This window comes from Vulpes lagopus, chromosome 18 (genome assembly GCF_018345385.1).
Source record: "Vulpes lagopus strain Blue_001 chromosome 18, ASM1834538v1, whole genome shotgun sequence".
Taxonomy (NCBI): domain Eukaryota; kingdom Metazoa; phylum Chordata; class Mammalia; order Carnivora; family Canidae; genus Vulpes; species Vulpes lagopus.
In genome coordinates this window covers 32,440,053-32,512,141 of record NC_054841.1, presented here as the reverse complement: position 1 = coordinate 32,512,141, position 72,089 = coordinate 32,440,053, and the positions used below count along the sequence as shown (strand labels likewise).

At 39.9% G+C, this 72,089-nt stretch overlaps 2 long non-coding RNA genes across 2 annotated transcripts; one reads left to right on the top strand and one right to left on the bottom strand.

Moving 5' to 3' along the window:
• Positions 1 to 14,657: 14,657 nt before the first annotated feature.
• On the bottom strand, positions 14,658 to 20,842 carry LOC121478446. The gene is made up of 3 exons (XR_005984471.1): positions 20,727 to 20,842; positions 17,518 to 17,657; positions 14,658 to 15,056 (listed from the first exon to the last, which is right to left on the bottom strand). It is a non-coding gene; the product is annotated as an uncharacterized LOC121478446 (long non-coding RNA).
• Positions 20,843 to 21,971: 1,129 nt separating this feature from the next.
• Positions 21,972 to 26,791, top strand: LOC121477803. Its single transcript, XR_005984380.1, has 3 exons — positions 21,972 to 22,136; positions 25,782 to 25,835; positions 26,723 to 26,791. It is a non-coding gene; the product is annotated as an uncharacterized LOC121477803 (long non-coding RNA).
• The last annotated feature ends 45,298 nt before the right edge of the window (positions 26,792 to 72,089 follow it).

Genomic DNA, 72,089 nt, shown 5'->3' with positions numbered 1-72,089 from the left:
CAAGAACTCTTATTTTATTCATTTTTGTATCCTAAATGACTAAAGCAGTTCCTGGAATAATGTGGCTGATAAATATGGTTATATGAGTGAATTAATGAATAGGAATTTCTCATAAAGTAAGTATATTAATTAGTATACAATGTTACCTTAGTTCTAAATGGCTTCATTTCATAGATCTTTTTTGGACACATATGCATTTTATGGCAGGAACTTTTAAAACTCACACTAAGAATAATAAAAATAATAATAAGAAGAAGACAATTTTTGACACAACACCAACTGTGTGTTTTGTTTTAGGAACTATGTTAAATGATTCATATTCATTATGTCATTAAATCCTTATGACTGCACTCTGAAGGTAGTACTATTAGCATAATTCTAGAGGTGAGGAGCAGAGAATCAGAGAGGTTAAGTAACATACCCAATGTCACATAACCAGGAGGTTGCAGAGCTAGTTTATGAAACTTGGCCGGGCTGGCACAAAGACTCATGCCCTAAACACATATTACCTCCCTTCTAGCCCCTGGCTTCCCTTTCTTTGTCCCTGGTCTCTCTTCTTCTCTTGTCGCATGCATTGCTTTTCCTTGGCCTGATTTGCCTCTGCTATTTGAGCACCCTCCACCCTCCACCCAACTCCTAGCACCAAGACTGTGATGTCTGGGACATTCTGTTCTATAGCCATCCATCTGATCCACATATGTAATAATTGCTTCAAAGAAGCCCAAGGGTTGAGAAAATTCATTTCTTTTTTTTTTTTTTTAATTTTGTTTATTTATTCATGAGAGACACACAGAGAGAGGCAGAGAGAGAGAGGCAGGCTCCACGCAAGGAGCCCAATGTGGGACTCGATCCCGGGACTCCAGGATCACACCCTGGGTCAAAGGCAGGAGCTTAACTTCTAAGCCACCCAGGTATCCCCATTTCTTAATAATCATTGAGCAATAAATGCTATTTAACACTATTTACCTCAGATTATTAGGAGTGAGGCATTCTGTGCGTTGTTTTCACTATAATGCAGTTTGGGATAGTTGGAACATTGAACTTAAACTGATCATCGCTTTTCTTCTTTTGTCATTAGCAACATTCTAGTGCAGAATAAATTCTGCATATCCACTTTTTTTTAAAGATTTTATTTATTTATTCATGAGAGAGAGAAAGAGAGAGAGAGACGCAGAGCCAGAAGCAGGCTCCATGCAGGGAGCCTGACGTGGGACTAGATTCTGGGTCTCCAGGATCACACCCTGGGCTGAAAGCAGGCACTAAACTGCTGAGCCACCCAGGCTGCCCCTGCATATCCTTTTAACAGAGAATGAATGAAAACCCAGGGCTAGGGCTGATTAGAATCCCATGGGGTCAGAAGCCCCACATATATAACCCTGTTGGAAAGTCCTCCATGCATGTATAAAGCAAGGGGAATGAAAGTCTTCTTTACTGGTGACAAGCGGATGGCTTACTTTATCCATATATCGACAGATATTGTCTTATATATAGCCTGCCTCTAGATTCTGAAACTAGGAGGATTTAACCTCAATTGGGTTGAAAGAACTTAATCAAGGGATTACCTCATCATTCTTCTCCCTGTTAAATTGAGTGGCATTTGCTTAATGCACAGAATTACAATTCTTACTAGAGTTCAATATGACTTGATGCCAAATATTTAACATTTCCTTTTTTAGGACCACCACTCTCTCCAAACTCTGTCCTTTCTTGGACTGCAAAGTTGAGGCATTATTGTGCCTGTTGCAATGTTAACAACATAATGCTTCAGATGATAATACTTAAATCTGAACTTTACTTCCCACTCAACCCACATATGAAGCCCATACTCCTCATAAGTATATTATACATTAAAATTGGAAAAAAATCTGTGTACTTAATAAATAAGTAAAAGCATGCATGTCCAAGTGTGATTTAATAGTGACAAAACATTAGCAGATGAAGTATAGATTATTTTGGAAATGTCTGAATATCTACTGGAGATCTAGGTTAAATTACTCTTGAATGTATCTTCTGTATGTACTATCATAAATATTTACATTTCATTATTTATAGAATTTTTTCTTCAATCTCTGAGATTGAATCATTTCACGGAATTGTATGTGAACTCTGACAGGGCTATTTTTAAAAATATTTTATTTATTTGAGAAAGAGTGAGCACAAGAGAGCGCAAAGAGCACAAGTGTGGGGAGTGGGCAGGGAGAGGGGCAGGGGGAGAGGGTAAAGCAGACTCTCCACTGAGCAGGGAGTCTGACATCAGGGCGTGGATCCCAGGACCCCGAGATCATGACCTAAGCCAAAGGCAGGCACTTAACCGACTGAGCCACCTAGGCACCCCGCCAAAGGGCTATTTTATCATTTAGAAACATCCTCTGGTTTGTTAAATGCCAAGTACTTCTAGGATGCAGTTGAGATAATCTCAATTTATAATTCACTTTTAAACCTTTTGACTTTAACCTTCTCATTTCCTGAGATAAAGGTGTATAAAGCAACAACTCCTTTATTAGCTCATTTCAGATAGTTATCACCTGCTCAAGAATACATATAAAAATGCTCCTCAGACTATGCCAAGCAAAGACTCCATAAACTTCTGCAGGCAAAGGATAGGTTCAGCTAGCTGCTCTTTGGAAGTTACCTCTAGATCTGGGGCTCTAGGATTCAATGGAGGTGATGGTTGCAAGGAATGGGGACACAAGGGAAAAGCAACTGCTTAGATCACAGGATCCCTGGATGTTTGTCTCTGGGATAACACTCTGATAACACTCGGTGTTTGAATTAAATCTAGAATACCTCTTTACCCCTATTGCTAAATCCTATTCTCAATGTAAACAGGGTCTATCTGCCAGTGTGCTTTTTCTATCTGAAGTAAAAATATTCCAATTGTGACGTCCCCATTGATTGTTGAGGAAAAGATTAGTTTATCACAAATAAAGTCTTATTGCCCTGGAATGAAATGATGGAGCAAATGGAAGCATAAGGAACAAAATGCTTGTTCCCTTCATAAATTCTTAGCCTTTCATGTGAAGTGCAATAAGGATGATCAATGGAAAAGGAGGCTTCAGTTCAAGTTCTCTGGGAGAGGTTAGAAAAGTAGCAAATTAACCTGTCTGATACCTTATCAGCCAGTTTTGAGTAATCAACTAAGTTAACATTCTTACCTTCTACAAATCATTAAATCATATACCACGGACCCGGAAATCTAGTTCCTCCAGCATAAGGTATGGCTGGAATGTGAGGAAATGTCAGATTAGGAGGATTTTTCCCAACAAAAGAGAGTTAGCGATTCCTTCAGAACTTTAACCCTTTTTAATCTAAGTAAAGTCTGTCCCAGTTAGATCAGGCAAGCAAATTGTTCTGCAGCTATGGCATTGTTTGCTGGGCTAAATTGGGACCTAACAGAATTGCACTAGGACTCTAAAGGAACAATGGTGCATGCAATTCCAACACCTTTATAACTCATGAGCACAAACACACATGACAGGACTTGAAAGTGCATTAAGCTTGAGTTTATTCTTCATGGTTTCAGGTGAAGAGCAGCAGGAGGGATTAGCTTGTAGATAATCTATTCCCCCCCACCACCTTCCTTTCTTCATCTCTCTTACAAAACTCCTGTATTTGAGGGATTGAGCTGACGATACAAATTTTAACCCTTGCCTCAACTTCTCCATACTTCTGAGGAATTCAAGACAAAACACAAAGATACCAAAACCTTTGAGATAATAGCACAAACACCAGCAACAGCAAATGAAGAACTACCATGCTGTGCCTAGGTAAATATGTCAAGAAGATTTCTCTATTTGGCTCAGCTTGTAGCTCATATAAAATAGACTCAAGACTTTCTTGCTGAATGTTAAATTATTTCCATATCCATTGAGTCCCTGAGAATAAATCTGCTTGTAAAAAAAAATCTATAGATATCAGAATTACATATAAAACCATGCAGTTTTGTGCCCTCTTATGCTGAGAAGCAGAGTTGTAGAGTCTATACTCAGGCTTGGGTTCCTTCCCAGAAACCAGCAGAGATTGCTCTACTAGGAGATTTCTATCTCCCCAGCATGCTTTGATTAGGGGAGATCCAATTAAAATTAATACCAAGGGCAGATTTGAAAGAAAGACAAATAATAAAGTACAACCCAAGATGGAGGTATTTTTGCAAAGAGAAACTACGTTTTATTTAACTTGTCTCTTTTAAGGTGAGAACCAAATGTTGACACAAAACATCGCTTAGTGTCTGGTTGGCAGGGATGGTCTCCTCTTCTGCTTTCCACTAGGCAGTGGGCACATGAGCTGGTGGTAAGAGCAGGATCAGCTGGTTGAGGTAACCCCAGAACAGACTGAGTATACAGAGCCACCCACACCAGTTCCAACCAAGACAGTAGCTTATTAGAAGTCTCAGGAGCAGCAGAGTGGAAGCGGAATGAATAAATTGGCCTCCTTGAGCACTATGCAGTCTGCATTGAGGGCTTCTGCCTTTATGCTCTTAACTTCACCACTCTTTTCCCCAGAGAGTTATGCTGTGGAAACTCTGGAGTTTCATTCTAAACTAGAAATATCACAACACTGGCAATTTTCTGCCTAAATCTCCTACTTCCAAACTTCACTTATCACATCTGTGAGGAGCCAATCTTGAATCCTGCCTGAGTTTCCCAGAACCATTTAGACACTATTGCAATTATCTATAGTTGTGTGTTACATATCACCTTGGGACATAGTGACTTAAAAGAACCATCTTTTTACTGCTCATCATTCTTTGGGTCAGGAATTTGGGCAGGGCTGAGTGGTACAGCTTGTCTCTGTTTCACCTGGGGTTGGTGGGATTCATACATGTGGCTTCATTCAACTGTCAGATAGTTTAGGCTGAGCTGGAGGATTCAAGGTGGCCTCTGTGCTGGCTGTCTGCTGGAACACACTGGTTCTCCTCTTCATGGCCTTTCTTCAAGAGACCACCAAATGGCCTCTCATCCTCCAGGGCCTTTCTCTCCAGCAAGATGGCCTAGGCTTGTTCATGTGGTGTTGCAGAGTTATAAGGATTAAAGCAGAAGTTATAAGGTCTTGGGACTTCTGGGTGGCTCAGCAGTTGAGTGTCTGCCTTCGGCTCAGGGCGTGATCCCAGAGTCCAGGGTCAAGTCCCACTCAGGCTCCCTGCAAGGAGCCTGCTTTCTCCTCTGCCTCTGTCTCTGCTTCTCTCTGTGTGTGTCTCTCATGAATAAATAAATAAAATCTTTAAAAAAAATAGTAAGTTATAGGTCTTAAGTCCTGAGTTTGCAAATTCCAGAACATTCCCTTCCTGAATATTCAAGTGGTCAAAGCAAATGCCTAGGTCAGCCCATATTCAGGAGGTAAAGAAACAGATTCTCCCTCTTGATGGGAGGAGCAGCGTACATGTACAGACTTTGGAGGTTATGGGATGTCATCTCTGTAAGCAATCTATCATAAACCATGTGGTTTAGACTGTTGGTAGGTAACAACCAACAGTCTCTCTGCTCTCTGTAGCCAGGCTGATATGTCAAGTAGCTCCTAAATTCTGAACAAATTCAATTTCACTCTTCACCAGACCAGGTACCTAATATGCCCTAGCTAGCCCTGGCCCACTCAAGACAGGAGCTGGGGCATGCCCCGTGTGTATATGGCACATTTACTGTTCATGTGGTAGAAGGGGAGCTTAAAGCTTCTGCCATTCAAAGACGTTTAAAAAAAAAAATGTGTTATACAATGATCCTCCTTCTCTCTCCCTACCTTCCAGCCCTGATCTTCTGTTTAGGTAACCCTGTAGACATTTGAATTACATGGGCCATGGGGTATTCTCTAAGTTTCATCTTTCAATTCAGAGTCTAATATCCCTTTTTCCTCCTCTGTCCCTGTCCTGTTCCAAGATCTACAGTTAGCCCGTACCTGTCCTTTCCCTGAAGTCTGTCTCTTGGTTAAAATACCTATGTGTTGCATTGCATGGGGCAGAGAAAGGGAAATAGAAACTGATTAGAATGTATGGGTTCAGCCCCACCTTGACACTGACCCTTTGTCCCACTCCTCCCTCTTCAACCTTAGGTCAAATTCCAAGAGATGATCTTTACTCTCTATTGAGAAAGGCTGTGATTGACACACCCCTAGGATGCTTTTTTGTACATTCGAGTGGATAAAAGGTTACATACTTTGTATGCAACTTCAGACTTTGGTTGAGCAGCTATGATTGGATAAGGATTGCAAGACAATACAAAATCAGGATGTGGCATCAAGGAAAATACAATTAAATATTGTCTAAGTATAATGTGCCTAATCTGCATGCAGAGACAAATCTATCCTGCTTGTAAATTTCACCCACGTTTTTGCTCAAATACATGATTCCTCTGTACTAGTTCACATGGCATAGCAATTCCTAAGGATCACAGACCACGTTAAAAATAATGTAAAATGTGGATAAATTATCCTCCTAGAAAAAAAAATGCACAAGTGGAAAACATTTGCATTTATTTCAATACATTTGCCAATCCTCTAGTTTTATTATCCATGAACTTCTGGTAAATAAAATGTAATGGGATGTGGCCTCTTGGAAAAATCTCAAGGGAAATGAATATCAACTTAGAATAATTTTATTGGGAATTATGTGGTCAGGACACAGGTATCCTCCTTCAGCATTCCATTTTAATTAATGTCTCACGTGGATCTTATTACGTAGGTGACCTCCTGCCCTTTGGTCATCTCCACCTTTCTTTCGAAAGATCTGATGGAAGTATCCTGTAATAACCATGCAAGCTTTCAGGCCAGTGCCCCTTCCTTGAGGAGAAAAAAAAAAAAGCCCTCTTAATCTGTGCCTCACATGCATCATAGTTCTGAGTTTTGTAAGAGGAGGATCCTATCCTGAAGGGTTTGGTGACTATCCAGTTTTCACATGAGCATAATAAACTGAAATTACCAGTTACTATACATCCTGTCTATTGTCCAAAGAGATACACAATCTTCTAGAGGAACAGAAACAAATCTGCAAAAGGTCATGTGTGGTTTGGGCATTTCTGAAGCCAGGTACTAAGTCTGTTTTGATGAGGGTAATATGTACTGATGCTTTGCTCTTAATAATTTATCATTTCTGAGGAAGTCTAAGTAGAGTCATTAAATGTCACCTGACAGTCGAATCTGAAAGCAATTGAGATTTCCCAAGCATAGCTTAGCACCTCTTCTTATGTATATAGTTCAAGTGCAATGTCCAGTCTAATACAAATCCAGTTGTTAAGGTGGTGTTCACTCCACACATTTTACAAATTTGTCCCATTTCTAAATTGTCACTGGCTTGATCCTGTCTATAAAGAAGAATATAAAATAATGTAATGACACCCTGGGCAGGTAGAGTGTCTTTTATCAGTGATCTCAAAACACTCATAAGCATTAATTACTTCTCCAAACAGGCTGGGAGGGAGATGTGGTTATAACCATTGTGCTGATGAGGAAGCAGATGCTGGGTCAGGGATCGGTGACTTATGATAAACCACCCGTTCTTGACCAGGTCTAGATTAGGAAGATGGAAAAATGGCCATCTCTAAGATAGAGCATAAGCTATTTGCCCAACTTTGCCCATCACTTGCCAGTCAAGCCTGCCCTGGCTCCATCCCTCATCACTACTCTCTGTTTCTTCCTCGTCTGGTCATCTCTAGTCCTTATCACTAGGTATTATGAGCACTCCACTGAAGCAGGAATTGTCCAAACTGAGCTATAGAAGCTGGGATGTCTGCAAACCAAATAAAAAGGAATCAAGGAGAAACTGAGTATAACCCATTTCTCAGGCCTTCCAGAGGATTCAATATAAGGACAGTCTGAACTGTAAGCACCGGACAGGAATCAAACACATGGGAGCCCTGGAAGACTCTTTTGAATGAGTTGTTCTTCCTGTGGGCATTAATGATAAGATGTTATCTGACTCCACGATGTTCCAATACATTGGATAAAGTGAAGCTAATTTAAGGCTTTATTGTTGCACATTCCACACCACTACTGAATAAGGCACTGCGTCAAGAAAGTAACATCCATTCAGAGAGTGTGCTTCCTACACTTTGCCATTTGTTTTCTCCTTTATCCTCATTAATTCTCCATTTCCCCAAACTTTCTCAGTAAAACGCAGTCAAGCTTCAGTCCAGAATTAACATCAGAGCCAGAACAAAGCCATGACCAATGCTCACATGGACCGTCTTACCTAGGAAAATTCCAGACACTCCCTAACCTGTCAAAGCCCCTAAGTGGACAACATCCCCATTTCTGGTATTAATATAACAAACCCCAGATGAAACAAAAAATTCACGTCATCCTGGATATTTCTATTTCCTATAGCACTTCCTTGCCTTCTCCAAAATAGGCAACAGGTGAGAGATCAGGACCTAAACAGTGATAGCCACCGTGGAAAGAAGTGTGCATTAAAAAATAAAATCATGATAAGTTAGTTCCATGTCACGTCACTAGAAAGCTTACACACAACTGAGAGAAAAAAAAATCTTTTTTTTTCCATTGGCCCACTCAAAACAAGCCATGACTTCATCAGGCCTGGATATCTGGTAAGTTCCACTAGAATATCATGCTCTGGAATTTAGGAATTAGAGGAAGGGGCCAGAGGAAATTTTAAAATAGCCCTAGAGGGTGGTCAGGCCTGGTTCACAGATCTACTGCACTGTGTAACCCACAGCCCTCTGGGAGCTGTAGCAGTGATGTGTTTTACTTTTCTATTTTGAGCCTGTGACTCACATTACAAATATTGACTTCTATTTCTCTATTAGCATCAGATTTTTTCTTGAATCCTCCAAATTGACTTTGACTATAACTTTGGTTAATATTAAACCTCCTGGGTCAACACATTTTTATAGCTGTGAGCTGCTCCAACCACTGGAGTGGGATTGGCATAGAAGTATTATAACCAGGAGCAAGACACAGAGAAGGCTCCTTCTAGAACCCCCCACCCCCCATCCCCCAACTACTCCAAACACTCCTGCCAGATTTATCTTCCCAAAGCACCGGTGGAATCATGATTCCCTGGTGTAAAAGGTTTCCACAATACCCCACTGCCAAGAGAGGAAGGTTTGAATTCCATACCTGAGCACCCTGTGAAACCCCAAAGATTTTGCCAAACACATCCTACCCCACCCAAACATACGTAATCTCTTCCTTGCTTTAAACCTCTAAGCACTTTGGGTCTTTCTTATGATACATAAGTAAACTTACACATGAGCAAATTCTCACTCAGCTTCTCTTGCCTCCTTCATCATCGGCTTGAACACACTCATCTTTGTACCCACTATACACCCAACTCCTGAGCCAGGCACATGGGAGATGATGAATAAACATTTGCTGAGCTGAACTGTATCTCAAGGTTTATCTATTTACTTTAGGCACATGATTAATCATCACATGAAGTATTTAAAATAGCCATACTGCAAGGTGGCTGGACCAAGATGTCTCAAGGAAAATGAAGTGGTTTTTGCTAAATACAAGAACATGTATCAGTATTATTCTTCATCTTATCCAGGATAGAAATTATAGCCAAAGGTGCAATAAACAAGAAAATATAGGTCAGAGAGGATAATAAAAATAGAAACTCACAGGGAACACAGCATCCTAACAGTTTCTATGATAAGGTCTTTGCACATTTCCTGGTAGATGATCATAAGGAGAAAATATTGGGGAAGCAGGAGGAAGAAGCAGAAAGTAGAAAGAACAAGAGAAAAATTAAAAAGACGGGAAAGGAACCTAAAAACTAGATACAAATGAAATCCCTTGACTATAGTGAATTTGACCTCTTTCCTTTATTAACCTAGAAATAACCAGATAAAGTCCAATCCCTTTGTTTGCAGAGGGGGAAATGGAGGGCGAAGGAGGCCAAATTAATTCACTTCCTTGGAATACAAGTACTTTAACTGAAAGCAGGCATCTTGGCCATGATGTTTAAACAACTTAATCAGGTTCATTAAAAAATTAATTGGGTGCCTCTGTTGCTGATGGAGTCTATCCAGCCCACAAGTGTTTACTATGTCCCTTCCTACAGGCACTGAAGATGCAGGAAGGAATATCTGGTTTTGTCAAAATATGTCCAGAGGTTTAGATATGCCCTTTCTATTTTACAAAGTTGAAGGAAAGGCTGCAGGATTCCACAAATGAGTCTCTATGGAGCGTCCTCAGTAATGTTGGGCAAGCCTGCTACTTTTCCAAAGCTTTGAGAAATATCTTTAACTCATATGTTATTGCCTATGCCCCATTCCTTCATTTGCAATTTGCCCAAATGTGGCCACGGTTGAGGAAAAGGCAAGGAGGGGTTTTCAATCACTCCTTGGCAATAAGATCAAGAAGTGTGTGCAGGTGCAGGCAGGCTTCCATGCATATGGCTTCACCTCTCATCCACTCTCTGGTGTTCCCACAATAAAAATAACTGAACCCCAGGCGATCTGGGACTTCCATCAGCTGCTTTTTATCAACTTAGGTTTTTTGAAACACTAATACCCATTTGGTTTTAGAAAAATAAAGGGAGCAGAAGGCTATTTGACAATCAGCCTTTCTAGAAAGTCTATGAGTGACTTGTGAGTTTTCTCATGGTTTGTAGTAATGCACAAGGAAGGGACGTATGTTTCCATTTTATCATATCCCTGTGGATGCTGAAAGTCCATATTTTCCTGTTGCTGAAACTTAATGGAAAAAAGAAAAACTAAAAAAAAAAATCCCTCAAAAGGAAAGCACCAACACTTCTTTTATGACTCATTTTCAATGTCAATAGAAAGATTTGTTTCCTCAGAAGGTGCACTTTAAAAAGAAAAAAACAACTGAAAATTCTAAAACAAAATTGACCCTTTAACAAGATGGACTTGAACTGAGTGGCTCCATGTATATGAGGATTATTTCCAGTAAATATAGTACAGTAGTGTAAATGTGTTTTCTTCCCCTTATGATTTTCTCAATAAGATTTTCTTTTCTCTAGTTTCCCTTATTGTAGAATATGATATATTATATACACAATATACAAAATGCATGTTATTGATGGTTTATGTCATTGGTAAGGCTTCTGGTCAATAGCAGGCTATTAGTAGGTAAGTTTCTGGGAAATTAAAAGTTATACTCGGATTATTGGCTGTGTGGGATCAGTGCCCCAACCTCTGTATAGTTCAAAGGTCAACCATAAAAACCTTGCCACATATCGTAAGGCCAAGAGAAAATGCCACTCACCAAAGTAAATCCATTTACTTGTACATTCTGACTCTTTCCTTCCTTATCTCAAAGCAAAATCCTATACCATCTTCACCTAATACATGCATGTACGATAGATTTATGATAAAACTGAGAACTAAATATTCGCAGAAGTGTGTCACAAATCTAGTCTGAAGCATGAATAAGCCTATCTACCAGGAATAAGCAAATCTTCCCATAAAGGGTTTGCCTTTCTCCAGACATTCAACAATATACAGATCAACTCAGTCCCTGACTATGTTAATGTATAGTCCGTGGGCCAATAACCAGTATGGTTTTGGTCAATTTTAAATAATACTGACACCACCAACAACACTAAATGTCAGGCATTGTATGAGTACTTTATAGCCGTTGTTTCATGAATTCCTCACATGGTTCATGCCCAGTGTTTTCATCATTTTACAGATAATGTTTCCTGTGTGTTGATTCAAAGTGGAGTGGGTGATAGGCCAAATTTAGAAACCAAAAATAAAAGTTTGAATCCTTAGAAAGGAAACTCCTACACTCAGCACCTTGGATTTGAATTTACTTTGCTTCCCATAGCGCAAGAAAAAAAAAAAAACAGAAGATGGGAGTCCAGAGAGTTGAGATGACCAGCTCTGAAGCCTCCTAAAAATCAGGCCAAATGATAGTACAGAAAGAAGGATGAGGAATTCCTCTGGGCCTCACTCCTCACTATTACGTCCCAGTGTGAGGCATATGTCTGGCATTTAGGGTGTTCATAATATATTGACTGTATAGAGGAAAGATTGCCTCTCTTCTGCATGTTCAAGTGATTTCTGAAAGATTCAAAACCTCTGCTCTTAACGGCAAATGCCTCTCTGGACAAAAGAGAGGGGGGCACAAGGGAAAGGGAGAAAAAGGGAGAGAAGTGTGTGTGTGTGTGGGGGGTGCATATAGGCTAAATTAGAGCACTATTATGAACATTTTGCTTAACTTTGGAGTATTAATGATTTGGGAGCATGCTAAAGCAGAGTTGGGTAATGGATGTGCCTTCTACTGGGTTCAGGCCATCTACTAATGCCTGTGGTTTCAAGGCCATCAAAAAGCCTTGACAACTTTTCACTTACAAGCACTAAATAAGTGCCATTAGCCTATGATCTATGTAGGATTAAATGCTCAGCTTCCCTTTCCTGATTTCTGTCTGCTCACGAGATCCACAGTTCAAAAATATACTCTTCCTTCTGCCAACAAGGCCATGGAGCCCCACCATGGCTACTGCCCTCTGAATGCCCTTCCCGTTTTTGACCCTGCTTGCTATCAAAAGTTTCTTTCCTGTTGAGCCTTCTAACCCATCAGTTAGCACAAGAGAAAAGTCCAGCAAACAGCTGCGTCCCTTGTGCTTCCTGTGGGCCCCTACCCCTGACCTCAAGCTCCCATCTTGCACATTAGCCAGTCTCCCTGCCTCATTCAGCCCTCCTTGTACCCAGCACCCTATTCTCCAAGAGAAGATATACCCTCGGGCTTCCCACAGTCTTATGTAGTTGTCCATTAGACCACAATCATCCCTTAAATCAAGTCTTTTTCCACTTTTCATCACTCACACATCTCATCTAAAGAGAGTGTGACTATCCAGTGTGCAGTTCCTAGATCCTGCTTCCAGATATGGGATCCCAGATGGTAACTGATCAGATAGGAGCATATGTGCAAGGATATGATACTTGTCTTTAAGGCAACTTTGCCTTCATGGAGGAGGGGAGGAAGCACTAGTTTCCAAAGGTTCTTCAAGACCTAACGTAATAGTGGGAATTTGGACATAGAGAGAAGTCAAGGGCCAAAGGTCTTTTGAATGTCTCCCAATCACATCAACAGGTGAAGGGTTAGTGCTGTAAGCTCTGATTATATTTCTCACAGCCTCAGCCTTCCCTGCTGCCTCTCTGCACTTAGAAGCCTGGCCTCCCGGTGGCTCTCAGTGACGACTTGATAAACCATTGACCTCAATTATTAAGTGTGGAACAGAAACAATATTAAACCTGACTCTCCGTTCCCAGTTGAGCTATCATGTGTCTCCTAGTAACTTGGCAGGAACCTTTTTCTCACCCCATGTCCTTCCTATTACCCTGCAGTATGTCCTGAGCCTCCCAAGCAACCCCAGAAACTCAACTCCAGCTTCTCAAGGGTGAAATTGCTGGACACCTGTGCTGGTGGTTTTTGCAGGTCAGCACTTAATCAAAAAGCTCCTTCCTTCCCCAGCGGTCTGATGATCACACAGGGTCAAGGGGTTATTCCTTCTATCACTAATCACTGTTGATTCCTGGGAAGCGGAGTCGTGTTCCCCTAAAAGGGAACTGAGTCATTCTCAAGCAAGGAGTTACTTTTCTATTTTGCTTTGTATGTATGTATGTATGTATGTATGTATTTTGCTTTGTTTTGGAAAACTGAGTCTTAGAGTAGTCTAGATAGGGATTTAGAAGGCATGTCGACCCTTTGGCCAGCACAGCCTGTAACTTCTAGTGTATCTGGTCTTGGCATCATTAGCCAAAAGAGTCCCAAGGAGAAACTCCATTGACTATGAAAATAGTCACGATAGCAGGGCATATATATTTAGCAAGCACCACGCAGTGTGTATGTCTTCGATATCACTTAATCTTCACAGCAATCCAATGAAGTAGATACTATTTCATTCCATTCTAAGAGACAAAGAAATATAAGGAAAGAGGCAGTAGTGTGCTGGGAAATATTAACCACTGACTCTCCAGGCAGAAAGGGCCCCAGTGTGTCACTTTCACCACTAAATGTTGGCTAAACCTGCACTATGTCACAAAAGATTTTAAACTACCAATATGATGTCAGTGAATGCAGGGTTGGAAAGAAGTCTGCACAACTGGGTTTCTCAAGTTGGCTCCTGCACACTTCTCTAGACAGAGAAGTTAAGTTACCCCCTCAAAGTCACAGGGCAAGTACATGGTAGAGCAGAATTTGGAAGAGGGCAGACTGGCTCTCAAATCCTTACCCTTAACCACCACAAAGCATAGCCAGAATCAACCAGAAGGGCCCCCTCTGATTAGCAGGTTGCTTGGAATGTTTATCTTAATTAATTAGGTAATTTCACGGATAGTCACAATGGTATTTGTTGGCACAGATGAAATAACATGTCTTGATCATTTTTGCCTTCCCTATACCTAAGAAAGTACCTGCATGCTTTGGGTATTCCCAGCTGTTAGTGAAATTTTCCTGACTAGAATAGAAGGAACATGGGTTAATCTTCTGTGAATTCCTCAGAACTGGGAGTCAGTATCCTGGAGATGAGGTAAGTGGGAGTAGGGACCAGGGAGAGAGTGAAAATTGGCAGAGTGGGGTGAGGTCTATGGAATAGGGGTCCCTTAGGACAGACATCCCCTGTCTGTCTTCTTCCCGAGGCTGGTCCTGGATCCTGTTCTCAGAACTCTTTTTTTTTTTTTAAGATTTTATTTATTTATTCATGAGAGACCCAGGGAGAGAGGCAGAGACACAGGCGGCAGGAGAAGCAGGCTCCCTGCGGGGGGCCTGATGTGGGACTCGATCCTGGGACTCCAGAGTCACGTCCTGGGCTGAAGGCAGGCACTAAACTGCTGAGCCATCCAGGTGCCCCTCAGAACTCTTAAGTGGAATATTGTTGGAGACACCCCACTAACTGAAAACTTGTTTCCCTTCTTTGGTGCATCAGTGAGTCACTCTGGTTTGGCTTTCAGGTGAAAAGTGGAGGCAGGAGATGCAGGGCATCCTTTGCAGATCAGTGTGCACAGCTGTCTGGTATAACACCAAAATGCAGAATGTCTCATTGTTTTGCAACAAGATCAAGGTTTGGTGTGCAGTTTCATTGCCTTCAAAATGAAAACTGGAAGACTCTGCCATGAGACATCAATTTGGGTGACCTGAGAGATGGAGAAGGACAGTTGAGGTGCTACTGTTGTATGCTGATATGAAAACTAATTAAGGCATAAACTGGCTGAGTGAAAAATCTCTGGTTAAAACAAGCATGCATTTGGGCTATACATAGCATGCTTACATACATGACCTTATTTGACCCTCACCAAAACCCAAGTGGACAGTTTTTCTAAAATTTAGTAATGAAGTGTAGTATCCATACAAAGTTATATTGATTTTAAATATACAACATAGTGATTTGACAGTCTGTATAGTACTCACTGCCCACCATGATAATTATGTCACCATCTCTCAGCATATAATGTTATTGCAGCACTATTGAGTATATTGCTTATGCTTTGCTTTTCACCTCCATGTCTTACTTCTAACTGGAAACTTGTACCTCTTGACCTTCTTTACCTATTTCATCCTAAGTGACAGTTTTTAATCCCCATTTATCAAAGGAAAAACTCTTTCCTAAGTATATCCTCTGGCCAGGAAGCTCCCAGCCTGCTCAGACAGTTTTCTTATAAAGATTTTAATGAAGGGAATGCATACAGATATATAGGAAGGATGAAGGAACAGAGCTGGGTGAGCCATCCATGGGATAACAACAGTGGGGAGCCTTTGCCACTCTCACATCTACTGCAAAATGGAGGAGGAAGTATGATTGGAATCCCATAAGAACCGCAGCCTTAGAAGGAAGGCCACCTGACTGGAGTCATAGCCATTCCTGAGGAGCATAGCCACCACAAAAACCAAAGAAAGAACACAGAGACTAAATACCCCAACCTTTCTCTGGCATCAGCTGGTAGCTAGGTGGTGGAGGGGGTGGTCCAGCTTCCTGGACACAGAGCCAGGCAAGCAAGGGCAGAGGATGCATCTGAGGAGATACATAGAGAAAAACCAACACATCTCCCAAGCTCACAAGTTAAATTTCTGCTGACAGGGCCTGAGAGAACCCGGGCCTCCCAGCATAGAAGAGACCCATCTCTGTGGCCTTGAATGAGCCACATCAGTTGCCTGGGCCTTGTTTTCCTCACCCTAAAATGGGACAGTTGACACAACCCTAAACAACTGTCGCTCAAATACTTAAAATTCTTAGCCTTAGTATCATAGTGTGATGCTGCTCACACTGTGCCTTGCTGCATGAAACTGGACTTGATTTCTTTTCTGCCTTCTTCTCCCTCTTTGAATATGAAATGCTTAGGGCATATTAACATGAAACAACAAAAGCAGCACCACAGTGTGAAAGCTCTAAGTCACCATTCGGAACATGGAGAGTTCCTAGTTGCTCAGAGTCCCAGCAGGAGCTATTGCATGGCTGCGGATTCCACCATGGGCAGCACAGCCCTGGCCCCAGTGTTCAATGCAGAGCTTAGGGGCTTCCAAAGGGTTGACAGGGGTGACAATCCACACAGTCCTAGTGGGCAGATGGTGGAAGGATCCAAATGTATAAATACAGACATCCGTGTATACACACGCACACATACACACACACCACCACACACTAAATCTGCACAACATTTCTGGACACATTCCTTTAGAGTGTTCACTGTGTGCCATGTTGTGATTCATAAATACTACAAAACATACAGGGGCAGCAAGGAAGCTTTTGAGATGTGCCAGAAGCTCTTTAAGTTGTCTTCATTTACCCACTAGGCAACCTATTCCCAGTGAACAAATTCAGGGAGGTGGAAAAATGTGAGTAAAACTTTTACATGCAGGGGAAGTTCAGTCTATTTATATTCTAAAATGGTATTATTCATTATTGAGAATTCATGTAAGTGATAAAAATGATGACCCCATATCTGGAATGTGGCCAGATACCCAGCCTTCTGGCATTAATCTTTTGCCATTTACTCTTCTTTCAAAGGCAGGACAATTGATATTTTTATGATCATTTTAGTTACCCTAAGAGTAACATTTGACAGATGTCCAATGGACCAAAACATGTCTGCATGCAGATTACCTGCTTCTCTGAGTATTCTGGCTTTTAAGCCCAACTAGAGCCCTTTGGCTGAGCAGAGGTCACCTGCAGGCAGTTTGCAAACACACAGATGGCCTCCTGTATGTGTCTCTCCCTGAGGTTGGTCTCTGGTATCAGAATTGTGCTCGACCCATGTGCCAAAGCATTAATGCCCCAGGAGCAACCCTTACCTTAGGAGGGATGGGAGTAGAAAAAGAAGTATCCCAGGCTCTTTGCCCCCAACTAGGAAAATTCTGAGGCATGCTCCACATGGTGTCTCAGAAGGTCCAAGGGGAAATTAACCCTCAGTTGCTCATAAGGATAACCACTCATCAGCTCACCCTTTTTTGGCCTTCCTTCCCTTTCTCATCTCACTTCCCCACTGTGCTTCCAGGAATTACTTCCCAATTAACTGCCAGCATCTAAATCCTTGCTCGAGGCCTGCTTTTGGAGAAGCCAAACTAATATCATGTCTTTGTACAAATTAGAAAAAGATATACCATTCTCCAGGCTGATCCACAGCATGTTGGGCAGAGCGTAGGCCAGGTTCCAAGGCCCCATACCCTTCCTGGTACCTGTTGTGCAGAGAACAACAACCACTGCATGCAGGTGCTCTGGTCCCACAGATCTCATGGGGTTACTGTAAGAATTAAATAAGATAATGCATGTGAACATGTTTGACACATAGTAGGTGTGTTACATGGAGTAGTTTCCTTCCTCTACTTTTGAAATTTTCATACAGGTTTTCTCAATATTCCTTTATTACTTTTTAGCTTTCTCTTCATCCCTGCCATTTTATTTATTTATTTATTTATTCATTCATTCATTCAGTCAGTCAGTCATTCATTTATTTTTTCTCATCCCTGCCATTTACCACAGCAAATGTCTCCCTACTTTTTGGGTGAGTTTGTTTTAAAAGATTACATGATTCAAATCAGGAAAGAAACAAGAGAGTCCTCAGGGCTTAGCTTTCTCTTTCGACATTCAAGCACTGTAGGGTGAGAAGTTCTAGCAGCTGGGTTGAAGGTAGTGTGGGAAGGGAGTTCAAACGTCTGCTAGAAATGGTGAAGAACAAGTTGCTGAGAGAGAATGTTGCCCTGAGCCCAAAGCAGTTCCTTCAGGTTTGCCCCAAGAGCCCAGCCCTCCCTGTAATGCAGGCAGGAGAGATCATCCTGGGACACGCAGCTTTGCCTACTCTGGGCTACAAGCTCGCCTACTTTACCTGAACTGATTCATTAATTCAGTGAAACAAATGGTTTGACTAATATTTTTTTTCCCTGAATCAACCACTTATTTGGGCATCTCACAAACACAGGCTTTCTGTGCAATAGGATCAGGTAATGTCAGCTCGGCCCTGACAGACACACACAGACTGGGCAAAAGCATGTTTGGGGAGTAATGAGAAGAAAGTAATTTAAAGTTTATTACTGTTTTTTTTTGGGGGGGGGGCAATTAAGCACTTATTATTTGAGCTTTGGAAGGGAATTCTTTACTTGCCCCAGAAGTAGACATCATCATCCTGAAATGTATGGCAATTTGCATTATTTGTTTAAAACTTGGAAAGACCTGAATGCCTAGTAATAGGATGACGAAGCCAAGGTTCACTGTTTATCTAAATGTTTCAAAAGTGTGTGGTCAAAAGGCATATCTGCTTGGGCTCTGTCTCCACCAGGATGGCCTACCATGGATTCTAAAACGCAAAAGGGCAGTTGCTGGCTAGGATTATCAGCTGGGTACCACCATCTGTGCAGAAGAGAACCTGAAAGTGTCCTCCCCTGTGGTGCAGCAGAGCCCCAAGGGCAGTATTGCTGAGCTCCAGCAGAGCTGGAGCTTGTGAGACTGACCAGTGCTCTTCTGAGGATGGATGATTGATGTGCTGGAGCTCAGAGGCCCAGGAGTGAATGAGTCAGCAGCGGGGAGCAGGAGCAAATGAAACAGGGGTTTTCTCTTGAATTCTTGCTTATTTTGGGACAGTATGATGCTCTTCTCAGAGGGAGCAAATAAAGTGTTAGTGGTGGGAGTTGGGCTTATGTAACTCATTTCTAAAACAAGTGGGCGACGTCACTGAAGGAATCAACACCTTCATTAAAGATGTTAAACAGAATTGATGTAAACACATCTGGCCTTCTTTCAATGTAGGCTGATACTATCCTTAGTTCTACCACTAATTAGCTATGTGAATTTACCCAAGCATTCTGGGCCTCAGTTTCCTCAAATATAAAATGTTGGGATTGTCCTTGGCAATGTCCCAGGTATTTTCTAGATCTGACATCCTTTGATTCTAAATGAAAAATAATTATAGCAATCTTAGTAATAACTGTGATGACAATTGTATATGATATTCATAAAAGGCCTTCTGTGTGTCAGGCACTGTGCTAGAGGCTTTAAAAATATTATCAAAACAGGGGATCCCTGGGTGGCTCAGCGGTTTGGCGCCTGCCTTTGGCCCAGGGTGTGATCCTGGAGTCCCGGGATTGAGTCCCACGTCGGGCTCCGGCATGGAGCCTGCTTCTCCCTCTGCCTGTGTCTCTGCCTCTCTCTCTATATATGTCTATGATGAATAAATAAAATCTTTACAAAAATATTATCAAAACATACAATCTCCTCATTACCTATAAACAACTTTAGGAGGCAGAGAACAACACTATCCTGATTTTGCATATGGAGAGTCAGCCCAAAAGTGAAAGTCCCGCACAACTAGTATACAGTTGGTTTGGTCAAGGTCTCAGTAGGAAAGAGGGGACATGTTCAAAAGAGTCACTGAGAAAAATGTAATAAAGGTGCTTTTTATGGACATGTGGGCAGAGCTAAAGGAACAGCCAGGGGATGGCCAAGCATTGAAAGTGGCAACAGTGGAGAGTTAAGGGGGCAATGGCAGAAAAGGATGTCACTGGAGCCTGGTGAGGGCAGAAGCAGACAAGAGGGGCCACCTGGCAGGAGCTCTAGCCACCAAGGAGCACAGCCACCACCAAAACTAGAGAGAAGCTTGGAAGAAGGAAGAGGAATAAATATCCCAACCTCTCTGTCTCTTCTTGCCTTCCTACTTCCTGTGAGACCTTCTGGTAGCCTGAACCTAACAAAAGCCAGAAGGTTAAGGGGACTGGCGTGCAGCCCCCAGGCATCAGTCTCCTGATGCAAGAGCAGGGTAGAAAAGAAGAGAGAATGGTCCTGGGGACCAAATGGCAAGAAATCAGCAGAGCAGAGCCAGGATGATATCATAGCACTCTCTGAGTCAGAGACCTTGCACCTTCTCACTAGGTCAAGCTGGGTAATAGATGCATAAGAAGCAATACTGTATCTTCTAGACTATATTAGGGCCATTGCAGATTGCAGAGACCTTAATTTATGTCCAATGCCCAGTGGCCCTGATTGTCAATGTTAATGGCGTTACAACTCATAGTAGCCTGACTGCATTTGAGGGTCCTCCCGCTGGAGGCATATCGGTGAGTTACCAAGGTTACAGGAATGAACATATCAGGGTGAAAGGACAGTAATAAGGATAAGTCTTTTCAAAAATAATGTAATAATCTTCAACTTTGAAATCTAAGTTCCCAGAAAGAAACAGGCTCATATATCCACAAACACATGGAAATGTACCTTCTGTGGTCAACAATGCTATCTATGGAAACTCCCATGCCCCAACTCACCCCCTGGCCCACCTCTCTTTCCTTCCCTTCTACCCACCACACAGTGGACCCTGCAGGCTCACCATCAAAAGCCCGTTTCTATGTAGTTGTCTTTTGCACTGGCTCTTCCCTCTGCCTGCATGACTTCTCTCTTCACTTGATGAAACCAGATTTCTTCTCCAGGAAATGGATCAAAGTTCAGCCCTCCTCTGTGAAGCCTTCCTCACCTCTCTGTTCACTCTCTTATCTACATTTCTTTGCATTAACTTCTACTGCAACACTTATCACTATGTTGTAAAGATTTGTTTGCTTCTGCACTGGACTGTGAACCGGTGAGGAAGTATGTTAATTAAAAACAACAACAAAAACGCTAGCATTTATTTAGATCTTACTAGACATCAGGCATGTGTATGAGTTGAGTTGAGCCTCACAACAATCTTACGAGATAGATGCGATTTTTATTCCCATTTTACAGATGAAGAAACAGAGGCCTAGGAAGAGTACCTTGCCTAAAAAGTCACATAAACTTAGAGATGTTTTTCGAAGTCACGTTAAGTCTTAATTTTTCTCTCAAAAAACTGAAATTGCAACCCACCTATAAAAACAAAGGAAGTGAAAGGAATTTTAATTCTATCAGCAATGTTTGTTTATGTTGACATATACATCATTTATCTTGAGAAAATATGATAAAATGTTAACATATGTTAATTTTGCAATCTTACTCTATGAGTCTCTGTTATACTATTCTCTTGTGTTTTTCTGAGTTAAAAAGAAGCTTCCAAAGTGAGGCAAGCTCTAAAATTAACACAAAGCAAATGAAAGTTCAGAAAACAAAAGTTACATGAATTTCAAAGAGAGTTGTCATAGAATGTGACAGGATATCTGGTACCTGAAGCAGGTCTTGGATCAAATTCTGAGGGTACCAAAAATATGCTTCTAGCTCCTGGAAAAAAAAAAATCACCGATTAAATCAAAATTCCATTAAAAAAAATCCAAAGTTGTGCAATTGAAAATCATTAAACATGACACAATAGTATTGCTTCACAGCATAAAGGAATAGTAACAACCGTCACGCCAAATCACAGATACAGTATGTTGCTGTTAGCTTTTACCTAGACCTGAAATCTCTGGGAGGCTACACTCCTTTGAATCAGATATCACTCCTGTTTGGTAAGTGTGTGTGTGTGTGCGTGTGTGTGTGTGTGTGCGCACACTCAGGAGTGGGTACATGTCTGACTTAGTAAACAAATATGAGGTGAAAACCGAAGTCGAAATTCTAGGTATCGAAAATAAGCAGAGATTTGACCTCAGACTAACAGGAGATTGCAGCATTCCTACCAAGCACGTATGGGACCAGAAGGCTGGCATGAAGGCCCCACAGCACTAGATGTATGTGAAGAATGGAAAGTCTCTCCCTCACCTGGATATTCCGTCAATTGTGGACTTCACACAGAATGAAAAGCAGATTAGCTTCTGGTTTTAGATCAGAGAAGGTATGTATGACTTGATGTAAGGGTAAAACAGCCATGGAGAATACTTGTACGCATTCTGAAATTCATTGTATTATATGGATTAGTGGAACAGGGTGAAATTAGACCTGCCAGAAATGTGAGTAGAGGGAAATAAGAAGGTTAACAAGGTGGTATTTTAATAGACTCCTAACAATCTCTTTCTCAGGATTCTTTTCATTCTAGCTCCTCACTGGATCTCCCAACCCACCCCCAACCCACCCCCCTTTGGCTCTGTCATCCTAAGAGCCAAAGGTTATTATGTATTTGTAAAAGGCTGCTCAGGCAGTTTTGTTCTCCCACCAATACCCCATTCCCAATGGGAATTGCCACTGAAACTCCTTCCTCACAAGGCCACAAGAGTTCCCTGTACATGTCACTCAATCAACATGAAATTTTTTGCCAAATGTTCCCTGCCCACTTCTTTCAAAGCTTCCAAAGGGCCACTCTTCACAATTTTGTGAAATTGTGAAATTTGTGAAATGTGTCTGCATTTCAATTTTCATCTTCCCAAATCCACAACCATTCCATCTATAGCTAATAATGAGGTCCCTGGATGACCCTACAGGGAGGTTCAGCCGTCTCAGAAACAATAAAAGCAACTATCTTTTGAAGAAATTTGAGGTTTAACATTTCAAATAAAGCACCGAATCTAGTTGTTAAAGGTCAACCCAAAATTCGGCTCATACTTGCATTATGCCTTAACACTGACTGATACCACATTATGTTTGGGAAGGGCTACACACTGTGGCCCCACCACTCTTTACCTTCCCCCAAAGGTCTTCCTCTTAACCTGAACATCTTTGGGTTTTTCCACCTACAATCCTTTTCATATTCTTCTTCCCCTGTTTGAATCATCCTTTTAGCCCAACAAGCAGCTACTCTGTGTCTATCTGGATTGTGCCTACTTTTTCTTGAAGACTCAGCTGAAACACTCCTGCTGCTATAAAGCCTCCACCCAGCCCCATCCCTTCCTATGAAATCACTGTCATGGCTAACACTTATGACCAATTACTACGTGTTAGGCACTGTTCAAAGTGTTTTGCATAAATTTCTCATGAAACCTCAAACACATTCTTGGGTAGTACCATTATCTCCACTTGGCAGATGAAGAATCTGAGGCCAGAGAGGTTTAGCAGCTTTCCAAAACCACACAGCCAGCAAGTAACAGAACTAAAGATAAACAGAGACACAGTCTGTCTCTGCTACAGTCAACTGTCTCGGCAGCAGCCCTTCTCTCTTTTTTGTGACATTTGGTCTCCCTGTCTATCCATCTGCCTGTCTTATCTGTCTCCCTGGATTGTAAGCTCCTTGGGTGAATGACCCATTGATAATTCATTGTTAACACCACAGCCCAGGGATCCTGATAGGTACTTAGAGGAAAGAGGGAAAAGGAGTTCTTCCCATAACCCTGGAACCACTGTCAGACTCTGGGCTCACGTTTTCCAGGATTCTTCATATTTTCCATGGTAGCCTATAACCTAGTTTCCCACTCTTCCTCATTCGTGTTCCATTCCACTGCAAGGAAACATCCTGACCCCAAGCCTGAGAAGGCTGCGTGCGTTATGGTACATAAAAAAAGAAGCCTTACAAATAGCAAGTGTTTTGAAAACCCTTTACTATATTCCCATTTCCCCTACCTACCTCCGCCCAAAAAAAGCTGGAGTTATGAAACACATGCTAAATATTGAGCCATTAAACTTAGGAATATTGAGAGAACTGTTTTCTTAAAAGCTTATTTTTTTCAGCTCTCCTTGTTTTGCCCTGAGTGTTTTTAGCAGTTCAAACAGGTTGGGTTGCCCACAAGGAGCAGGGCACAGGTTTTTTCCACTCCGTAGGTTGAGGTATTCATTCCCACTTTAAACCTCTCTAAATTTATGTGCCAGTATTTTCCAAGGAGATGTATTTGTAGGTATGTTCGGGATAGAACTGGACATTCACAGTATTGACGGAGACTGGGAGATGACAGCTGGACAAATTCGAGGTTTCGAGCTTCATCCTCAGCCTGACCTTTGGCAGCAATGGAAATGTTTGCACTTTGCAAAGCTTGTTATTCTCCGTGTGTGAGTGTGAGAGTGTGTGTGTGTGTGTGTGTGTGTGTGTGTGTGTGTGTGTGAAAAAGAGAGAAAGAGAAGGAGGCTTGGCTTTTGAGAAAATATAATGTTATAATAATTGCCAGAATGGGTCAAGCACAGTTTTGGGTCTGAGAGAGAGACCATGACATATTATTATATTACTTTAGATCTCTCCCTGGGTCTTGGGACACTTCCCCTCTGTTTGTAATTCCCTCCCCTATGTTACCACCACCATCATGACCTAACACAGATCTACGATTTCTTCTAATTATTTTTTTAGTGGGTACAGTGGACCAGGGAACACAGGAATAATGCATGTATGTACTACCACCATTTTCCAGGCCTTTTTGACTGGCCTTTGTCATAGAATGATGGCCTGAAAGAGTTAACTCACCTCCCCTGGATGACTCTGTCCCCAGGTTGTGAATAAGCCATTCTGGCTCATGGGAGGGCCAAGGCTATTATTAACACTCATTTCCAGGAGGAGATGGTGAGACCTGGAGAGTTGAAGAATGCCCTAGAATATAGATCTTCTGGTGTCTAATTCCTACTGTGACAGTGACTCACTGGGTGATTCTGGTACATCATCTTGATGTTCCAGACTCAGTTTCCTAGAGTCTGAGATAGGATTGCCCTGTTGACTCAAGTCATTGCTTGGGGTAAAGGAGATTACATATAGGAAGAGCATCATACAGGGATGTTGAAGCTACTAGTCTCATGGCATCATGGGCTTGGGCACCCTCTGTCTTCAGAATGATAAAGGCCATTGTTAGACCATTCCCTAGATGAAGACTATCTCATAAAGAAAGGTCATGTGACTGTCCTTATGAGACACAGTGAGTCAGAGGAGTTTAAAGCATCCCCTGGACTCCTCACAATCTTTTTGAAGGTATCTACTGACTCACTGAATCCCTTCCTTCTAGAATAAGTTTACAATTTAAAAACACTGTTGAGCATATAACTTGGCCCTTCTCAAAGATGTGAATAGGTAAAGTCATCTCCCAACTGGCCATCTTACCATTAGGTGTCCCTTTCCTCACAATCAGAATTAAGAAACTGGTCCAGGAAGACTTACATCTCTCTACACTCCCCTCATTCTTGTTCACCATTTCTGTGCAGACCAGCCTGATATCACACAGCTAACAGCTGCATCTCTGTCATAGAACCCCCTTTGCCCTACACACTGCCAAGAGATACACCTATGAATTCATGTCCTACCAAGGGCCACGCTAACCAAGGACTGATGAATGTTGGGCTCTTTTGGGCAGGAAAATACTAAGCTATCTGTTTTGCACCATTTTTCAGAGTTTTTTCATGGACTTCAGTTTCACTCATCTTTGTGGAAAGTACCTTAATAATAACATCCTTTAATACCTGCCTGTTCCCTTCCCCATCTCAACCCCTCCTATCACCTAAGCTCAGTTCCTTCCTTATTCTGTCCAAATAAACTACTTGCCCTCAAATCCTTCCCTTAGGTTCAGTTCTGGGGGAATCCAAACTAATACAGTTATAACATTTGCTGTTTACCCATATGCATGTATTTTTTTTTCCTAAGGAATCTATCGTCTTAACTCGGATTCTACAAGGAGACTGTTACTCCTCTCCAATGGTTAAGAACATATTAACACATTGTTTTACTCCTTTGAAAATCTCCTTCTCCCTTCTTCCTTGCAGTTCACTCCTCCCACAAGCCTATAGCTACACTCCCTTGCAGTTAAAACCAACCTATTGAAAGGAATCTGAAATTTATGCACTTTAATATTTAACTGCTAACAGCTAAAGGCAGATAATTCCTTGGCACATTTTTGTCTTGAAGTAGTATTGAAGCACAAAACAGAAGACATAGGTCCTGTATCTAAAGGGAATCCAAATCCTTCTAAATACCTTAGAGGGGAATTTTAATCAGTCATAAGGGAAAGGCATCAGGTCAGTTGTTGAGCATTCCACTAATAAAACACTGCTGAATGTTTTCGTCTCACAGATGAGGCTCTGACAATTGAATTTGTATGTGAACACATAGCCTCATATGCACACCAAAGACAATTATAAACTTTAGAAGCATATGGGACAGACACAATTGCTTTCAGCTGTCTATAAAAGTAAAGGTGTGTACCTTTCTCGAAAAGGTTAGCAGCTAGGCGATGTCATTCAAATATTTTTACTTGCTGACTTATGACCTGTGATTCTTATAGTGGTTATTTGTCCTCAAGTTATTTCTAATGTACTGACCACACACACACACACACACACACACACACACACACGCATGCACACACACCCCCCTTTCAAATCAAATGCACAATATTCTTTCATATCTTGTATCAACATCAAGGAATCACAACCACAACGGCTGACAGTCTGAGGCTTACTTTCTGCTTTCAAGGAGCTGCCAAAATGTACAAAATGAAACACTGATTCATAGCAGGGCTCTTTGTCAGTTTACCTGATCTGAAATTCAACACTATGGTAACTCCTAAAATTCTCACTTGCCTTAAGGAAAAGGAGGGGAAAGTCATTTTCCGCAGCAGAGGACTACCATCTGTTTGACAAAGTTCATGTTTGATCTCCACATGTCTACCCTGGGCCAACACACACAGATCAATCCCACCTCTGTGACATGAGGAAGAAACAGAACCTTGCAACTTACCAAAGAAAAGTTCTGAATGTGGCCATTGCAGGGTGAACTCTGTCAGACTGAACTACGAACTTGTGAATAAAATCAAATCACTATAAATTAGTGGGAGCTGTGTGCACCTATCATTTCTACCACCTGCGAAGTGAAAAATATCTATACCTAATCATACCGGATTCCTTTAAGTACAACTGGCAGTCAGGAATCCACTGGCAAGCTAAATAGAAGTATGTTTTTAGCTGAATGAGTTAGAACCGCTCATCTGCTCCCTAATGGCTATGTGGATGCTTAAAAAGATTACATCCATTCTCAGGGGTGCCGCGCTGGGCTTTACAAACATGGGGAATTCACTTGGATATAATTTTAGATTTAAAATAAAGCTTGGTAAAATTCCCCAAGCTAACTAACTAGGATTTTATGCCAACTCAGATGCAATTCTTACAATTCTATTGAATTAAAAGCTGAAGTAAATTGTGGGACTTGGGATTTTATAAAAATGCAGAACTTTTAAAAAAGTTCATTTCATTTGATTGACATCTTCATTTATTCATAAAATTTCCCTTCTCTCTTTCCTTCCTTCATTCCTCTCTCCTCCCTTCCTCTTCTACTATCTCTACTTTTTATTGGAGCACAAAATGGACACAGAAAAAGTAGGACAGCTTGACTAATTTTCACACATTAAACACAATTGTAAAACCAGATCCCAGGATAAGAACAAAAAATTACCAGCACCCCAGGGGACTCCTTGTGTCGCCTTCCAGCCACCACTACTCCTACGAATGGTAAATGCTCTCTAGACTTCTAACTCCATAGATTCATTTTGCCAGTTGTTAAGCTCTATATAAATGGAGTTATGCAGATGTCTTCTTGTGTCTGGCTTCTTGTTGCTGCTCAGTGTTTGCAATACCCATCCGTGGCACTCAGTCATGATATCCAAGTTCTGGTTCCTTTATTCTCATTGCTGAGTAGTATTCCTTTGTACACATATAGCACAATTTATGCATTCTACTTTTAATGGGTATTTGAGTGATTTCCAGTGTTTGACAATTACAAATAATACTATTTTAAATCTTCTTGAACAAGTCCTTTGATGATCATAAACACCTATTTCTTTAGTGTATATACTCAGGAGTAGAATTGCTGAGTCACATGGGTTGTTCTGTTGAGTAAATATGACCAGTCCTCCAAAGAGCTTGTACACTGGTGTTTTTCACCTTTACACCTTAGCTGTTCTGGCGTGTGAATACTTTTATTTTTAGTAAGTTTTTGTTTGTCTGTTTTTGAGAATATAGCATGTTCCCAAGCATGTCCTAAGCACTGGGACAGGCACAAAAGGCCAGACCTTGATCTTAGAAATTCGTCCTATAAGAGAGACAGAGAAAGAAAGCAGCATATGCAATTCACAGTGGTTAGAGATATAATAAAGGTACTATCAAATGCAGTGGACTCATCAAAGGGGGCACAACCAGGTCCTCCAAGATGCTGACAAAGGATATATGAGCTGGTGCTAGAAGGATGAGCAGAACCCAGTGGAAAAGATGAATAAACAATAAAAGAAAGAATCAAGGTGTGTTTAGTGACCAGAAAAAGGTTGTGAGAACTGCTTATATTGAGGAATGATGGGGAAAGTGTGCAGGGCAGAAGGACCTGATAGCTACAGTAGGGGGATGAGAATAATGGTCTTCATGAATTGCAGAGATTTTTTTTTTTAAAGAAATAACATAATCAGATTTTTAAAATACTGACAACTATCCTGAGTCTGCAAGGGCAGAAAAAGTTGCTGGTGGCATTTATATCAAACTTGCTATATGGCTAACAGTGAGGTCTCTACTATAAGTGACTGGCTGGGTTCAAATTCTGCTCCCAGCATTTACTGATTGTGATGCTGAGCAATTCACCTTTGGTTCTATCGAGTATATAGCAGTGGTTCCAACACCTCCTACCTTCTGGAGCAATTATAAGGGAGATTACACAGGCAAAGGCCTCAGCTGTATCCTGACAAAACATACACACTCTAAAGGTGTTAATTACTGGGTTAAACAAGGAGATAAAAAAGAAGCAGGCTGATGACTTCTGCCTTTCCTGTGGAACATCACAGGCATTTTACACACAATGTGGAAAGGTAATAAAGTTGACATATGTCAAAACATTTTACGATTCTCATTATGCATGCGCATATTCAACAAACAGGTATCATTTTATGCACAACATGGAAAGATAATAAAGTTGATATATTTGAAGACATTCTGATTACACATTTGTGTATCCCATGAATAGGACCTGAGAAGGCAAGCCCTCCTCTGGACACTTTACACACTGAAAGAAACAGAATTGGCTCTGCCTCCAGGAGTCATGATTACCCAGTGTGACTAGTGCTCTAACCTGAAAAAGAGTGAAGGGGAAGCACTACATCCTTTCTGGATGGCCAAGAGGGATGATGATGATGATGATGATGATGATGATGATGATAAGCAAATGGAGTTTTGAAGGGCAAGGTGGGCAAAGTACGCATGTGTGCGGGCATAGCGGGGGGTAAGAGATAACTCCACAAGCAAAGAAAACAGAATTGTTAGAAGTAGGGATAAAAAGAAGTTATTTGAGGCCACTTGTTCTGGCTACATTGTGTGAATTATATGACAGTAATAATTCATTTGCTATTTCATTCAATAAATCTTTTTTGAGTGATGACTTTGTGCCAGGAAGTGTTTCAAGTACCAAAAGATACAGTCATTTATATCAGATATTCCTGCCATCTTGACCTTTATAGTCTTCCCATTGAGGGAGACAAACAGATAAGTAAATAAATAAGAAAATGACAGTATAAACTCTGGAAAGGAAATAGAATAGGTGATGTGATCATGTGAATGGTTTAGATAGGAGGCATGGGGACAAAAATTGTCTCCAGAGATATCACCTTGGAGCCTGTGGGTTTAAAAGATCAGGGTGAAGAATACTCTCAAACAAAAGGAACTATAAGCCCGCGGCCTTAAGGTGGATATATGTGAGAGATGCAGGCAAGGGCCAAATCAAATAGAATCGGGAAGGCTGGCATCAGGTGATTTTATTTCCCATCAGATGGGAAGCCATGGGATGGAAGAGACATAGGGGAGGTTAAAGCAGAAAAGTGACAGGGCCAAAAAGCATCTCTGTATGGCAAATAAGATTGAAGCGGGGCAACAAAGGAAACAAGAAATCTGTCCTCTAGCCTGAAGAGCCCTTCAACGTGACGACCATGGTCTCCATTTTACCTCAAAATCTAGACATGAGTTAAAATCTATGCAGCCTCTAATTCGCTTAGTCACAGGAGAGGGTGACCCATTTTTAACTTAAAAGATACAAGACCTTTCTGAAAACCCCCTAGGAATGTGTTAGTTTGCCAATCCCTGAACAAAGATATATCCAATCAAAAATCCCCCCTGCTACTTCCCTCTCAGCTTCTAGGGTGGGAGCTGATGGTTCTATTTTCTTTTTAAAATCAATCCAAAATAAATAAAAGAATGTAAAATGCTAATCAAAAGTAAACAAAGGGATAGAATAAAAAGAGCCAGGCACCACTACTGACTTCTATTGCCTTTGCTGTTGGGCCAGCAAGGGAATTTTAGAAGAAATTCCTTTAACCTCCAGGAAATGGTGACTCTTTTCAAGCAAAGCAGCCTCCCTTCCCTGTGGCTCTGGGTGGTCCACTAGGACTAGGGGGCTGGCTTGTTTTCATCCTGCTAGAAGAGTGTTGGAATGTAAGACTCCCTTCCTACCTCCCTGATTTCTTAGTAGTAAAGAGACATTCACATGAACTCTTCATATTTCAGGCTCTAGGAAATAGGTGTAAGGGCTATGGCTTAGAAAGAACAGTTAGTTTAGGAAACAGGTATCTCATCTTGGCTTTCACTCGCATTTACCCACAGGTGGTTCAAATGATTTATTATAGCAGAATCTCCGGCAGTCTAAAAGAGAACATTTCAGAGGGATTACTAGAGAATGGGAGTCTTAGGAAGAATGATCTTATTTCTCTGGATTTTTTTATTATGGACTTTTGGTCACAGAGGAAGTAAATAATTCCTAATCTGAATTATCTGTTTAGACTGGCGGTATCACTGAAGATGAAATGAGGACCAACCAGAGTTCTGATCTTAAAACACATACATGTCCTCTTGCTTAGGTTGTTTCTAATACTTAGTACAGTTGAAATCGAGCATACTGAATTAGTTGTCACTTACGGATATGCTATCTAGCAATACCAGGCTGCCTGTACTTTGTCCCCCAACTTAATTTGGAAACACATCATCCACTTGCTACTCACTGAGTCTTGCAAACAAATTTAAGTATTAGACTGAACAAAAGACAATTTTACTGGGGCGGGGGGTACAACAAATTTCAGAGCCAAAGATAACTACAGTTGTCGAATAGCTTCAATGCTCTTGTCCCCATTGACATGGCTTAATAATGTTTTCATTCATTCCCCAAAACCACAGCTATGGAAGCACCTATTACAGTCTCTAAACACAACTCCCTTTGAACACAAATGTTGATGCAGTTAAGGTAAGGGTTGTTCTCTGTGATGTTCCTACCTAGAAAAATGATTCTTTTTACTGATCTACCAAAACCTCAGGTCAGAGTTTCCACCCAAAGTAATTAATAGATTCTGTTCTGTCTCAACCATTTTATTATCTTTTTGTTTCATGGAAGTGAAGCATTTGGAACATGAGACATAATAGCACCTGATAATCTTATTTGCGGTGATTAAATTAGTTAATTCCTGGAGGAATAAATTCCATACTCATTGCTCAGAAGCAATCTTCCTTTGTTGATTTGAAATTTCAGTTGTGATTATACTACAATGTGAATTTAATTTTGTGCTAAGAACACGATTATCCAAATCATTCATAAAGTAATATCAAGCTGGAGTTAGATGTTAGAGTAAAGCCTCTTTTTCTTCCCTGACTTCCAATTACCTTTAATTTATGCCTATTTTTGCCTATTTTTAGCAATTCTGCATCTGTACTCCAATATTCTTTAAGATTTGTTTAGTCTTATATTTAGAGATAATAGATCATCTGGCTAAATGTGACGGAATTAAATTGATAAAAGCCCAGAAATGTACTTCATCCAGAATCTACAATAAAGCTGTTATGAGTACAGCTCAGAAACTCACTAATTCTGCAGTACCTAATAATTGGTTACCAATATTTATTATTATTGTTAACAACCATTAGGTAAAATCTCTTCTCCCCATACTCTATACCTCACAATTTCCCTCCCCCCATGCCTGCCCTCCCCCCCCCCAAAAAAAACCCCAGGAAAAACCAAATACTTCTCTGTGAATTTTTCCCTATTGGCTTTGACTATCAAATGGTGACAGATAACGATATAAGACTGGTGCAATCCTTACGGTTTTGTTTATCTGTTTTAGGTATGGAAGAAACAAACATTCTTTATTTTTTTTCTCTAAGAACATATGTTTGATATAGTCTATAAAACCTTAAAAACTGGGATGCCTGGGTTGCTCAGTGGCATCTGCCTTTGACTCAGGTCATGATCCCAGGGTCCTGGGATTGAGTTCCACATCAGGCTCCCCACAGGGAGCCTGCTTCTCCCTCTGCCTATGTCTCTGCCTCACTCTCTGTTTCTCATGAATAAATAAATAAAATCTTTAAAAAAAAAAAACAAAAATTGCTGGGTATTTTTAAAAAGTTTCTCCAATTGAGATGATTAATTTGATGTCCCATAATAAATACTAATGATAAGTTTGATGATACTATATGTACTTTTAAAAATGTATTTATTTATATGCATTTCTTTATGCATTTATATGCTCTAACCATCCTTAGAATTGAATAAATGTCTTATTTGGAGGATTTCTAGCATGTGGGAAACGTTTACAATTGAGATCCTGTAATATACTGACTTTGCTCATGGTTTTAAATCAAGTTATTTATGCTCTTACATAGGAAGTCTCCATGTCAAGTGCCTTTAAGTATTGACTCAATCAATCTATTCTTTATTCCTGGAAAGTCTTGCCTTCATTCATGTAATCGTAAGCACTAACATCGGGAAAAAATAAGCTCAGTTTAACTTAATCCAAGCCTTCCATTTTATAATTGAGAAAACTGAGAAGTGAGGAAGATAAATGACTTCCTTATAGTCCTCATTAGTTATTCAGCCTACATCTCATAAATAAGGATTTAAGGTAATTTACAGATGTAACACAAGAAAATTGAAAATAAACACAATAGATCTAAACAATGGCTGAATTTGGTCACAGTTATGGTTCTGGGTATCCAAAGTGCCAAAGCAGAATACAATGTTCACAAAATCCAAAAGAAGCTTTCAGTGATGGAATAACCTCAGTTAAGAATTCCTGGTTTAGGATCTTGCAGGAATATATTGAACATCAGGTTGACGATGCAATCAATGATGGCCGCTGCAGCCCAGAAATTTCCCTTCAATACTCCTAAAACTAAAGAGGGCTATTACTACCGTCAAATCTTTGAACGCCACTACCCAGGCCCGGCTGACCGGCTGACCCATTACTGGATGCCGAGGTGGATCAATGCCACTGACCCTTCTGCCCGCACTCTGGCCCATTACAAGGCAGCTGCCAAAGCCTAGGTGCCCTCTGCACTAACGAGTACAAGGCAATAAAGGGTAGGGGGCTTGGGAGTAAGAGGAGACCCGTGAATGCCAACCATGTAGGCTTATTGGGCATGAAAAAAATAAAAGTCCCAAATCAGAAAAAAAAAAAAAAAGCTATCATCAGATCAATTTACATAGATGAAATGCAGAGTTCTAACAGAGGGCTAAGAATAATGCTCCAGTCCATTACATTCTTACTTAGAAAGCAAGTAATTGACTCCCAAACAGGTTTCTGTGCACCACACCTCCCAAATTAAAATTTAATTGTATATGAAAAAGAAAACTTAAAATGAAACACTCCTCCCATTTCTTACAATTTCTCTTTTTTTTTAGAAACGATTGCTCTGTTAGTCATTTGTCCTTTATGACATTCTTGCCTGTCTGGTTAGCATGCACCAGAGTCTCAACCCTATGAGGGCAGGGAACAAGTTTACATCTACTCATCTTCCATGGTCATGCCAGAGTTTCCCACAAAGAGCAACTATCAAAATGTTAAACATGAAGAAGAAGAAAAGAGAGAATAGAAAATCTCATTGTAGGGGTACCTGGGTGGTTCAGTTGGTTGAGCATCCGACTCTAGATTTCAGCTCAGGTCTGACCTACAGTCCTGGGAGGAATACAGTGTTGGGCTCCGCACTGAGCATGGAGTCCGCTTGACAATTCTATCTCCTTCTCCCCCTGCCCCTCTCCCTGCTTTCATGCATGCTCACTCTCTTGCTGCCTCTAAAATAAGTAGTTAAAAATATCATATTTTCATCATCAGTTTGTGGACCACTTGGCTAAAAGGTAGTGGCTGTGGATTTGTGTTAAATATGTAATGTTTCATGCTATTAAAGGCTTTCAAATGTCAAAATATAAGGGGAAAACACTTATTTTCAAGGATAACTTCTAAGGGAATTATTTTTTTTATATTTCAACTTTTTTTGAGCACTTACTCTATGCTAGGTACTATTCTGAGTGCTATGCATGTACAGACTCATCCAATGGCACTTGTAAGGCATTATCCAGTGCCCCCATTTGATCTGCTGCAAAACTGCCTGGTTTAACAAAGTTCCTTCTTTTCCATCTTACACCTTTTCCTCTGATGCTTCAAACTATTCTTCACATTTTCCTTTCCTAACTACTTTCTGAACCATTTCTGACATGACACTGCCCATTTTTAAATATTGCTTTTTATTTTAATTCCAGTATAGTTAACATAAAGTGTTAAATTAGTTTCAAATGTATGATATAGTGATTCTATACTTCTATATATTTCTCAGTGCTCATCATATGTGTACTCTTTAATCCCCATCATCTGTTTCCCCCATCCCTCCTACCACCTTCCCTGTGATAACCATCAGTTTGTTCTCTAAAGCTAAGAGTCTGTTTCTTGGTTTGTCTTTCTCTCTCTTTTTTTTCCCTTGTTCATTTGTTTTGTGTCTTAAATTTCACATGAGTGAAATTATATGGTACTTGTTTTTCTCTGACTTATTTCACTTGGCATTATACTCTCTAGTTCCACCCATGTTTTTGAAATGGCAAGACATTATTGGCCAAATAATATTCCATTGTGTGTGTATGTGTGTGTGTGTGTGTGTGTGTGTGTATCTCATGTGTGGACATATATATATATATATATATATATATATATCATACCTTCTTTATCCATTCATCTATCAATGGACACTTAGGGTGCTTCCATAATTTAGTTATTGTAAATAATGCTGCAATAAATATAGGAGTCCATGTATCCCTTTGAATTAGTGTTTTTGTATATGCGATGTAAATAATAGCCAGCTTCCTAAGGCAAACAAATACCTCTTCAAAAATCATTGGGGTATAAATGTTTACTACCTACCAGGAAGGATCCCATAAACACACAGTTTACTATCTTGGGAAATTTTTTAAAAAGTTTAATGAAATACTGTAATTAAAGTAGGCTTACACATCTACATACTATATATTGTATACATACATATTTTATATTGTATCCATTATCTATTGTCACAAAAATGCTACATAACAAGTCACACTCAAACTCATTAAAACATGTCTGCAGGCTGATATACACTTCATTTGGCTGGGTAGTTCTTCTAGTCTGCACTGGCTTATGTAGTATATCTCTGTACAACATGACTCATCCTCCTCCTGGGAACTGTGGGCTGTCCTGGCATGCTCTTCACATGAAGATGGCAGAAGAGAAAGAGTAAAAGCATTTTTCAAGACTCTACTTATGTCATAACTGCCACCAAACCAGTGACCATGGCATATCTCAAGTGTGGAGAATTATATGCATCCCACAATAGGAGGATATTGCATAAGTGGTGAAAAGCTTGGATACAGAAAGAGGTAGAGAATTGAGACTAACAATGCAATTTATATATGTTTATGTATACAGATATCACTTCATTTCCTTCCAAAGACAGTATCTATATATTGTCTAAAGATGATTTGAAAACCCATTCTTTTTTCTCTATACTAAATGTCCTAGTTTCCAGGGTGATAATAATAATAGCCACTCTGTATTAGAAGTTTACCATGTATAGACATCATGCAAATAATTTTCCATTTGTCACCTAATTTAATTTTTATGCCTTGAAAATGTTAGTTCTCATAACAGTGAAATGTAGGTGATAATTAATTGAATCTCAATGTAAAGATCAGAAGCTGAGGTTCAACCAGGTAAACTAGACAATGTGTGGTGAAGTCTAGATTCAAATTCATTTCTGTGTAATTTCAAAGCATATGCTGGTATTTTTATGTACATTACCTGTTATTATACTTAAAGCCCTATGCTTGGCCCCAGCCACCTTTCCAAGACCATTCATCCTTCCAAGACTCCTTTTCTTCTGGCTCAGTAATTTCTAAACAGGTCCCATATTACATTGGATCCTTTGTCCAGATACTTCAAACCTTATCTCTTTACTTCTGGTCTATCCTAGCTGTGATTTCTACCCATCCTTAAGGCATCTTATCGTATTATCATTTTATCAGCATTTGAATTTAATGAATTCTGTGAGCTTATAAGCTTATTTGAGAAAAGAAGACCAATCTTTATATTTTTTTCCAGGACTTACACTGCAATCTGTAATTTTTAAATAAACAGATTAATAGACATCAATTTCCTTCTTCAGAATCTGGGCTGAACACCAAATTCACCAAGTTCATGGAGAAGAGACATGTATTCATAAGGTAATTTCATCATTCACACAAGATCCTTTCAGAATGGGAAGACAACTGCCAGAAAATTCCTTTGAAGAAGAAGTTTCTTGCATAGAAAGGGTAGTTTATAACCAAGGAAGTGAGAAAAAGAGAAACAACTAGAAGCAAAAACAAGGGTGAATAAAAAGGAAGACAATGTCTCCAGAGGGAAAGAAAGTAAAGAAAGAAGGGGATGAAAATATAGGCAAACAAAGGAAGGGCAAGAGGAGGGGAGAAATCCCCAATCAAGTAGGGAATAGGAAAATAGATAACAGTCCCAACAATATGGGCCTAGGATGTTGAAAATCAGTCATTTAAAGCTGATCCAGAGAGGGTAAAAATGAACAGACTTATTATTTCAGTGTTTGGGTAGGTTTTCTAATTAGAGCCACAATTTTTACGGGTATTATTAAAATCCTGATTGCAGTGAAGATTTGCCCAAATCTGACTTCTGGCTAAGCATAAATAGCTTTTGTTTAATATATTTCCTTCCTTAAACACGTTTTATTCTTAATCCAACTGAAAGAAGAAAGAATGCCACTTAACAATAATCTTCCTATTGAATAACTTATGGCATCTCCTCTTTTCCAGGATTCTTTGCCAGTGTCAGGAAGGATTCATGAGTTTTGAAAGATCATCAAACACTCTAGCACTAGAGCTAATCTGAAGTGTCTAAAGGCAGGATGTGTCCAAGCAGTCCATGAGAGGCCTCATGTGAAATTTAATGTATCTTGAGGGTGAAGTGTCTTCTCTGGTCCCTGGTTGGAATTCCACATTCTCCAAGAGCAATAGTCTCCTTCCTTCCTTGGCTGTATCAATCTTCATATGCTTGTGGTCAGGAACATTTCCCTTGGAATCTTCCAGGGTTTTCATAGTCTTTCTCAATGTGATCTAAGGTGATCACTGGGAGTTAAGATGCCCAGAAGGCCAAAAGGATTTGATTTATTTAATCAGTGTACCCAGGCCCAAAGGCATTCCTCTGGCTCTTGTTGAAATTTTAGCAGAGTCATCTACTTCCTTCCCTACTGTAACAAGGCGCCAATATGAAGATGGTATTCCAGGTGAGGCCTCACTAGGATCTCAAAAAGTGAAAATGTTCCTTTTGTAGTGTGTGAAATGGAGACTTTCCTCCTGCTGCTGAAAGCAAACCAAACTCCTTTCCACTCAAATATCATGTTGCAAATTCCTATGAAATTTGCCCTCTGTCATGTCCCTCTAGATCTTTTCTTGGACTCGTTAATTTCCAGGTTCTGAACTCCCATGGAATATCTGTGTTTCTCATTAATTTTCACAGATGTATTTCCCTTTTCTCTAAGTGGAATCTTGGCATTCTGAGGTCGGTCTAGATTTCTAAACTACAGTACTTATATACGTTTCTGTGGTCTTGGAGGACATTCTCCTTTGCCTCATTTCATCACTCTCAGGTAATGAACTTGGTCAAATGAGGCAGAGTGAAGTTGAGCTCAGTCAGCAGCATATGTAGGTTCCTTACTCACTGGCTTGGCTTCCTACCATTGATCACATCCTGAGTCATTTGTAGATGAACCAGCCTTTCCCCTGAAAGGTTACATCAGTGGTAATCCCTTGAAGCACTCATGCTAATGGGCTCTGGTTTTGAATCCTGGCATACCAGAAACAACATATTACTGAACACACTCAGCTCAGCTATTTCATTCAGGTGCCATAGGGTACAATATTCTGCCAACCAGAGTTGAAAAGCAGACATTACATTCCTTTCACAGCTTCAGCCTGGAAGAGACAAATTTTTCCATCCCCTCATAAACCCACAAAATGTCCCACTCTGTGGATCTACTATAACCTCTCTTAGGACAAATTGGCTAAATGGAATTTCCGAAATGGTTCCACAAGTTGTTTAAGGATTGCATGCAAAAAGGCTTCCATAGGCAAACAAGATGGGGAAACATTTCCTACTAGGTCTCCCTCTTGGAGAATGTACATGCACATGTTAAGGTTTCTAAGAAGATAGGAAATAGAGAAAATTGCTTTGCTTTCTTTAAGCCAAGATTTTCTAAACTTCTTTAACAATTGACTCATTTTAATTCAATACTTATCACCAAGATTACAAATAAATGAGTCTCTAGGCTTTCCTGTCTGGTCACCAGTGAGGATTTTGTATTTTCCCAAATTCTTCCATTTCTCTACTCTCTGCAGTTGCCCAATGTGCTCTTTGGGGGTTTTAAAATGTAGGAACAAGAACAAAGGTACAAGAGTAGAAGGGTAAGAAGCACAAAGGATGGAGCTTTCTAGAAGATTATAGTTTCTAAAGATGACTGCTTTAATATATTCCATCCACACTCTCCTCTTATACTGTGATTTCCAATGAGAGATGAGATGTGCTTTTAGTTTTCATTAGTTCCCTTTCTCTGAATCTGGACAGGATCTATTACTGCTGTGACTGATAGATATTGCTGAAGTGATGTGATAGGTTTTGGTTTTCTGAAACCAGATTAGCAAATCAATATAGCTTTCACCTGGTTCGCTCTCTCAGGATGCCTCACAGCCTCCATGTGAAAAAGTCCAGGCCACATAGAAAGGCTACCTGCAGGTTTTCTGGCCAACAGCATTAGCTAAGAGCTCAGCTAAAAGCTACTACCAACTGCCAGACATGTAACAACAGAAAAGCCTTTGGATGATTCCAGGTCCCCTTTTTTCAGCTTCCCTGGTTCACAGAAAGTGGAACAAAGTGGAGCTCCCAGGGAACCCTGTCCCAGTGTTAGAATCATGAGCAAAATAAGTGTTGCATTGTTTTAAGCAACAACATTTTAGGGCAATTTGTTATGAAGCCATGGTGACTGGAACAAGCTGGGAATGCCTTGGAGTAGGGAAATGGGCCAACATGATTTAGCTTAGTTTTAGATAATGCATCATGACGGTGACAATAATCAATAACAAATGACTGCTAACAAGAGAGCAGTTCTTTTCTAGAGCTTGGGGTGCCCATACACATGACTTGCAGTGCTAAGTTCCTTTTCTATGATCAAGAAAAATCATCAAACACTTATCACATCTTGTCCTAGAATACTTTATTTAGTAGTTTCCCTAATTCTAGAGGGACCATGGGCTGAACCTCCAAGGTCTCACATGGCTGTCTCCCTGTCCTCTTCAGAATTAGATGAACTATCATCTCTTGAGAGAAGCCCTTCCTCTCTTCTACCCAAGGATTTTCTGTCTATACTTTTCATAGCATTCACCATTACATGAATTATTTCACTGATTTGATGACATATTTACTGGTTGTCTCTTACTGGAATGGAATTTTCTTTCTTGCTTTCTAGCTAAAGGAGGTATTTATTAAATGAGTGGGTAATAATGAAGGGTAATTGGAGTGCCTGCGTGGCTCAGTGATTGAGCATCTGCCTTCGAGTCAGGTCACGATCCCAGAATCCCGGGATCGAGTTCCGCATCAGGCTCCCCAAAGGAAATCTGCTTCTCTCTCTGCCTGTGTCTCTCCCTCCCTCATTAATAAATAAATAAAATCTTTAAGAAATAAAAATTTAAAAATAATCAAAAGTAATTAAACATTCTCTGCGCTGGAAGCAAGAAAACTGGCTTCTGGGGCTGCCCGGTAGCTTGCTAGTATAGAACAAGGCCTCTATGCTCCATGCCTCATCCATAGGCCAGGTACTACACAGATGAACTTCAAAGCACCCCCTGCACCACTCTCATGGTTCAAGTTCTTGAAAATCTCACATGGCTTGAGGTTCAACTTTAACAAATCCTTATACTATATTAACATGGTTTTTCACCACAGAAATTGCATTCAATCATTGTAAGATCTAGGTTATAGTTTCATCTGATAACGCCATTTGTTTTTGGAACATTTAGTCTTTGCAGACACACCTTTGTTCTCAGTCTAGTCAGTCTGTACCAGACATTGTCCAAACAGACAAACTGGGGTAAATATGGCTAAACTCCATTCATGGAACTTTGTAACTCCTCTTTTCTCCCAAGAAAAGGCTTAGAAGTACAATGATAAAGTAATTTATTGTCCAAACCAGGACACTTTTGAGAGTAAAATGGGATTCTGTTAATAATTACATCTAGGAAAATAGGCCCAAATCAGAATTGTCCCCAAACTGGATGTTTGTCATTCTTTATTTTCTAAAGCCCAGATATTTTTAAGGAAACAAAGAGATACATCCCTATTAATTAAATTTTCAGGATTGATAAAATAAAGATCCACCAGTATTTTGGCTTCTAATATGCATTTTATGAGCAACATTTTTAGTGTCTTTGTTTTACCTGTTTTCTCTATTTTCACAATGCCTTAAAAAAAAGATTTTACTTATTTATTTAAGAAAGAGAGAGACAGAGAGTACACACACAGTTTGGAGGGGGGGCAGTTTGGACAGAGGGAGAGAGAAAAACAGATCCCTGCTCAGCAAGGAGCCTGATGCGGGGTTGGTCCCAGGATCCTAAGATCATGGCCTGAGCAGCATACAGATGCTTAATAGACTGAGCCACCCAGGTACCCCTCACAATGCCTTTTTGATGAAAGTTATAATGGTCAGTGACTGGGTGGGAAACAGGATTTCTCTGGAAGGCACTTAACAGAAGAGAAATTAATATGGGACTATGCACAAAGATATAGGGAAAGTTTGGGCTTTTTTTTTTTCCACTTTCCACTATATATATATATATATATATATATATATATATATATATTTATATATATACACGCACACACATATACACATGCACATATGTAGATATTGCTTTGCATATATTCACTTTTTTATTATATATGTGTAGATATACTCTTTTATCCAATTAATATACTTTTAACTAATACACTTCACTTTTTAGAGCAATTTTAGATTTAGAGAAAAACTGAAGTGAAAATAATAGAGAGTTCTTATCTACCTCCTCTGCCCTACACAATTTCCCCATTAACATCTTGCATTAGTATGGTCCATTTGCTACAGCTGATGAATCAATACTGATACATCATTATTAGTTAAAATCCAAAGTTAACATTAGGGTTCATCCTTTGTGTTTTACATTCTATGGGTTTTGACAAGTACATAATGACATGTATCTACCATTGCAGCATAATAAAGAATAGTTCACTGCTTTAAAATTCACCAGTGTTCCACCTATTATCCCTTCCTCGCTCCCTCCTACCTGTAGCAACCACTGATCTTTTTCTTGTCTGTATATAGCTTTGTCTTTTCTGGAATGTCATGAAATTGGAATCACAATGTATGCAGCCGTTTTCAGATTGCCTTCTTTCATTTAGCTAATATGTATTCAAGTTCCCACATGTTTTTCTAGGACCTCATGGCTCATTTAAAAAAAAATAACTGAATAATCTTCCATTTTTGAGAGTATCACAGTTTATCCATTCACGTATAAAGGACATCTTGAGCGTTTCCAACTTAGGGCAATTATGAATAAAGCTGCTCTATGTGCAGGCTTTTGTGTGGACATGAGTTTTCAACTCATCTGAGTAAATATATAGGATCGCAATTGCTGAATCATACATCAATATTATACTTAACTTTGTAAGAAACTGCCTATCTTCTAAAATGGCTATACCATTTTTGTATCCCCACCAGCAATGAATGAGGGTTCCCATTCCTCTATAATATGTGGGTGGTTTTAATGGAAGTAACAAAAGGTGTTGAGGAACTCTGAGACTAGCAATAGCTGGAAGGTGTTACCACTCCTAATCCTGAAAGGTAAAAGAGGGAAAGCAGAGTTGACAGAGCCCAGGGAACTAAAACCATGAGGGAGTCATAATCACAGAGTTCTGGAGCAATGGCCATGGGAGGTGATAAGGCCAGGTGGAAGCAAGGGAAGAAGTATCCTGATCTCTTTCTCCTTCTAACAGTTGTTCTCCTGCCAGAGCCTCATATCAGCTGAGCCAGGTAGGAGCTGGAGAACAAGAGGATGCCCATGAGTTGGTCAGTAAAAGTTAGCCTCCAGGGTTACAGAGCAGGGCAGACAAGGAGGGCTGATAGATCTCTAAGGGAGTGGGGTACACACAAGGATTGAGAAACTATGGTCAAGACAGTATGGTAAGCAGGGGCACCTGGGGGGCTCAGTGGTTGAGCATCTACCTTTGGCTCAGGTTGTGATCCTGGGGTCCTGGGATCAAGTCCCACACTGGGCTCCCCGCAAGGAGCCTGCTTCTCCTTCTGCCTACGTGTCTGCCTCTCTCTCTGTGTCTCTCATGAATAAATAAATAAATAAAATCTTAAATTAAAAAAAAGACAGTATAGTGAGCAATAATGTTATAAGCAATGTTTTTGAGAAGTTTTTAAATGGTACATCACTATTTTTCTGTAGAGAATGTTACTGAGTCATTTCTAAAATGTTCTGAAACATTGAATCTGCAGCTGAAGTCACCAGTGGAGTGGAGAGGCAGTATATCTCTCCAGGACTTCCTGTCCTGCCTACTGACCCTGGATGACATCCCCCTAACCATTCCAGCCAGCTGAGTCTCCACACTAGATCTTTAGGGATGAGGGATTCCTGTCCTTGTCTCTCAGTTACAGTGCCTCTCAGTTACAGTGTAGTAATACTGCCTTTGCATGATCATTTCCAGGTGAGAGTCCATTAAAATCCAATGTCTATTCTCTGAACCTAAACAACAGTGTTATAGCTAACAGCACTGTTGGCTATTTCTTGTTAGCTTCTCTTGTCTTGAAATTGCCTTTTGTTCAATAAAGAACTTTCTTATATGAATGTTGGAAAAACACCATTCTTTGTCTTTGTCTTTTAATCTTTGATATGTAGAAGTCCTCCAGGGGATAGGCATAGGGAAGGAGAGTTGAGAAGGGGGGTACTTCTCGCCCTAGTTTACAGTTTCTCAACCTCAGCACTATTAACATTTTGGGCAAGATAATCCTTTGTTGCCAAGAGTTGTCCTGTGCATTGTTAAGAGATTTAACAGCATTCCTGGCCTCTACTCACTAGATATCAGCAGCATCCTCCCTAGGTATGACAATCAAAAATATCTCCAGACATTGCCAATTGCCCCCCAGGGCAAAATGTCCCCTAGTTGAAAACTGCTGACCTGGTCTAAGGATGGCACTAACTTCTGCCTGCCTTGCTGCCATGGTAACTTAAGGGCAACCTCCATTACTTGACACAGACATGGTTCTGTTCATTATAGCCAAAAGGTTTAACAAATTGGATTACAAAAATGCCACCTTCTGGAAAATTCTCCTGCGGGGAAGAGATGTGTTTTCTGACCCAAGCCCTCTTCCTTACTTCACTCCCCTTTTACTCGTACTCACACAAATCCTGGTTTGATCCTAGCCCTCCTTAGCAGATCTCAGCAACCCTTGTGGCCACAACCATCAGTAATACCTAACAACTGTTCTGGAATTTCCAATGGCAGTTAGGGGGGGAAAAAAACCTGGAAGTACTGATTTGTGCCTTCATCCCATCACAAGCTATCAAATACTGATCCCCTCATAATTTACCATATTTACCCAATGGTCCTTGTCTAAACATTCTCATTTATATTTAAAAATAGCAGCTTTTTTTTTTTTTCAGCCCTCATCTTCCTTCAAGTGTATGAGAGGAAAGAAATCCTCAAACTACCCAACCTCCTTTTACATTGGAGGCAGTTTTATTTATTTATTTATTTAATATTGTGCCTCATTCCAAAAAAGGTTTTGAGGGGAATGAAGACATTGAATGGTATGGGTCAGTGAGAGAGCAACTGGAAACGACATTCCCCAAATCAACACTATTTTCTGAAACAATGTCAAGCCCTTACAAGGATGGGAAAATAACGAAGTCACATACCGTGAAAGTCAAGGATTCTCTCTCAGGGAATAAGTGTCCTCGAGCTACTGTCCTCCCAGTACATTTGTGAGCTTAACAGTTAGGAATGTCAACAAGAAGGGTGATTGGGAGCAGAGGCCTGCTAGAGGCTTCATGGCTCACTCATTGATCAATGTGAGGAAAGGAGTCAAAGCTGAAAGCTGTTTGGAAAGAGTAAGCAGACTAACCACTTTGAATTAACATGCAAGGGAGATTTATCTGCCCTAGACATGGACAAATTACAACCAAGAATCCTGAGCAAGCAGGATTCTAAATACAAGACTCTACAGAAGATGAGGCTGAAAATCTGTTCACCGAATGGTAAGACCCTGCATTGTTTGTCTTTCAACATCTCTCACTAGACAACCTTCCAAACGTTCAGTTTAGCCAGGGAGATGCAACTGGTCATTTTATTTACAATAGTCTTCAAGACCAAATCTGGGCTTGAATTTTTCTAGGCTGACTCACAGCTGAAAAAAAAAAAGAAAAGAAAAGAAAAAAGAAACAGGAAGAAAGGAGTGAAGAACAGTATGTAATGGGTCCAGTTGGGGTTACTTAGCCTGTCATGTCTTTCAAAAGAGAAAGGAGAATTTTGGAAGCCAGCTTTTGGGTGAAAGTTCAATCCTCAGAGAACGTTTTGACTCATCAGACCATAGCAGACATCAGAAACCCTTGCCACAGGTTGCACAGGATACTTGGAGTTATTAACATGCTTCAGAAAGGTCAAAAAGTGTAGACTTATAAAATCACAGGCACACACTCTGCAGTCACAGTGCAGACTCTGCAGTTACTTCAGCTGGGGCAGAGAGGCCTGTGAGCAACAGAGGTTTCAGTGACCCAAGCACCATGGCCAAAATCAGGGCTGGAAGCAGAGGCACGACCCTGACAGACAAAAGTGGTAGAGAATGAGCATATTAGTTTGGCTAGTCTAGAGCAGCACTGTGCAATAGAAGCACAAAGCAAGCCATATATGAAGTTTCAAATTTTCTAGTAACCACATTTTTAAAAAGTAAAATGAAACAGGGAAAGTGAATTTTAATATTTTACTTAACTTACTCTATTTAAAATATTATATCATTTCAACATGTAATCAAAATAGAAATACTTACTAGTTTACATTCTTTTATTCATACCTAGTCTTGGGAATAGGATGTACATATTTTATGCCCCATGCTGCTTACCACACATGTGGCTATTGGTACTGCGATCTAAAGAAACCACATATAAATTCTAATCTCTCACTGTCCTAGGGTATCAATGCAGTAACTCCAGCAACATGACTTGGGAATAACGTACTGTTGCATATAGCAACGGAAGAACTGAATCCCATCTCTGTGGTCAGGTGGTTGTATGACTTTGGATAAGTCACTGAATTCCACTTTCCTTATCTGTCATCTGAGGCAGCTATGCTAGCTGGATCTCCCAAGTACACTTAAGGTCTCAGATTTCCAAGGTCTCTGGTATTGTGAAAGATACTGGTGATGGATTTAAATATATGTTCTCTATTTTTTTTTTTTTGTCCTCACTAGAGATAGAGCCTAATTCTCACCCCTTCAGTATGGGTTGGATTTAAGAGACATGCTTCTAGTCAACAGAATATGGCAGAAGCTATAGGATGTCACTTTCGATATTAGGTTATAAAAAGACTGATGCTTTTGTGTTGGATTCTGTCTCTCTCTTTCCTCTTATCACTTGCTCTGAGGCAAGAGAACTGCCATGCCAGGAAGATATTCAGACAGCCTGTGGGTTGGGTCAAAGTGCCAGGAACTGAGGCCTGCTAACACGCATGTGAGTGAGCTTAGAAACCGGTCATGTTCTAGCCAAGCCTTGAGGTGAGATTGTCCAATCAAGGGGACAGATTGACTATGACCTCATGACAGACCAAAAATCATAACCATGCAGTTAAGCTATTCCTAGATTTCCAACCTACAAAAACTTAAGATAAAGTGTGTGTGTGTGTGTGTGTGTATGTTTTAAGCTGCTAAATTTGGGGAAGTTTGTTGCACAGTCACAGCTAGCTAACACAATACTCCTGGTATATGAAAGATAAGCCAAATGAACTAAAAAACAGATTGACTGCAAGCAGGACAGCAAAAAACCATTCTTTCCAACATGCATGGGCACTTCCAGGAAGCATCAGTGGAAAGCAGAACCACCTATTGTAATAAGTAACAATAACTGAGCACTTCTGTGTATGAGGCACCATTCCAAACACTTTGTATGTCTTAACTCAATTAATCCTCACAGTGACTTATGAGATGGGCAGTACTAATACTTCCATTTCACAGACAAGAAACAAGCACAGAACAGTTAAGTAATTTGTCCAGGATTATCCAGGTTGTTAAAGACAAAACCAGAGATTGAACACTGACTGTTTCTACCTCTTTGCTATCATGCCTCATACATGAAATAGGTGCATTTCTCCTCAGAGGCCTGGCTGAGAGAGAGATACACAGATACACAGTGAAAAGCCCTGAAATAATGACTTCCCCTGGGAACAGTGTGTAGATCTCAGAGCATAACACTTACAGTTTGGTTATTTATGTGTAGGGACCCTGCCACAGCCACAATTATAACTTCTAGGGCACTCAGAGATGGCAATTGGCCAAGGCATTGGCCCAAATATTCTTTAAAAAGAAGACTTTCTAGTATTAGAAATGTCAACGTAGCAATTAGTTAAGGAAGATCAATGTCATCTGAATTTGGAGGAGTTATTTGGCAGATCAGATTTTCAGGTAGCAACAATGTGGAATGAAGATCTTTAAGGGCAGTGCATGCAAAGGACAGTGAGCAGAGCTGTTCTTTTAACTGGAAATGAAAAAAGGACGTTAAACCACAGCAGATGACCCCGAAGTTCAAGGTTATTGAGGATTTCCTGTCAGGGAAGGCTGTGAAATTTGAGCCTGTGGGGTTTCCTTCCCCAGAACTTCCCCTGTAAGATTTTTAGATTATAATACTAAACGAGGGGAGGGGCAAGTTCTATCAGAGAGGTTAGAAACATGACTTTGGGGGTAGAGCTGATTTGGAGCCCTTTAACTTTATTATATGTGAGCTTCATAAACTCAGATGACTGCCAGGCCTACGTTCTAAATTCCTAAAGTGCAAAGTGAGGATTTATAGTAATATTGGTGTGTTATGAATGCTATTAATGATTGATACGTCAAATTGACCTAAGTCAATTTGATCTTTCACAAATACTACTTCCTTTTTTGGTAATGTAGGTAGCTTAATAATTAAAGGTAAGTGAGCCCATCTCCCCCTAATCACTCCACCAGGTACTATGTAACAATAAAAGCGATTTTCAGAGAGAAATTTGCCCCAAGCATAAGTATTTATTTGCAAGTGGGTACCAAGTGCTAGAAATTCTTGACTTCTTTCTTTGTTCTGCTAAATACTTATACAGAGCCTTGCCCAGAAAATTCACTTGAAACAGATGAAAAAAAAAAATTCCGGTAGCAGAACGGAGCCCAAAGTCAGACAAGAGATCTTTCTAGAGACTGCTTGAGTCAGAACCATTTCATATTCCTAAGCGGAAGATGCTATTCAAAAGCTTGTAGACTCTTGGACTCATCCACCCAGTTCATGCAAGGTGGGGAGCCCAATATAGTATCCCCACACAAGCCACAAATGGCTGGAACACAGTGGAACCCCAATTCTACTAATGAAAAACTACCTCTGATACCCATTACACTAATTTACCAGGCTTCTGATATTTGCAAAAAAATAAAGGGAGTTCCAGGGCTTATAGGAGTTTTTGAAGTACAGGGTATGATAGTAGACTAGATTTCAAAATGATAGTGTTTGCTGATTTTCATTGAATAAATACTGCCATCATGCCGGTTTTAAGTCATTAACATGACATCCCTGAATGCAGAGCTAGAAAGAGATGGATATAACCAACTGTCATGAGCTGATTGAAACCAGCTCCTGGACACCAGTAAGGGTGGTCTTATAATTTGAGTTTTCCAAATGCTGACTACCCTAAGCAACATTCAACATTAACAAATAGCTCTGTGTTCATTATCTAATGTTGAATAAAGAATTACCACAAAACTTAGCCATTGAAGACAATACACATTTATTGTCTGTTTCTGTGGCTCAGGAATATTGGTATGACTTAGCTGGTATTCCTTTGCTTTGGGGTCTCTTAGAAGGCTGTGATCAATGTACTGGCCTCATTCATGGTCTCACTGGAACTGGGGAGGGATCCATTTTAAGCTTAATCTAGAAGGTCTGGGCCTCAGTTCTTGCTGGGAGTTAGCTAGAGGCTGCCCACAATTCCTTGCCATGGGGATTTCTCCTGCTCCATCATCACATCCAACATGGAAGAAAAGGCAATGAGAGCAAGAGTGAGAGTAACGATTGAAATCATACTGTTTTGTAATCTAATATCAGAAGTAATATCCCTTCACTTTTGCCATATTCCTTTTGTGGGAAACAAGTCACTGGATTTAGCCCACATTAAAAAGTAGGGCTTTACACAAGGTGTGAATACAAGTAGGTGGGAACTGCTGAGAGCTATTTTTAAAACAACTAAGCTCCTATAGTACAGATGAAAATTATCTCTCAAGTATATGTCAAATTGTCCATTACACAAATATTTCAAATTAGATTATAAGCAATATGAACAAAGGCAATGCAAATTAATTAATAAGCTCAATAAATGTTCGCTTTTCTCCTTCTTGTCTCTATGGAATGGGTACACTGAAAAGGCACAGTTATAGATTGCAACCATTAAGAGCTCCAATTTGGCCAATAAAATGCTGAGAACATGTGAAATTCCTTAAAACACTTTCCCTCTTTTTTGCACCATAGACTCACCATTCCCTATTGCTTATATACAGCAGATTCACACTGTTACATTGCCTGTCTGGTCCCTGCCAGTTTTACTTCAGGGACCCCTTGAAACTGATGACTGTAATTGGCAGATAAACTTCATTTGAACACTACTTTTAATCTCCTCCCTTCCACTAAGCTTATTTTTCATTCAACAAATACTTCTCCAATGTTTCTCATGTTCAAGAAATAATACTAGGCAAGCCAATAAGACACATGGCTGAATAAAATATAGCCCCCTTGGCCTGGCCAAATGAGCTATGCCTCATTTGATTTTTCATTTCAAACTCTTGTTCCAAAGATAGGCAATCTAGTGGGAGAAGTAATAGCAAAGGTCTGGGAAAATTCAGAAAACAAAGTCTCACTCATTCTGTGACAAAGGAGTCCTCCTCTGGAAGCTCTATAGAGGGACCCAGGAAGATCCTCAGTGCATAGCCTGGCATCTTCAATTAGAATGGTGGTTCTCAAAGCGTGGTCCCAAACCACAAGCTTAACCATACTTGGGAAATTGTTAGAAATGTAAGTTCTTGGGATCCACCCCAGACCTTCTGAATCCATAATTCTGGGGGTGAGGCCCATAAACTTGTGTATTATCAAGCTTGAAAAGTGATTCTGATAGTTCCTCTAGTTTGGGAATCACTGCACTAGAGTATGCCAGAGCTGAAAGATATCTGCAGGATCATATGCTCAAATCCCTTGCTATAGAGATGAGGACACTGAGGTGCCAAAAAGTGACATGACTGTTTAATTTCACCTAGCTAATGAGCAGCTGCCTCCCCCAAGACAGACATTTTGAGTCCCAAGATTTCAAGTAGGCCAGGGGCTGGGCTCCCTGTCAGCCCTGGGCTCCCGCCTAAACCCATTCCTTGGCTCCGAGTGTACCAAGCACCTCTGTCCAGTCATGCACAGCACGTCCTGCCAGGTCTGCAGGTGTGGTCCATGTACTCAGAGGTGTGCCACTGGAAGAGTTAAACAATTACCAACCCATGCCGGCCTTCCTGCTCTTTAATGCCACATACCTGCCCCATTACCTGCAAAGGTGAGCTCAGACAGAGGCTGCAATCGCACACCTCCCTGGATGCCTGCCAATGCTGAGGGGTCTGGGATTGGCCTACTGGGCTGCCACTTTGTTTATATAATTAACGTTCTTACAATGAAATTGAACTTTCCTAACATGCCTAGAACACAGGGTCATGGTGAAGGGCACAGAACTCCTGGTATACTTGAGGCATAACCTCCTAAATCACCTTATGGAATGAGTAGACCTCACAAGGCATATTATGTGAGTTGGGGAACAGATTGTAAATAAGATGGCAAGAAGCAGTATTTAACAGTGCAGAAAAGTCCCTAGGAAGTGACAAGAGGGACAGATATTTTTACCTCCATCTTTCCATAAACATGGTAGCTAGGGAGAAAGAGATGGGAAGGAGGCCCCCTAGAATTTTTCCAAGGTCACTCTTTCTATGAATGGGCCTGGAGAACAATAATATAACTTTATAAAGCACATGCCCTTATCTGAGCTACTGAATACTTTTTAAGTTATTTTTTAATCCTCAAGGCAATTTCCAAACATATTTAGAAGGGACTGATTATGAAGGATAACGAGAGGTAAGTGACAGAGAGAAGCAAGGAATGGGCTATTCTGGGTCTAGAGCTACATGTTATTTACAAGTAAATGAAGAATTTAGGTAACGGCACATAGAAATGACCTCTGAATTCACAAGTATCAATTAGAATGTGGAAGTCTGTTTTGGACAGTGCTTCTCAACAGGGAGCAAGAGGGAGCTCATGTTTCTTTTTTTTTTTTTTTAATTTTTTTTTTTTTTTTATGATAGTCACACACAGAGAGAGAGAGAGAGGGGCAGAGACACAGGCAGAGGGAGAAGCAGGCTCCATGCACCGGGAGCCCGACGTGGGATTCGATCCCGGGTCCCCAGGATCCCGCCCTGGGCCAAAGGCAGGCACCAAACCGCTGCGCCACCCAGGGATCCCCGGAGCTCACGTTTCTGAACCTCAGAAGCATTTTAAAGATGCCATGTATCCTCCTCTGGATACAGAAGAAACCTCCTGGAGCTGGAAAGGGGGGAGCATTTTCCAGGTTATTCTCATATACAGTACCACCTAGTTTCAACATACCCTCACGGATACCCCTCCAGCTCCAACAAGGGTACATGAAGTGTGAATATATAATTCATAGAAATTATAAAAATCCACAATACTAGGTCATGTTTTTTTAAAGAGAGGAGCCAAATCTTAATCATCTCTGAGTTCTTATACACTAGAACAGACGTCTAAAATGAGTGGCCCCCTGCTATGTCTAGCCTACAGACTTACTTTATATGATAACACATACTCAGTGCTTATTTTTAAAATAAAGTTTTGAAAAAAAATAAAGTTTTGAGATAGCTACTGCAGCAGAGTACATTTTTTCAAAGATGATGGTAACACTATCTCCTGGCCCATATGCTCTTCTAGAATGTGACCTTGTCACTACTCCATCAGGAAGCAGAGCCTTGAATCTGGTGAGCTTATGACTACTTTGATCAAGATAGTATGGCTGAAGTGATATTACATGATTTCTAAGACTGGTCACAAAAGACCATGAAGCTTCCTTCTTGTTTGTGGGGACATTGGGACTTGAAACCTTGAGCTGCCATGAAAGAAGTCCCACTATCCTGAGGCTTTCATGATGTGGGGAGATCGGGCCACATGGGAAAGCCACATGTAGTTGCTCCAATTGGCAGTCCTAGTCATTGGGTCTTCCCAACCCAAGAACTATACATGTAAGTGATGGGCATTTAGAAATTCCAGCCCCCAGCCTTCCAGTCTTTCAGAGACAGAGGAGCCAAAATAAGACATCACCACTTTGCCTGCAAATGCTGGCCCAAAGAGTCCATGTGAATAACAAACTGGGTTTTTTTTGTTTTGTTTTGTTTTGTTTTGTTTTGTAAGTGGATGTTTTAAGTTAATGCCTTATGCAGAAATAGTAACCAGAACAGTTTTCAACATTTATTCACAGAGCTGTCCCATACCATTTCAGGGCTTCTTGAAAAATGAAGGACATGATAGATGGACTCCCTCCACCTCCAAAGCAAGAAGCTAGGTAGCAGACCCAGTGACCAGTAGATGGAATCACAGTCAATGGGACATGTGCTCTCCAGTTTTTGCACAGCTGTCCTCCCTGACACCACGAACTAAGGTTTGATGACATGAATTGTTAAACACAGTCTCTTGTTTTTCTTATGCGGCAGAACTGTATGCTTCAAAGTAGGTAAATAGAAGACAGAGGGCCTGAATCTTTTATATCAGCACCTTCTTGCCTGGTTCCTGTATGTGCTTTGAGTGCACAACCCCTGCCCTAGAATATAATAGGCACATAATAAATATTTGCTGAATTTCAAAATCAACCCATCCTTCTTCTTGTGATTTTTATATTTATTTCTGGATTCTGCTGATAAACATTTGGCCTCCCATAGATTTCATGGCACTTAAGATACCTTTTTCTCTCCCTCCCTGTCCCCCTTCCTTCTTTTCTTCTTTTTCTCCTTCCTTTCTTCCTCCACACTTTTGCAGCTGCATCCCTGTTTGTGTATCATAGCACTGTACATTGGCTGTCCATTCATCCCCCATTCAGAATATAGAATAATAAAAATGATAGTTTTCAAAACAGAAAAGGCTTGTTCCTTAGCAAAGTACCATTTTTGTTCATGGAGCACCTGCCTCAGAAGAATTTAGAGAGTTCCTTAAAATATAGAAAATATGGTCCCAACTTGCTCTCAGCAACCAGACTGAGCCCTGGGATAGCAATCTGGACTTCAGCAAGTATTTCACATGACTTTTGTGCAGAGTGCAGTTTTAGAAATACATTCAACCATTTTCAAGAGGCTAAAGTAGAAGGTAGTTTCTGTCATCAAAGCCTGGGATCACAGAGACAGATCTGGTGTGACCAGGGTGATAGATCCAGGGACACTACTTGAGAGTCAGAGAGCATGTGGAGGTTGTACTGGGGGTCCATGGTGAAAAGGAGGTGGCAGGACAATGAGAAGTTAGGACCTCCAACTGCACAGAGACCAAGAGATCAGCTGAGGAAAGCAGACCTAGGCAGGGCTCTCCATTATTGGGTTTGTGAACCTGGACAGGGAGAAGATTTCAACTTGTTTCTACTAATCTCTGAATGGAGTGAAGCACTTCCTTTAATTCTGTGTATAGGCAACAAACCAAAGTGGCGTTATCAGGACCCATGACATTATACTAATGACATGTTTATAAAAATCACATGTTTTTATGTGGTAGAGATATCTAATAGTACCATTTTCACCCATCGCTGTTTCAAAATTATGATAGTTTTTAGGTCCCTTGCTAGATTTTGCAATTTAACAGACTATTACAGAAATACATCTATTACAATATTGCAAATTTTTTTAAAAATTGTACATAGTTGCCTTTGTAATCCAAATACTATATTCTATGCATTTTATACATTCCTCAGGAAAAAGTCCACGGGCTTTGCCAGACTACCAAAGATCCAGATACCTGAAGCCCTGGATTAAAGAAATAGGCAAACTATGGAGAAGCCAGCCTGGTCCTTATAAGTCTGTCAGAAAGATCCAGGCTGCCACCTATGAGGCAGGAGGAAGCTAAGAAAGGTGACAGGGAAAGAAGGACCCTCCAGGTGCAATGAGCTTCCAACCCGTTCCTCCTTGGTGCCTACTGGTATGGACTGCAGCTTGTACCCTGTGGCCACCACTCTGCCAGACAGAAACCACAGTGCCAGGCCTAGACTGGGACGCGAGAGCTGAGGGTCCATCTTCTGGAGACTGGACCAAGTGTCCAGCCTCAGACCTGCATATCTCCAGGCCAGCAACCCACCTGTAGTCACTTGGCCAGCCGTCCTTCTTAGGCACCACATTTCCATAGGCTGGAATGAGATAGTCACACTTGCTGACAAGCAAAAGATGAATTCCTTCATAGAGGACCCGAGAAGGGCATGCAAAACTCATATTAAAAAGAGCAATCCTTCATTCCAAGCTGATGGGCCAGCACTGTGCAAAGCCATTTACTCATCTTCACAAAAAAACTTACAGAGATGGGATTTTTTTCCAATATCCATGTTAATATCTCTGCTTTCCAGATGAAGAAAAAGAGGTTTGGCAAGGTCAGTATCGGTTACTATTATGTATTATTAGTGTTATTAATAACTAATTGTGGATTATGAGTATTAATGTGGATTCTAATTTTAACTTCCATACTGTTTCATGTAGTATTTGAATCATAATCATTATTAATTACAAATAATACTCGAAATAGCCAATAGTAATAAGAATAGTAAGTATATTGCATCTTGCCATGTACCAGACCATAGAGGGCATACTATACTCTCATTTCCTCATATAATCTTTGCACAACCTTCTATTATTATGGTTCTTTTGTAGATGAGGAAGTCAGGGACTGAAGAACATGTCCTAGGTCCCACAGAGGAACTAGTTATTCCTTAGAAGATCTGAATCCAGGCTTCTGACAGAAGGTTCACATTATTTTCCTTGTATCAGGGCTCCTGGTCCTCATTGTACCACTTACGTTAATGCCCCTCTAGACATACAGATGATCCGCTAATTGGTATTACGGAAACTTCCAGGGAAAGGGAGTGGGAGGTCTCACCATCTCAGAAGAGCAGAGCCATTGGAGCAGTTTTTTGCAGACTTCCCCTTACTCTCCCCCCAGGTCTTCTGCAACTTGAGTCAGCAGCTAAGCAAAAGCCACAAAGAGAATCCCAGGAGGTGTGGTGTGACCAGGAATAAACACAGGAAGGGAACATTTGAACCAAAACGCACTGAAACTTGACAACCAGGACATGCCAGGACACGCCAGCTCATGGCTCATAAACGTTGTAACTCTCATTGTGAACATTCACAGTCACTTGGTTAAAACAATCTTGCTAATAATACCACCTGCTGACACTTTGGGGGTTCTCTGGTATTTGGGGGTACCACACCATGTGAACTTTCCTGCAGGGAAAGGGCTGTGAAGCTACATTTTCTTGTCCTTCAGGGGAGGAGATGCAGGGTAGGGTTAAGAGGTGGAATTTCCCTGGCTCGTTCCATGACGCCAAGACCAAGGTTAGAAATGAACTGAACCACCTTGTAAAAAGCATTATATATAAAGTCATCTGTTTACCTCAGCCGCTGCTGTCACAAGCCCCATGTTCCTATCAAGGGTTGAAAGCAAACACTGTAAGCAGCTAGAGGAACAACATCGTTTCTGATTCTCTCCTAAGACCTGATTCACTTACAAAATGGGCTTATGAACTTAAAATTATGGGAGAGGAGGAGGGAAGGGAAAGACAAGAACCCTTTTATTTAGCATCTTATTCACAATGAAAATTGGCACAGAAGCCAACCACATACATTAACATAGCTTGGGCAAGTTTAAAGCTTATGAATACATTTCTGTGGAAAAATGTGAATATGGAAAATCCCCTCTCTTATTTTGCCCTTTCCAAAAAAGCAATGAGCTCTGGGCTCAATGTGTATCCGTAACCTCACTTAGAAACTAGGAAATGCCAAGTGGGACTAAACTGGGGGGAGTCTGAGGTCTGAAGGGAGCCGAGGATCTACTACCTTGGAACCAGAGGAGAGGAAGGGAGGAGGCTTACGATTCACTCACCAGTAAGGTTTCCTCATAAATCACAGAGGGAAAGCCCAAGTAGAATAGGTTGAGGTTCTCAGAGTCTCTCCAGTGATACGGGCATCTTTTGGAGAAGATTCATTGTTATTAGAACAGGGAGTGAGATCTCTTGCCAATCTTGCTCAAAATACACCAATTAAAGAGGTGAGTTATAAAGAATTGTATACAACAATAACCAGGAGTCAGCTGGTCATCTGGTCATTGAGCTTTATTCATACAGGTTTTCCTCTAGGACCCTTAAATATTTAGAAACACAAAGTAATTCATCCTCCTGAAGACTGCTTTGCCATTTCCTTTTGTTTTAGTTATTTTGTAGGCACTAGGAGATGTTTTGCCTGACAGTTTCCCGGGAGAATAAGGGATGTTAACTATTCACTCACAGACAGGGGAAAACAGATGGAGATAAATAGGCTATGGAAATTGTCCACAATTGCAGTGTACCATCTATCAGCATATCTGTCTGCCATCCCTCCGTCTACCCATCCAACGAATATTTATTGGCAGCCCAAAGGGCATTCCCCTATGCAAATACAAAAGTCTACAGAAGCCCTGGGGAAATACAATTCCTGAAATTCATCTTCACTGCTTAGCCTAGAGAGCTAGAGCAGTGTTGGTCCTGGTGGAGGAGGCAGCGTGCAAAGGCCGTGAAGCAGGAAAGAGATGATTTACGAAACAAGTGGAATTCTGAGTTAAATGCATTTGCAACCACTTTTCTAGAAATGATCAAATAAGAAAACCTAATAATTAGAAAACAACCGTGGACACATTTCTAGGAAGCATTCAGCAAGTATTTATTGATTTCCTGCTATGTGGCAAACTCTGGACTAGGCCCTGGGAACGCAGGCAAGCTCATTACTCCCAGCATTTCCCAGTCCAGCTGTGAAGGCAGGTAGGAAACAACGTACCCACCATGTGGCAAGTGCTGTAGGCTCTGTGAGAGCTGAGTACAGAGCACATGACTGGTCTATAGGCTCAGAGAAAAAGCAGTAGGTACTAAGGCCTTCCTCTGGGAATCAGGTTCTGAGGGTATATCCCAAGGCCTGTGTGGGTGGCGTGGCTGGTTATCTAAGGTCTGATAGGCTATGCTAAATGTAAAGTCATTCAGGGTTTAAAACAGGGAATATACTATCAAACATGACATGTTTGCTTTCTAAAGTATGCTCTGGCTTCTGGGAATGGAATGGCCTGTAGTGGCAAATGGCAGAAGTAAGGGACCACTTAGGCAGAAATTCAGCACATGAATTTCAGGTAGAGACAGAAAAAATGAAAGGTGGGCTTAAAACTATACATAGGAAAAGGCACTGCAGGAGAGGAAATCAGAACCTCCAAGTGAAGGAATGAGAGAGGAAGGAAATGACTCCACCCTGAGTGGTTAATGGAAATGTGGTGGGTATTGCAGGGGTCAAGGTGGGAATGGAGGAAGGCACTCTAAGCTCTGGAAGGCCCATGCCAGCAGACAGGTGGTTGTGGGTAGACTGTTCTTGAGACCAGCTCCTCACCCAGCTTATTCTAGGGAGAGAAGAGTTGAATTGAACTAGCTTCCAGAATGTCATATACATCTCTACTCATTCTCCTCTTTCCTATAGGCTGGATTTTTCCATCTTCTCTGTGCGGTGACATTTCTAGGCCTAAAAATCCAAAAATTGAAGAAGGAAATGACAAGTTTTTCATATTTGGTATTAGAGTTATTCAGATAACATTTAGAATAAAATTCAGCAATCATAGAAATGAATCAATATTAGATAGGAAATTTCAAAAATAATATTAAAATAAAACTATTTTCAACCTAATTTTTGGAAATTGCAAAATAAGAGACTGGTGGCCTGAAATCAGAGGGCTGTTTCCTTTATGGGATGGCCACCCCTTCTCATATTTGAGGTGCCACTCTCTGCCTGCAGGTCACTTATCACTGCATCTATAGCCATAGTCAGCCATTACCTTGGAATTTTTGTTAATAAGCTTTATAAATTACTAATCAGAGTCCTTTAAACGATTAGGAAGTTAGGCCTGGATATCATGTCATATGAGTTTGTCACAACTTACTCAACTTAGTGTATTGATTTGGCAAGTGTTTTTTTTTCTTTTTCTTTTTTTTTAAGGAAAGCAAGTGTCATTTTGTCAACCTATTATTCAAAGGATACTTTGAACATCACTTCTACTACCAAAATGGACCAAGAACTTTAAAAGTAAATAATGATAATAATATGTTTATATGTCTCATAAATACTTCCAAATATCCTAGGCTGCTTTTGTGTGTGGGGGGGGGAGGGGGTGGTTATGGAATGAAGGTAGGTATGCAGAGAATAGAAGGTGGTTCTTGTTATTTTTCAAAACCAGTTCATCTTTTCTAATGAGTCATATCCCTGTGTCTAAGCCAAGTCCTTCCATGTCCCCACTGGCCTTGTCTTTGGGAATCCTGGGTGTGTGTGACTCATGGGTCATGATCCTGAAGACAAAGCCTTATATTTCTCCAAAAACAATTTAGGCCCCTCCGCCTGTGATGCAATGATACAACTCCATACAAATCAGTAGGAGTTTTTATGGGTTGACTAATATGTTAACACCCTGTGATCCAGAAATGGAATTGCCTAAACTTTTTTAGGCTGGGTCATACAAATTGTGTCTCAGGTAGTGTCCTAGAGTTTTCAGTGTCTTCTAAGATGATGTGGCAGATTAGGACATGATTAGGACAACAAATGGATGATTAGTATGCATGACTTTGAGCAACTCTTAACCATTTTTTGTTAAAAAGAGATCAATTCCTTTGCATTTATGTTGGCTCTTAACTCTATGCCATCACTCTTAGAACAGCAAGAACTGCCCCTAGTTTCACTTTTCTAAGGATAGGAGCTAGAAATCCTAGTATTTGACCTTCATGACTTATTTGAATACCATTCAGCCTTATTTGAAGAACTGAGTGAATTCAATTCCTAATTATGCTTCTTTTCCCCAACACCTAAATTTAGCTTTGCAAAAGTTGTCCCCCAAAGAGTCTACAGGCTGCAAGCACCACTTTTTGCCATTTTAGCAACTTTCACCAGAAGCCATCTAATATCATTCAGAAGTCAGATAACACCATTTGTAAGAAAAATAGAAACAAACAAAATCTTTTTTAAAAATCAAGTTCTTTTCAATTCGATATATCTGATACTAAAAGCTATGGTTTTGAAACCAACCTGGGATAGTAAATGTGTGTTTTACTTTAACCGATAGGTTGCTGCTTGGAGCACTGGATGGAAAAAGATACTGGTTCTGAGGAAAAATTACCCCATTGATTATAATATCTGCCATAGGCTCAGAATTGGAGTAATAGTGGTCTAATGCCATCTATTTGGCATCTACACCCTACTTCCTCAACCAGAATGTTAAAAATTATTTTACTGTAAAAAAGATGAAACACAATATTTAGATAACACATTATCTGATATATTACCATTAATCTAAGTACTCTGTATCTTTTCTCACTCAAGAAGCCTTATTATCAAACATTAGAGAGGCTGACCAGTGAAGAACATCTTGATACCAGATAGGTAAGCTCTTTCTTCTTCCCCTCATGGCTTCAACATTCAGCATATTCCAATGACTTCCTAACGTTTATTCTTTAGACCAAGAATCTTCCCTGAGCTCTGGATTATATTTTCTATCATTTATTAGACCTCTTCATCTCAAACATGGAAAACTCAAAAAATGACAACAATCTCTTAATCTAAAAAGATTCCTCTTTGCACATTTTGTATTCCATTAATGGCATCATTATGAATCTAGAGTAGACCCTTAAAGCCATTTGTCTTCTTTCACTAATCTATACAATCAGCCTCAAAATCTTTGCAATTATAAACCTATCTATGCCTTAAACTTAACATCTTTTCTTTAGGTATTGCTTTTTTTTTTTTTTAAGATTTTATTTATTTATTCATGAGAGACACACACACACACACAGAGAAGGAGAGAGGTAGAGGGAGAAGCAGGCTTCATGCAGGGAACCTGACATGGGACTTGATCTGGGGTCTCCAGAATCAGGCCCTGGGCTGAAGAGTGCGCTAAACTGCTGAGCCACCTGGGCTGCCCTAGGTATTGTTTTTTTATAGCTGCATAACAGATTACAAAAAAAAATTAGCAGCTTAAAATAACACAATTTATTATCTTATGGTTTCCTTGGTAAGAAGTCTTGGTGGGCTGAGTCCTCTGATCAGAATCTCACTGGCTACTTTCTGATCTGAAGTCCCTGGGGAAATATCTGCTTCCAAGCTCTTTCACGCTGTTGACAGAATCTAGTACCTTATGGTTGTAGAACTGAAATCCCATTTCCCCACTGGTAATTAAACTGGTGGGAAGTGGGAAGAGGGCGCTGCTTTCAGCTCTTGGAAGCCCATGTACCAAGCTCGATGGCCCTTCCATATTTAAAGGTCCCTCATATTAAATTCTTCTCACAGTTTGAATCTCTCTCACCAGGGAGATCCTAGTCCCTTTTTAGGACTCATCCCATTAGGTCAAGCTCACTCATGATAATCTCCTTTTCTTAAAGTCAACTAATTTGGGATCTTAACTATCTCTGCAAAACCCCTTTACAGTGGCACTGAGATAAATGCTTGACAGAATATTGGGAGAAGGCTGTGTATACTAAGGCATGTGTTGGAGAGATTACGAGACCAGTCCTGCCTTCTCCGTTTTCCATGGTCCACTACTTTAGCTGAGGCCCTAAGATCTCTGTATAGGTCATTACAATAACCATCTGACTCTGTCTTGAAGTAGTTTCTCCCAAAAACAGAACTTGAGATAATGACTCAAGTCTGGGCAGTCTATTTGCAAGGTTAACACAGGAAACACTCGTGGGAAAGTAAAACAGTGAAACAGAAAAGGAAGAAGACCAACATAAAGTATTATAGTAACTAGGGCTCATTCCTGCTGAGGAGGGGGAGGAAGTTGGGATATTTATTTTCCAATTCTCACCATTATTGCTTGAGAGCCATTCCTACATGCTCATAAAGGCTCTCTGAAATTTTTGCTTCTTGTCTAACTAAATAAAACATAGATCTGATCCCATCCCTTCACTTTTTAAAACACCTATCTGTTCATACAGCCAACAACTACAACAACATCTATGACATGCAATACACCATAATATAGTCATGGTGGACTCAGCACCACATATGAAGCATATAACTTGAGTGACCCAAAAAATAAACTACAAATTCTTTAGGATATCCCATAGATCCTTCAAAATCTTACATGAACCTATTTTGGCAGCATCTTCTCTCATTTTCTTCATTAAAATCACCCTCCATTCAGGTCACCCAAAGTTCTTTCTCAGTGTTATTAGAAAATATTGTGTTCTTTCATACTTCCTTCAATTTTGCTCAATGTATAGTGTTTTTCCATAAAAACTCCTATAAAATACTTGATTAGAATCTCCTATAAAATACTTCATTAAAAATCTATTTCCTCTGAGGGCCGTCCTGACACTTCTGCCTCACTAGCATTTATCACTGTTATTGCTTACATCTTATGGACTACTGCAAAGGACAAATGCATTCAAACATCATGAAAAAAATGTAGCAATATTTGATTATGTTCTTTTTGTATAAAGAATTGTTTTTAAGATTTCTTTTTGCTTTAGACTTCCATATATTGTACTGTTATTGGTTTCAGATATGCATACAATAGGTAGAAAAATAGATAAAGGGACAGACAAGGAGAGATGGATAAACATCTGTGAATAGATACATAGATAAAACAAAAATAGTAATTTTTGATATTTTAGGATTCAACATAAGAGTCAGCTGGTCAAGTACCCTTGGGGCTAGTTTTTTTTTTTGTTAACTCTATTGATGTATAATTGACAAATAAAAAATGTATATATTTAGGGTGAACAACTTGATATTTTAATATACATAAGCACTGTGAAATGATCACCACAATCAAGCTAATTAACATATTCATTACCATACATAGTATTATGTGTATGGGTGGTAATAAGAACATTTAAGATCCACCCTTAGCAAATTTCAAGTGTATAATACAGTCACCATGCTGTGCATTAGAGCTCCAGAACTTCTTCATCTTGTATAACTGAAACTTTGTACCCTTTGACCATTTCCCCCACCCATCAACCTCTGATAACCATGATTCTACTCTGTGCTTCTATGAATTCTATGTTCAAATATTTTGTCATTTTATTTTATCTTTTTTTAGTGAGTTGTATGCTTAATGAGGGGTTTCAACTCATGACCCCCAGATCAAGAGTCACATGCTCTCCTTACTAAGCCAGCCAGGCACCATGAGTTCAACTATTTTAGATTCCACATATAAGTGAGATCATGCAGCATTTGTCTTTCTGTGACAGGCTTATTTCATTTAGCATAATGTGTTCATTTGCATTGTCACAAATAACAGGATTTCCTTCTTTTTTAAGGCTGAATAATATGCCAATGTATGTTCCACATTTTCCTTACCCATTATTTCACAGTGGACACCTGCATTGTTTCCCGATATCATGAATAATGCTGCAGTGAACATGGGAGTGCAAATGTCTCTTTGAAATACTGATTTCATTCCTCATGATATATGCCCAGAAGAGGGATCACTGAATCATATGCTACTTCTATTTTTTTAATTTTTTGAGGAATTTCCATACTGTTTTCCATTCCAGATACACCAATTTATATTTATATTCCCACCAATAGTGTACAAACATTCCTTTTCCTTTACCTTTCCCATCCTTACCAACACTTGTTATCTTTTGCCTTTTTGATAATGGCCACCCTAACGGGTATGAGGTGATAACTCATTGTGATTTTAATTTCCTTGATGATGAGTGATGTTGAGCATCTTTCCATACATCTGTTGGACTTCTATATGCCCTCTTTTGAGAAATGTCTATCTAGTTCCTTCCCATTTTCTAATCAGGTTGGGGTTTTTTTGCTGTTGAGTTTCTTATATATTTTTAAAATTAACTATCAGATATATGGTTTGCAAATATTTTCTCCCATTCAGTAGTTTGCCTTTCACTTTGTTGATTGTTTCCTTTGATGTGCAGAAATTTTTCACTTTGATGCAATCCCACTTGTTTTGTTTTGTTTTTGTTTTTTTGCTTTTGTTGCCTATGCTTTTGTGGTTTTATCCAAAAAAAAATCACTGCCTAGACCCATATCAAGAAGTTTTTCCTTACTGTTTCAGGTCTTCTGTTTAAATTTTTAATCCATTTTGAGTTAATACACTTGTGTGTAGTGTGAAATAAGGGTACAATTTCATTCTTCTGTAGGTGGATATCTAGTTTTCCAAGCACCATTTATGGAAGAGACTATTCCTTCCCCATTGTGTATTTTTGGCATCCCTGTTGGAAATCAGTTGACCATAAATGTGTGAATTATATTCAGTACTCCTTATTCTGTTCCATTGGTCTGTATCTGTTTTTATGCCAGTATCATCCTGTTTTGATTACTATAGCTTTGTAATATAATTTGAAGTCTAGAATTATGATACCTCCAAGTTTTTTCTTTTTCAAGATTGTGTTAGCTACTCAGGGTCTTGTGTGGTTCCATACAAATTTTAGGATTGCCCATTCTAGCTCTGTGAAAAATCATTTGAAATCAGGAAATGTGATGCCTCCAGCTTTGTTCTTCTTGCTCAAGACTGTTTTGGCTATTTGGGGTCATTGGTGGTTTCATATGAATTGCATGATTACTTTTTCTATTTCTGTAAAGAATGCTACTAGGATTTTGACAGGGTCACACTCAATCTGTAAATCACTTTGGCTTGTACAAACATTTTAACGTTAATTCTTCCAATCCATGAAGATGGAATGTCTTTCCATTTGTCTGTGTCTCCTTTAAATTCCTTCATCTATGTTTTATAATTTTCAGGGTGCAAATCTTTTACTTGACTAAGTATATTCCTAAGTGTCTCATTCTTTTGTTGCTATTATAAATGGGATTGCCTTTTTAAAAAAAAAAAAGAGGGGATCCCTGGGTGGCGCAGCGGTTTGGCGCCTGCCTTTGGCCCAGGGCGCGATCCTGGAGACCCGGGATCGAATCCCACATCAGGCTCCCGGCGCATGGAGCCTGCTTCTCCCTCTGCCTGTGTCTCTGCCTCTCTCTCTCTTTCTCTCTGTATGACTATCATAAATAAATAAAATTAAAAAAAAAAAAAAAAAAAAAAAAAGATTTTATTTACTTATTCATGGAGACAGAGAGAGAGAGGCAGAGGGAGAAGCAGGCATCATACACAGAGAGCCTGACATGGGACTTGATCCAGGGTCTCCAGGATCACACCCTGAGCTGCAGGCGGCGCTAAACCGCTGTGCCACTGCAGCTACCCAGGATTGCCCTCTTAATTTCCTTTTCAGATAGTTCATTGTTTGTATATAGAAATGTCACTGATTTTTTTGTATGTTGATTTTGTATCATACAACTTGGGTCTGGTTGTAAAGTTGAAGGTCTTGAAGCCATCAAGTATAGATAAGCAATATCAAATTTTCAAATTTATGTATAGAAGAAATTCTTTTCTTTTGAGAAAGAACCTTATTCAACATATCTTCATGTGTTTTTTTCCCCCTTTTCTTCCTAGACCAAGTATTTGGAAGTATATTGATAAATGTATCTGACTTGCTGAAAAGGTCATATTACTTAAAAATTCAGTTTTAGGGATCCCTGGGTAGCTCAGCTGTTTGGCGCCTGCCTTTGGCCCAGGGCGTGATCCTGGAGTCCTGGGATCTAATCCCGCATTGGGCTCAGAGCCTGCTTCTTCCTCTGCCTGTGTCTCTGCCTCTCTCTCTCTCTCTCTCTGTGTGTCTATCATGAATAAATAAATAAATCTTAAAAAAAAAGAAATCATAAAAAAAAATTCAGTTTTATTCTCTGAACATTGTAAAGTAGATAGAAGTAATTTCTATTTAGCAATATAAAGACATTTAATATCACATAGGGCCTATAAAGTAAAAGATGTATTTTAACCAAAATGTCTTATACCAACACTAAAAATGAACTCATGGACTTAGAAATTTGAGGTACATAGTTAGAATTCCTTTTGTTTCCCTTGAGTCTTTCTTGGTTCCAAAAAACTGCCTATCCTAGGATATATTTCCCTTACTTGAAACTTTTTTATTAATACAGTTACTAAGTTCCTACTACATACTAAGCATTGTGCTATGTTGTTGAGATTTCAAGAATAATAAGATTGAAAAAAATACATGGAGGAAGAAATATTACTTGTCTTAAAAATATTACTTTTTCTCATAATAAATAATACTTTGTTTCAATAAATATTATACCCAACAGGCCCAGATTTTTCAAAATTCAAATAGGAAAGTCCTGACTTAATGGGGTTTTCACACAACCTTACTAACAGTATCCTTTTAGATTTAAGATAATTAGCAAGCCAATGTTCACAATACAATAAAATACTTCCCAGGGTGAAACAGGCAAGATCAAGCTCTTCCAGAGGTCAAGAGTAGCTTAAGATACATCCTTTAAGTTCCTATAGTATTAAAAAATGGAGAAATGTTATCACTTGATTTTAAAAATTGCAAAATATTTTAGATATTTACCTTGAATGTGGTAACTCTTTTAATTTTAAAATACAATGTAATATAATTGTGATAGTCATAAAATTAACATATATACTTACAAATAATATTATTTTAAGGTTCCTTAGAGATTGTATGGTTCAGCAAAAAGGACACAAGTTTGATGTTGCAGGATGGACATCTATGGATTCATCTTTGACCTCTATAACAGTACACTTGTGTATACAACTTCATTTAAAGAAAATGTAAAAAAATGTATATCTTATTTATAAACTAATTTGAATGTGGAAAGTATAAATGTGAAGTCACATTTAAGAGGCCTAGTAACATGCCCTGGTCAAAAGGGAAAAGTGGCTGATATTCTGGAATTGTCACCACCCAGGACCCTGCCATACATGAGAAGGGGTATTTTACTTCAGAAATGCTCCCTGTCTTTAAAAGTTAAGGCAAACTTCCATCTCTGCATTCCCTCTCCTCACCTATAAACCAAAATCTTTCCAAAATCCTTCCTGGCATTAATCATAACAACCCCTTTTGATATAAATAGCGGTATTCTATTACCACCTAAAAAACAATATGCTTGATCTATGACATTTAAGGGTGATTCCCAGTCAGAGGACAAAGGTAATACCAGGGCTGAGGGAAATCAGATGGGGATCTGGAGATAAGGAAGGAAAGAAGGGAGAGAAGGAGAATGGAGGAAAACATGAAGGAAGGGAAGGGAAGGGAAGGGAAGGGAAGGGAAGGGAAGGGAAGGGAAGGGAAGGGAAGGGAAGGGAAGGGAAGGGAAGGGAAGGGAAGGGAAGGAGAAAAAAATGCAAGCAGGCAGAGAGGGAGGAAGGAAGGAAAGAGGAAGAAGAAAACAATCATTTTGTAAGGAAGAAAGAACAAAAGACCTTGTCTAATAGGGCAAAAGCATAAAGGCACAGAATCTGCAGGGCCTTTCCACCACAGACACTGAACCCCGGGCTCTAGCCCTTTCCAACAATGAAACGATAGGAGAATTCAGGACCCGGGCACTGCTCCGGCATAACTGTGGACAGATTTTCCCCCATATGTTTACAGAATTCCGAAAGTACAGAAATAGCTGTTGAGCTCTAAGCAGTTTTTGTAAAATTACCCTAGCTCAGAGATGTTTTCATTCTACCCTGGGGACTCTTTGGTGAAATCTAAATAAGTGGAAAGGTTCAGCTATTTTGGAGTTTTCCTTGTGCTAAATAATATTCTGTAGATTGGATTAAAAGCAGGAAAAAAGTAGATATTTTCACATTCACATAAATCAAAATGGCTGAATGTTTAAAACAAACAAAAAAGTGCCTTCGGGCTAAAACCAATTATGGAAATTCTTAGCCAAAAGGGATAATTTATTAGATCATTTATAATGAGCACAACATGCAAATGAAAATTGGTATCCCTGAACCCAGCTACCACAAACACAATGATGTTTTTTATTTATAAAAATGATCACAATAAGGTTTGTGGAGGGTCTGGGGCAGGAGGATGGGGACAAGGGTCTACAAACATCCTGCATGATCAACACTGATTACAGAGATAGTCAGCTACACAGTGTGACCACTGTGGGTTACTTTTCTTTCTCTTGTGGTTCTATTCATTAACTTCACTGGTTCTTAGGGATTATTTTTTAATTGCACAATGAGAACAACCCTAGTCACCTGATTGGCTCCCACTCATTCTTCAGGTAGCAGCTCAAACAGTACCTCCACAGAGAAGCTTTCTCTAACCATAAACTCCCAACAAAATCAAGTTATTATATATTATAGCCCCTCATCAGTTTCTGTCTCTTGCTTAGAATGGAATCCCCAGAAGTGTAGAAACAATGTCTATTACACTCACCAGGGTAGCCCCATGCCTAACCTTTAGTGGACACTCAGAAAACATTTATTGAATGAATGAAGAAAAGAAAACTATTCTTAATTTCTAAACAATATAATTGCATTGTTAGGAAGGTTTTGACTGCAAGTAACACAATATACAACTGAATTTCATAAGATGTCCAGAGGCAGATATTTCCAAAGTAGGTTAATTGAGTAGTCCAATCATGTCAGGGCAGAGTCCACTTCACTGTCAGTCTCTTGGTTTTCCCCTTATCACCACAAAATGACTGTCACAATTACAAGCACACATCCTCACAAAAGTGGGTTTAAAAAACCCAGTTAATATAGAAGGAAGAGATCACATCTTAAGCATCAGTTTCTTATTAAGGAAGAAAATTCTCAGAGATCTACTGAAGAACCTTCTCCCTCAGTTCCCACTGGCCAGGATAAGCCATATGCCCTTAGCCTACCCACAAGGAAGGCTTAGAAAACACGTGTCTGGCATTTTCCATACCTATCATAAGGGGAGGGCCCTGTGAGCAAAAGAAAGGGCAGACAAATGTCTACTAGGTAACAATCAAGAGTATTCCAGAGGCACTTATGATTGTATTTTTCACTCACCACTATTTTTTAAATATATAATTAAAATATGAGCCCTGCTGTACTATAAAAACATGGGAAGAACATGTTCTGCATATAGCTTTTCCCAGTCCAAAGAGGCAGAAAAGCAGGAGAATCCAAAAATTCTTCATGAATAATGACATTCAATCTCTGGTAAAAAAAAAAAAAAAAAAAAAAAAGAATCCTGTCAGGACTCCCTGTTGGCTTAATCAGTAGAACATACAACTCTTGATCTTGGGGTTGTTCAGTTTGAGCCCTACATTGAGTGTAGAGATTACTTAAAAATAGTATCTTTAAAAAAAAAAAGAACCCTATCAACATCATGACCTTAAAGGTAATTCTGAACTCCTATTAGGTCAGAGCAGTGTGCCAGAAATGTATCCTGTTTCATCTTGCCATCCATAGGCTGACATTATTTAACTGATGGTTGCTGCCAGTTAGTGGCTGTCATTATAGCAAAATGGTGTTGCTGGATCTGGAAAAGCAGTATACCATGCTCTTGTCAATTCTTTTATTTCCAATAAATGTATAAGCCATTTCAAGTATCTACCTAATCAACCAAAACACTCAATAAGCACTATTAAAAAGACATTGTTGGGATGCCTGGGTGGCTCAATGGTTAAGCATTTGCCTTCCAGTACAGGGCATGATCCTGGAGTCCCGGGATCGAGTCCACATTGGGCTCCCTGCATGGAGCCTGCTTCTCTCTCTGCCTGTCTGTGTCTCTAATGAATAAATAAACAAAATCTTAAAAATAGATAGATAAATAAATAAATAAATAAATGGATATTGTTTGGGGAACCATTGTTTGAGGATCACAGACTGCTTGACATTAGGTATAGCATCTGATGTATCTTCATAAGTGTATAAGAGTACCGAGAAGTCAAAGGATGCAGAGACTCAACACATGTTATGACTGGAATATAGACTTTTATTTAAATGCAGATACCAGAGACAGATCTTATGTCTTTTACTTCCTCTGTCCTGTTAGCTCTACTTCAAAACCTAGTGCAAAAATTCTTCAATTAGCTGCAAAGTGCTGAAATATTCCATTTCAGCTTTGTTGGCAGGAATTTGACATACCTGGAAAGAGAAGCCAGCTTGTAACATTGACTTGGAGATGAAGGATGAATTTCTTCTTCAAGTTAGAAAGAGAGGAACATGAGGCCCCACTTGAGGTTTTCCCAGATACAGAAGATTAGTGATTACACTGTTCCTTGGAATCATTAAACAGATCTGGCAAATTCATCCATCAGTTGAAGGTCAAACTAGTATTGTCAGAGTGCTACAATTACCAACTCTCCTCAGGGTGGGACATCTTTACATAACATGTCCCTTGGGATCATCTGAAATTTTAAGCCTGTAAGAGGAGCAACCCCCTGGAAAATCTGCCTGGTGATTTCGTATTATACGATTCATGGTCTATTTTGTGGCTCTTTCACAGGAAAAAAATTGTCAACTGCATTATTTAGGCTTTTTTTCTGGCTGCATCATTACCTACTTTATCTTCTCCTAAACTCATTTCCACTATTTTGCAATCCTTTTTATTTTCAAAAAGTTAAAACTATACTTCTCAATGAACACCCTCCTATTTCCTCTCATCCTGTAAGGCTCCATACACACATCCCCTCCCCCATTTCCAGTGATTTATATGTTGTTCTGTGACTGTGATGGATGAATGCTTAACACATACCGGTGCAGACTGGTTCATCCACATGCATAAATACTAGAGATGACAGTATTCCTTTTGAGAAATTTAGAAAAGGTTTAATTTTGAGGACTAGGCCCTTCCAAAGTCTCTGAAAATATTTGATAAAATTGAAAAGTATTTAGACACATTAAAAAAATCCAGAGAAAAGTGTGCAATGTTTCCTCATGTTCAAATTTCCATATGCAACAAAACTAATGGAGGAGCTTGTTTTTAAAATGTGGATTCTTGATCTCCTTTTTTTAAATTAAGATTGTATTTATTTTTCATGAGAGACACACAGAGATAGGCAGCGACATAGGCAGAGGGAAGAGCAGGCTCCCTGCGAGGAGCCTGATGTGGGACTCGATTCCAGGACCTCGGGATCACTATCTAAATCGAAGGCAGACACTCAACCACTGATCCACCCAGGTGCTCCCTGATTTTCTTCTTAAATGTACTAAATCAGGCTCACGTAGGGTGAGATTTCAAAATATGGGCTTTTGAAATTTTTTTGTCTCCTTCTCAAATTAATTCTTACCCATAGTTGGAGAACTGCTAGCATTAGGCTTTTCAGGTCTATCCACTTCCTTGATTCATCAGTCAGTCTGAAACAAAGGAGGTGAATGGGTGATCAAAAGAAGGCCAAAGAAAGGTAGTCCTAGATACAAGGCTTATCATGCCTCTCAAATTATCTTTGTTCCATGGACTTCTTTGGCAGACCAAGAAGCAAGTAATATATTCTTTCTCAGATTCATTGTTTTCCAAAAGCATAAAATAAAATACTTATGATTATGAATAAATGAATTATATTAAAATATAATTATATCTATGGATACCTTAGGGATCTGTGAACACCAGATCAAGAATCCTTGAAACAAGGGACAAATTAATCCAACTATCAGAATCTGCTTAGTGGAAATGACAGATCAGATCTGATTAGATGCTATCTGATGCTTGTGTTCTAATTTAGGATTAATTGTAGCAGGAAACTCAAAATGCCTGAGAGAAGTCATTAAAGATGATAACAAGGGGCACCTGGGTGGCTCAGTGGTTGAGCGGCTGCCTTCGGCTCAGGTTGTGATCCCGTGGTCCTAGGATCAAGTCCCACATCAAGTTCCCCACAGGGGGCCTGCTTCTCTCTCTGCTTATGTCTCTGCCTCTCTCTGTGTGTCTCTCATGAGTAAATAAAATCTTTTAAGAAAATAAATAAAAAATAAAGATGATAATAAAGTGTTTAAGGATGGAACCCAAGTGAAAAGGATAAAACACCCACTCTGTTCTCCTCTGTCTTCCATCTCTCTCTTTACACTTCCTCTCACCTTTATAAATGGAAAATACTCTCTATTCTAAAATCCATACCTTGGTTCTACATACCTCTACCTACCATGATATGTCTCCTTTTTTTTCCGTAGTGAAGCATCTAGAAAAAGTTGTCTGCACTTTACTCCTCTCTCACCTATAATCTTTCTTCTGTTCCCATTTCACCATTGCTGTTGTTTCTGCCAGTCACCACTGTCTGACACTGCTGACCACTCCCTCCTCTTAGAGTTTGCTAATTTAACTTCCTAGTTCCTCTCTTCCTGGTTTTCTCAGTGCTACAGATGCTCCTTTTCAGTCTCTCCTCCATGGGCTCCTATTTCTTCGTTATCCCAACAATGTGTCTCATCACTAGCTTCTGTCTTCAATATTCTTTCCTTCACTCTGCTTTAAACTTTATCTGTCCCTCCTCCTAATTCCCACATTTTAAGCCCTCATTTTTATTACCAATTATTTAGCAATGGTTACCTAACCTGCATTCCTATCTTCGGTTTCCTTTCCAATCCCTTCCTACCCACTCTCAAGGAAGAGGCATTTCTCCTTTTTGGAGTTGACCCTTCCCTTGGTTTTCCAAGCATTTTTTGCCCTAATTATCCTCTCAAATATCCTCTTGGAAGCCACTCCCAACTAGGTGAGGAATTTCTCTAAGTGTCCCTGGAGTACCTGAAACCTAGCAACACTCTCAAAATTGTCCCATCTTATAGACTGTGGGCTCCAGGAGGGTTCACAGGACTCCAGGACTTAGCTTGGGCCTTCTGTCTCTTCTCCCATCACACATACAGCAGGATTCAAAAATTCCTCATCAAATTAAGAAAATTACCTTAAGGAGGGGAAGCCAAAGAATTGATATTTAAAATGGAAGACAAACAAAATGGGATAATCATAGCTCTACTACTCATTCTCTGCCTCTTTGGACAGTAAATGCTGTGAGAATGTTTATGCAATGGCATAAAACAATAAAGGACATGGTAAGAAGAAAGAGATGGTTAATTATGTCTTTCATTTAGATGTGGCCAAATAAAAAAATCCCTGAATCTCTGACCAACAGATAACTGACACATTAGATTCACCTCATTAATTCACCTTTCCATTCATTCAACACATAATTTTGA